Genomic DNA, 72,089 nt, shown 5'->3' with positions numbered 1-72,089 from the left:
AGAAAACACAAGCACTGCTATCAAAAGTCTACAATCAAAGGCTCATGGGGCACATTCGGACCTGAAGTGGAGCACCCAAGGGACAAACTCTCGAAGAGCTCCAGTTACTGTGCAGGGTAAGAAACTGTTCCTTCTTAATAAAATTATCTGAAAATGAAAACAGACTTTTTAAACACAGTGTTGCCTCCTCTCTCTGCATAGTTCCCTGCTGTACTCCTGTTTTATATTTTCAATAAGCACTGGCTGTATAGTGAAAGTGACTTATTATGTTTCATTTTGTGTCACATGGAATGATACAGCACAGATAGACACAGGAAGGAGCAGCTGTGGGAAAAACACAGACTTGGCAATATAGTGTACATGCTCCTCATCTGGCTCTGTACTTTCTCATTGACTCTGATAGTTTTTGCCCAGGAGAGAGCTGGAATAAAACATAAAATTCAAAGTGGTGCAATTTTCAGTTTTTATCTTTGAGTTTCCTGGTCCAGTTCCCTCTGAAGTCACTGGAAAGACTTCCATTGATTTCAACGGGAGCTGGCTTAGACTCTGTCTTTAGGGACAACTCTTTCTTCAACTCTACCTGGTCAACCCCATTGAAATAATAAGTTGCACATCAGTAATTAACAGTAAGATATTTTAATATAGTTTTTGTGCTATGGAATTTTCTTGTGTTTTATAAATAGTACAGACAATTCACAGATCGAGTGTTCCATTGATCAGGATTTGGCTCCTCCATAACCTTTTACTTTGACTATTTCTGGATTGCTGACTGATCTTCCTAGGTCATCGCCTTATGTGGACAAACCCATATGGGGGGGGATCAGGGAGAGGAAATCTCCATGAGGATCCTTTTGTGGAGACTGTCCCATTGGACAGTGTATGTTAGAGGCAGGGGATTGTTAAGCTGCAGTACCTACACCCAAATTTGGCAGATCCCCAATGATCTGAAGATCAGGGCCATCCATGCAGAAGCCCTATTCCTCCACATTGGCTCTGGCCCCAGCACCACCCCCATGCTCACTTGGTTCTCCAGGACTACAGCTGTTAGAAATGTGAACACTTATTTTAAGTGCTTCAGTTTTTGGGCGCCCAATTTCAGACTCCTAAACATTGATTTTTCAAAGGAACTGATCACCCACAACTCCAGGTACAATCAATGGGAAATGAAAGTTCTCAGGACCTCTGAAGATTGGACCCTAGGAGGTTTCAGCTTTGGCCCACAGATATGGAGACCCCCAAATTAAGGGCCATTTTTGAAAACTGTGGCCTGTTCAACCCACTTATAGACTAGCTGGGCAGCCCCATCTCTTGCACTCCCCAGGGCAGACATTGAAATTATGGTCACTTCCTCCACACAGTCTGATCCAAAGTCCATGGAAAGGCTTCCCTCGGCATCAGGGGGCTTTTGCTCAGATCCCAGGGACACAGGCTCCCTGTACTTTCTCTCCCCCTCTTGCACACCAACCCAAGGCCAGGCAGAATTTGTCCCTCAGCCTTTCACTGACAATTTCTTACTTTTGTTTTCCTTTCACAGTCTTCCATTTTCTGTCCATTTCTTTTTGTTGAGTAGTTTTACTTACCCTTTGACTATCGGTTTACCACTCTCTCCCTTGTTGTCTGTCTGAATAGTCCGTACAAATAGCATTTACACAGTCCTGTATGTGCAATGTATATTACTCGACAAAGCTGGATTTCCTTTTAAAAAAAAAAGACATTTCCCAACAAAAAAATATGTAATTCATTCTTCAAATGACATAACCCTTAGGAAGTCACAGCATTCAAATGTAAGGCTCACATTCTGGCCTGGACACACTGACTATTGCTAGCTTCCCCTGAGCTTTCAAAAGAAAATGTAACTGCTATTGGTTAGTTTGTTTCATGCGTTTGACATTGATTTAATTGTAAATATTTTGCTTATTGGTCTGATGGCTGAGGTAGTGAATCTGCCTCTAATACAGAGTACAGTACAGTCTCCACTCCACACCCATTCTCCACTCCACACCCAGACATGGCTCAGATATGGCCTGGTAAACAGATTACCTTCTGTATTCTGAGGAACTGTATCATGCAGCCCATATGTCCTGTCTTCTGAGGAGACCACACCACCTTATAAGAAATGGTCCACTAGGAAATTGAATTTGGATCCTCTTTTAAGGGTGTTGAGAAACATGCTCTGGATTATTTGAGGGGAAGCATTATGGTGTCCTGAAAAGTGTATGATTGTGTGTAAAAACAATATACTGCATCTGCCCAGGTATGCTTTATATCAAATATTGTAGAGTCACAAATGATTATTAATTTTTAGTGTTCAGCACTGGAGCACAGCTGATGCAACACCCTTTTATGAGGTGCAGTACTTTTGACAAGGCGCAGAGACCGCTCTACTAGCTGGTGTGATGGGGGAGTAGGATGGGTGAGCTGGCCCAAGCCCAACTTGCCTCCTTTGGTGTGTCTGACATTCGTGTCTGTGACCTGCAGTCTTTGCATTCCTGGAGTGCAGAGATCAAGCCTTTTGGGGTATGTTTACACAGTAAAGAAAAAAAACCACAGCTGGCCTGCCTACCTACCTTGTGTATCCACCCAGGGAACAATCCTAAATGTTTCCCCCAACTCAGAGGCATCCAGAAAACTAGAAAAGCTAAACAGATATTAAAAGAATGGGACACTGGGAGAGCCTGTGAGAGACAAGCCAGCTCGCCAGCCTACAGGGAGTACAATGAAATTGAAGAGAGAATTGAAAAAGCTACTCGCTGAGTTTTCACTTACTTCAAGTTTTACTCTAGCCTATTTATTTCTTCTGCTGTTTGCAATTTCTTGCTGGGGCTTTTGGGAGTTTGGGCTATGTAATGCTTAAAGTTAAGCAAGTGCAAGTCTTTGTGGGATCAGGTCTTAAATTACTGTTTATATCAGTTATTATTAAGGCTAGTCAGTGACAGAGGAAAGAATTGAATTTTGGGCCTCTCTGCATCCATATTAAGCTGTAATATTATTTATTATTATTATTTTATTATATTTGCTAAATCAATCATGCAAAATAAATTCAAAATCTCATGCATTTTCACATACAGTTTTTCATCAGTTTTGTCCATCCCTAGTTATTATCCAACTCATGGTCCAAACCTGCCCTCCTTCCATAAGATGCGAACTGCAGCCAGTTTGGGAGTTTTGCCTGAGTAAAATGCATAGGATCAGATTCCATCATTGTAAAACATGTTTTACTCTGAAACACCTAAAAAAATTCACTGCTATATAGATCCACTGTCCCCATGGTGTGTGTGTGTGTGTGTGTGTGTGTGTGTTCCATTAATGTTAACCAAAATTACTGTCTTATTAGCAGGGTATTTAGTATTCATTTAATTATTATTGATGATTTGGCCCCTGCCTGTTTTAATTATGTTTCTCTTATGACTATTGAAAGTACATTTAAAATGGAAAATGTCTAGAATGTTGTTTGTACAGTTTCCATTTTGATCAGAAGAATAATCAAAGAGATTATTTATTTTAATAATTTATATATACTGCACCTGTTGCTGTGGCAACTGGGCACATTCCATAGAGCGAAAAACCTCAGTGTAAACAGAAAAATGAAGAAGAAAGAAAACAATTAGACCTCTCTTGATGTTTCATGAAGCTGTGCCTGCCCACCTCAAACTTTAGTTCCCAACAGTGTTACAAAACCTCTGCTAATGGAAAGTACAGTAGGGTCTATTTGTGTAGCTGTGTAGATGTTCATGCAATTAAATGTGGAAATGCCATGGGTATTCTTCAGTGCTAGAAAGAAAACACCATCTGATAAAGAAATCCCAGCTTTCATGGCTCTGGGATCATTTGAATTAAAAGCAATTACTTCATGTAATGCTAAGAGGTTATAATCACTCATATGCTCATTAAAGTGAAATTACAGTTATGCCGTCTACTGGAAATCTCTAGCCACCTGAGTCAGCTTACCAGGTTACAGAAAAACACTCGACAGATTCCCTCAGTTCCAGGTTGTCAAGTACTTGGTTTTAATAAAGAATCAAATAATTTAAAGGTGCATAAAGTCATTCCCAAGGGAAAGTTGAAGAAAATGGAGATATGGAAAATATGAGCAATTGCTGTAATTGAAAATATAATTGCAGGCTGATGTTTTTCACAGCAGCCTCTGAACCATAGGGGGAGAAGTTGGTGTGAACATTTCTTGTTCTTTGGATTTGACTATATATAGTATTTAGAGGTTCCTGTGATAGCAGCAATGATAATATAAAGCTTTGTTGAATTTATCTACCTTGAAGGCAGGGCTGACGTATGCAAACAGGCAAGATCAGAGTTCTGCCATGGTGTGGTTATTTGAATTAATGATTTCTCATAACACTAGGGCATGAAGCAGATGCCTTTGAAGGAGCTCTGGTGTTCTGAGCTCCTCCCACAGCCCATGTAAGTATTCACAAAGTGTAAAATGAGCTTGACTTTTTGTTCAGGCAGTAGGGACATCAGTAATTTTCAGTTGTTCATGAAAACTGTTTCAAGTGCAGCTCTGTGAAAAGGCTTAGCCAAAACAAACGCACAGCCCCAAAAATCCCATTTCTGTTAGGAGAAAATAGGAGTAATACACTTTGGCATAAAATTACAGGGTGTCCATCTGCTTCAGCTAAATATAAACCAAGCAGTGAACAATGGTTCTGTAGCACTGATTTAAATTATGAGGTGTTATTGTGTTCTACCTGTTACAGCAAAGTGCTTAGTAAGAACACTGGATTAGATTGTTGCTAATTCTGCTTTTACAATCCCACTTTCTATTCATGCACTGGCTCTTCTGGAGCAGAGCCCAGCCAAGAATCTGCTCACTCTCCCACACCATGTGTCTAAGATTAATGGGAGCTGTGTGAAATGCTTTTTCCCTTTTGCTGGAACATATGCCAAGCCAGCACCATGAAGGTGCAAAAACTTGCTGTTTGGTAAGAATGCAAAGCCGAGTGAATGCCCAGTGGACAGTTAAAACAGACATCTCAAGCAGCAAAAGATCTAACAGGATGGAGAATTGCAGTCCAGTGAACACTTCCTTGTATATATTACAATGTTCGGTTTTAGCTGGTGTTGGTCCTGCTTTGAGCAGGGGATTGGACTAGATGACCTCCTGAGGTCTCTTCCAACCCTAATATTCTAATGATTCTAATATTCCATAGCAGTGTCCAAAACAAAAGAGCTTATAGCAGTATCACCCTGAACTGTGATCTCAGACGCTTAGGAGCATTGGACAGGATCGGTACTTGGATGGGGGACAGCCAAGGAAAGCCCAGCTGGTACTGGTGACTGAGGGATCCTCCCAAGTCAGTAATGAACATGTGTGCCTGTAAGGCATTACAGGGAAGGGATGAGGGTTAGTCGCATTTTGTTGAGATACTGAACAGATTTCCTAGCCACTTGTTGACAATAAAAATCCTCTGGGACTATTTTCTGAAGGCACCATTTCCAATAATTGATGTGATAATTAGAATTGTGTGAAATAGTGACCCTGGACCCACATGATCACAGCCTGTGTTTAGGGTTGTTGGGTTCTCAGACCCCAACTCACCTTTGTGAAAGGTTTTGTAGACACAGGCTGAGTGTTGCAGATAAGATAGCCTGGTTGTTCCCTCCAATTTTAGCACTGCCTCAGCAAGTCTTAGAATCCCCTACTTATCTCTGATATTGTCACAAGGAGTCCAGTGGGCTGAACATGTGGCTGGATGGTTCACATACCAAACCAAAAGGGGGCACAAGATAGCTGCTTCCCCCTGCAGGCTATTTGGAGATAGCTGGGATGCTTCCTGCAATTTGTTTCAGTGTTTCAGTGTAACCTTGAAATGTTTCTTCTCGCCGCCTCGTCTGTGGTGGCCCATTTTCAGTTCATCCTACAGCAACTACTTTGGCATTCTGGTGTTGTCCATCCTCAACACATGACCAGCCCAGTATAACTGTGATGTGATAAGCATGGCTTCAATCCATTCCCTGAGGAGTGACTACTGTGCAGAACTCATTATTGGTAACTTTATCCTGCCATTTGATGCAGAGTATGGCATGCAGATGTCAAAATTGGAACTTGTCTAGAAGCTTAATGTGATTCTTGTAGCAGGTCTAGGTCTCATACCCCTACAACAAGTTGGACAGCACAACCACTTTATAGACTTTTGACTAGGTTTGAAGCTTAATACCATGTTGCTGCCAGACTCTGCCTGATAGTCTGCCAAATGATGACCTGGGTTTGTTGATATGACTTGTCTTCTCCTTGTTTATAGTAACATCATTTGCTAATATTACTACCAAGACAGAGAACATCTGTAATAGCATTCAGCTGGTGGTGCTGATGGTGACTTTTGGTTTCATATAGGGACATAATTTGATATATGACCGCTGCCTTTTTCAGACTCATTGTCCACCCATCCCTTTCTGCAGACTCTGTGAATCTGTCCATGATCAATTTAATATCTTCTAGAGTATGTGCCCCTAAAGCACAACCATTGGCATACAGAAGCTCATGAATAATTGCCTCAAAGAGCTTCATGGAAGATCACAGCCTGTTCAGATTAAATAATTTTCCAGAGGATCAGAAACTTTGTGACACTCTGTACCTCAAAGTAGCACCCTGGAATCCCCACATTCACCTTTGTGATGTGATTAAGATATGTTTGTACAATGCATGCCTTGTGAGGTATCATTTTAAAGGTCTTGATCTGTTGAACCTTAATATCCTGTTGGATAGTATGTGCTATCATTGTATGTGATGTTATGATGTACTGCTATATGTGTTACTGAAATATGTTGTGAGGCTGGGAGACGCACACAGCTGGCCTTTCATTAGTGACAAACGAGCAGCTATCACTGGCCAGACAGGCATTAATGGCCCACCAAGAAGAATCCACTCTCCCATAGGCTTTTCAGAGAGGGCATGTACGCAATGGGAACTGCCTGACCCCCACATCACAGCAAGGATCTTTCTAGCAGCTGGAAGAAAGTAGAAAAGAGGGACAATGACATCATCACTTGGCCTCTCCCCCCATCTCAACACCTGGAAGACTGTTTGGAAGACAAAGACTTTGAACTAGAGAGATTGGTCCCCTAGGCTGGATAGGAGTTCAGTCTGAGCATTGAGAACTACAAACTGCTTGTAACATCTATTAGGGTGAGAGACTGCTTGATTCAAATCTTCCTCAGTCTGTTAAAGTTAGAATTTAGACTGCAAATTTATTTTTGTTTATTAGGTAACCAACTTTGATCTCTATGCCTGCTCCTTCTAACCACTTAAAATCTCTCTTTCTATAATTAATAAATCTGCTTTATATTTTACCTAAAACACTGTGGGTTTGGTTGAAGTGCTTGGGGAATCTCAGCTCAGGTTAACAAACATGTTGCACGTCCATTACCCGGAACTAATGAATGGGCTTGCACTGTCTAAGGTGTCTTGAGCTGTGTAAGATGGTAAATTTCTAGGGTGCAAGGCTGGGGACTGGGGTGATTGTCTGGTGCCTTTCTCAGTATTATTTGTGAGTGGTGCAGGGAGCATTCATGCAATTTAGCTGGGTGTGGGGCTCCACATATCGACGGCTGAGTGATCACAGCACCTGGAGGGGTTTGCTGCTTATCACTGCCATAGCTTTATGACAGACACCCCAGGTTGGAGAGTTAAGGGTGCACAGTGGTCCCACAGTTACAGGTTGTACCCTGGGGATCCCGTCACAAATGTATCTTGATACCAGCATTCAGGTATCTTGAAACCAAGTAAGAACAAAATACAGAGGACAGGGAAAGAACAGAAACAGCAGAGGCAGAAAAGAACAGGAGATGGCACCTACTGTACTGAGGTGTGATGCAAGGGGGTCACCCAGCCACCAGGCCATCCCTACTGGGCATGCTCCATGATCTGGCAATGAGTGCTGGTATCAGAAGTCAGAGGTCAGGCAGACTGTTCTTAATATAAGCATGGGTGATTCTTCCCCTCTCCCCGTCAACCTATGTTAAGGGGGAATACCTTTGTTCCTCCCCCCAGCTCCTTTCATTCTGGGGGGGATAAAAAACCACACCACCCAACTCCTTCTATTCATGGGGAGGGACACCCTTTTCCCCCTTTCACACAGCAACCTCCACCCCAAAAGGTGACCCCACCCCTGATATCTCTTATCTATTGCAACTGTAATACAAAAAATAAATAAACCTCCCAGCCCACAGTCTTGTAGGGATTGACACGGCTTTCCTGCTGGAAAAGTGCTGCAGCACTAACCTCCAGCCCCATAGAATCTAACGTGGAGGGGCAAAGGAGGTGAGGGGGCATGTAAGGGGGAGGGGTAACTGAAATACTGGCTCTAGTGCTGGTACTTCTGTATGTGCTGTGTCCCCTGAGACCAGCAAGGAGTGGCGGTGTCACAAGAACCGCCCTGGAGCCAGTTACTTGCTTTCTTACAAGAACACACGCTTATTTTTCAAAATCTTTTAGCATCTGAAGTCTCTGTGACATTTTGCATATGCCTTTGACTATACAGAACCTTCTCCGGGCTCATTATCTCTTTTTTAATAATGAAATTACCTCAGCCTGTACATACCATTCAACTGTGTTAGAATAGTTTCCTCTGACATAGCTGAGACCTTGGCTTTTAATGTTCATATTTACATGACTGCATTGCGTTATTTTCATTGAAGTGGAACTGTGTGTGAGTTTATGCATGTGCCAGTCCCCTGGCAAGTGGATAAGAGAGAAAACATCTGTTCCGGTGAGAAATTCTAGGTTGCACCATATACGTATGCTAGTGCTGATCTAGTGCACCTTAGTCTTTACTAACATTCTAGTTTGCGTGCATCAGACTCTGGGAGGGAAAATATTTAAATCCCTGCAAGTCAAGCAAAACAGCACAAAATTAATCCAACCCAAAACCACGGCAAAGAAAGAAATATTGGGCCTGATGTTGCAAGAGGCTGAGAGGTCCACTGTTGGTAATCAGAAACTTCTGGGTCCCAAAAAGAAAGGATAGAGGTGTAAACTCGGGGCAGGATACTAAGAAGGGACACTGTGTTCTCTCAGATTAATGTGATGAACCAGACAAGTAATCTGGATTTGGGCTAAATCTGAGACTAGCCCAGTTTACTGTCAGCATTTGAAGTCATCATTAAAGCGGAGCAAACAGGTGAGATTCCCTGACACTTCCATTTTCTTGCAGAGATGTTGGGAGTTAGAAACAAAACAGTTTTTTCTCTTGTGAGTGAAATCATGCCCAGCTCAAACTGAGATATTATAGTTTCTTTGATTCATTGCACGGCTTGTTGTGACCTGGTTTGGAAAATAGACTATATGAAACTTCAGGGCTTGCCTAAGCCAGTAAATTGAATAGATTTCTGCTCCTTTCTCTTGCTGTCACATTGTTGGCTCACTATCTGTGTTGCTTTTACACTGCCTTATCATTTGGTTTTACATCATTGACTGAAAGGATATAAAGCAATCACTTGATTTGGTATCAGCTATGAGACTAGTCCTCCTTGTGCAAACTAAGCAGGGGCGGTTGATGGATGGAGCTCACCTATGTGCGCTAAAAGAGAAGCAATGAAAGTATCAAGGTTTGCTTGCTTACAACAGCTATAGGAGTTGTAACTTAGTTGTTTGCACAGTCACTTGTCACTGGGATAGCAAATGTCATTTACAAACCAGATTTCAGCCCTGTCCCCTCCACCCACTTTTGATTTTGATGATCAATATCTATTCAGTCACAGAGTGGAGAAAAGAGAGATTTATTCAAATGTATTGTTAAGGGAAGAAGCTCAGATAGATACAGGAAGACTTTTTTTTTATGGTGCTGCCTAAATCTAATATCTTCCAATTGTTACTTTTGACCCCAATTCAGCAAAACATTTGTTGGGTTTCAAGAACATGAGTAAGTCCATCCCTGTTCAGCAAAGCACTTTATCACCTCTTTAAGCATGAAAGTATATGCTTTAAATTAAGCATGTGCTTAAGTCCTTTTGATATGAGGCTTTAGTGTGGAACTTCCACTTAAATTAATGGACCAAATCCCACCCTCAGATAAGTGAATGCGTTTCCTCTAAAGTCAGAGGGACTTATGTGTGTGCATTGAGGCCAGAATTTGGCCCACTTGGAGTTTTCAATGTGGACATATGGCAGACAGATCCTTGGTAGATGCACTACTTCCCCATTAAAATCAGTCTTCTGTGAAAAAGGAAGGTATGCACATTTGCTCTAGCATGTAGAATTGTGCAAGGTTCTAGCTTCTCTGATCCGAAAGTCTGAAAGAATTGTACAGAGCCTCTCCTTGTGGCTGCTACCACAGGCTCTGGCTTAAAAGTTACAATATATCCCAGTCTCTTAATGATAGAAATCTGCATTTTTCTCAGACAGGTCAGTGTACAATGTTATTTTGAGTGACCTGTCCCCTCTCGGTTATATGGTCACATGTTCCTTCCCTTGGTGTGTGCTTCAGATAGAGATATACCTGCCAGTGCCTACCTGGAAGAATGACAGTGGCTTCCTTAACAGAACCCGTAGTGAGATGACAGTCTAAAGAATGAACTGCAAACACAGTTCTCTGCAAACTGCATTTTTAAGTAAATTAATGCAAAACGCTTTATTCTTAAAGTGAAAAATGACAGCATGTGAGTACTTGATGAAACTATTTGAATTGTTTTTGCCTCTCACTGATAACAGGAGGTAGCATTCCATGTGTGTGCATAATTTTCTGTTTGTTAAAGGCACACACTTACTAGGCCAGCTTCCTCTTTAATTAATCCCCATGATAACAAGGTTTACATTTCTCAACCTCAGCTCCACACCAAGCCAGAAACTGGACAAAAACAAATAATTCTAGAAACCTCTTCTGCAGCTTACTAGCAAAGGGTTGTAGCTACTGGATCTACACAGCCAATCACATCACACCCTTTCTGCACCCCTCCCCACCCCAGTGGCCTATACAGAATTGAACCAGACCTCAGCTTGTCTGAGCAGGGGCTGACAAGTACCGCATTTGCACCGCCAATACTATGTGAATCTGTCCTTGAGTGTTAAAGGCCCGGGGCTACAAAACCTGGCAGTGTATTTCTGGGTTCCATGGACCTCCAAACCTCCACACCTGGAATAATAGGAGAAGGTCCTGGCATCCTCTGGTGAGGTGTGGACTTGCTGGCCACCCCCAGAAGTACTTTGAGGTGAGAGATGACCTTCCCAGGTGCCCAAGTCAAATTCCATTGAAGAAACTGGAAGTCTTTCCATAGACTTTAACGTGTGCAGTGTAGTTGTAGCTGTGTTGGTCCCAGGATATTAGGCAGACAAGATGGGTGACATAATATCTTTTATTGAACCAACTTCTGTTGACTTTAATGGGAATTTGGATCTAGCCCAGATCATTGACACCTCCTCTCCATGCCATAGTAAGACAGAATGGGCGAAACTGGGGTACTGATTGCATCTCCCTATAGGGGAAATGCTAATCTCAAAATAGTACTGATCCAATAGGGTTGTGCAGAGAGGAAATTAGTGTCCTGAGAATTATTTGCTATTTTCAAAGCCCCCAAATTTTCCATTTGTCCTTTTGAAAAAGTCAGTGTATATTTTCATTTACACTTGATTTGAAATACCATGTAAATTCCACCCTCTAGCATACAGAAAAGAATTCTGAGCATGTTCCTTTATGAAACTGCTGACTGTGAGCAAAATTAATTCCCCCTTGAGTTTGCTGGTTTTGGAGGTTTCATGTGGGTGGAGAGAAAAGGGATCTGCATTCAAAATGCGGATCTCACATGCCCAACTCTGGCTGTTTGATAGCTCTGCAATCAGACCATGGTAGGATTCATTATTTATTCAGAAGGAGCTGTTTGCAGGTTGTTCCTGTAATTTTCCTTTAAAAATTGCTTACAAAATAAAGGTTAGGCTGCAACTATAAACAGTAGGGTTGGACGACAGGCCCAGTTGTAATGACACAGAGACTTAAGATGGAAGGAGATGGACTTTAATTATGTTATTTTTTGCAAAACAAATATGTTATTTATAAAACTAGAATGCAGTGTACATTGCAATAATGGTTATCTCTGCTACTTAAAATGGAAAATACTTCCTTGAAATGGCGACCTTGGCACTGAACCCTCTCATTAAATCTGGAGATAAGTAAAGCAGTATGTGCAAAGGTGATACAAAATGGAAATGTACAGAAGATTTCAACAAAGTTATTTACCAGTGTGTTGTGGTATTATCAAAAGGAGCCTTCTATCTAGGTGCTTATGCAAATATTTATATGGCCCTCAAGTCCTATCTCAGCACCTAGTGAATGTGACTCAAATTAGTGTATTTTACATGCATATCTTTCTGCTATATTACATATATTTTGTCCTACAATTGGATTAATGTTAAGGACCAAACTCTCCTCTCAGTTCCTCTGTTGCAACACTATTGAAATACACTAAAACCTACCAAGAGCGAGCACTCATGGGAGTTAGCAAAAATGGTCACTTGTAAGAGGTGGTCTCTCTTCAAAACTTTGCCCATTGGCGATCAGAGGTGTTCGATGGCCTCCGCAAGAAGTTGCTCGTGACAGGTGGTCTTTCTTCAGAGGTGTTCCCTAAGGCAGTGGTTCTCAAAACCAGTCCGCCGCTTGTTCAGGGAAAGCCCCTGGTGGACCGGGCCGGTTTGTTTACCTGCCACGTCCACAGGTTCGGCCGATCGCAGCTCCCACGGGCCGCGGTTTGCTGCTCCAGGCCAATGGGGGCTGCGGGAAGCGGCAGCGGACCAGCTTTGAGAACCACTGCACTAAGGCAGGTTTTACTAAAACTGAAAACAGTGTAACTGAGAGGAAATTTGGACCCTTAGGCTGGGCAAGTACCAACTCTGCTATAGCTGAGGTGAATGACAGGATTAAAGCCATGAGAAGAAGCCATTAGACCGGGCTTTTCTGAAGACTGAAATGCAAACGGGCTGCCTTACCATTTTTCACTATGTTTACAATCTTTTCCCCAGTTCATTGATCTAATGCCTTTTCCCTTTTCATTTGCTGTTAAAAAAATAAATAAATCTGAATTTGAATGACAGAGCACAGAGATCTGGAAGGCTAACTTGTAGACAAATACAATGGCCTGGAAATCAAAATACAGATTATTGTAATGATCAATGAACTATAGTGCAGACTCTTGGATGAATGGCAAATCCAGAAATATTTAACTGTTTTTTAATTTACTAAATTAATTTAATAATTAATATCTAGTAATTTCAATATTTAGAGCAACATTTCTCAAATGCAGTCAGTGACGCAGCAGGGCAGGGCTAAGGCAGGCTGCCTACCTGTCCTGACATCACACCGCGCGTGCCCCGGAAGCAGCTAGCAGGTATGGCACTACTAGGCGGGGGGCCAGAGGCTCAGCGCGCTGCTTTTGTCTGCAGGCACTGCCCTCCCAGCTCCCATTGGCTGGTTCCTGGTCAATGGGAGTGTGGAGCTGGTGCTTGGGGTGGGGGCAGCACCTAGGAGCTGGACCTGCTGTCCGCTTCTGGGGCTCAGCGTGGTGTCAGGACAGGTAGGGACTAGCCTGCCTTAGCCCCGCAGCACTGCCAACCGGACTTTTAATGGCCGGGTTGGCATTGCTGACTGGAACTGCCAGGGTCCCTTTTTGACCGGGTGTTCCGGTCGAAAACCAGACACATGGTCACCCTATTCTGGCCATGCGGCGGCAGGCACTAGCCCTGGGCGCTGACCCACAGCTCTGGCTTTGTGGCATTGGGCTCTGATCCCTGGCTCCAACCACGTAGTTTCTGTCCCCAGCTCTGGATTCTGGCCATGCAACAGTGGGGCTCATCACCCACCCCCCCAAGCCATAGAAAATTGCAGAAAAGTAATAATGGGCCTTATTATTTGTGGTAATAAAGTCCATTACAACTTTTCCACGCTTTTCTGCTGTCAGCCGCTGAGAGAGGTGGCTCCTGCTGTTGGGCACCAGGGCTGAGAGTAGGGGCTTCCGCTGTTGGCAGCCAGAGGCTGACCATGGCCATCCGGGGCTGGCAGCAGAGACTCCCTCTCTGAGCCCCAGGGCGGCCGGGGCTCCCGCTGTCAGTCCCAGGCATGGTGGGGCTCCCGCTGTCTAAATTGTGGCAGAAGCTTAATAATGGAAATCCGCAATTTCCGCAATATCACAGTTTAAGTAGGGCCTTCATTATGAACCATACATTGTGATTTAAGAGTCATAATTGGTTTTCTTGGTAATTCAAGACACAACATTTGTAGTACCAAGTATTATCTTGATGAATATTTATATGGCTAAAATGATGAAAGCACCTAATTGAGAGACAGCATCAGCTAGTGGCTATAGCCTGGAGTGGGGTCAGAAGAGCTGGGCTCTATTGAAAGCTCTGCTGTTTTCCTGGTGTTTGACTGTAGCTTAACTTCTCTTTGTCTTAGTTTTCCCATGTGTAAAATGGGGACAATGAGTTACCCTTCTTTGTGAAGTGGTCTGAAATCTACAGGTGAAAAGCTCTATATGCCAATATGGTATAAGAGCTAAGTTTTGTTATTGTATTTAAAGCCACAACCCTGAACATCCTTATTTGTCTGATATAATAACTAATAAACCAGGAGTGAAAACAGGACCCCACTGAAATCAATGGCAAAACTTCAATTGACTTCAATGGGACCAGGATTTTCACTCAATATATTTGTCTGAAGATCTGAGGTGAACTTTTGGCTCCACTGGAGTTTTGCCATTGACTTTGGTGGCATCAGGATTTCACCCGCTATCCCTCAAGAACACGGGGATGTGGGGTTTATCAAACTGGCATAGCTCTTTGGTGCATATAACCTAGTATTTTGCGTCTAGCAGTTGCCAAAACCACATACTTCAGAGAAAAGTGAAATCTAGCCAATTGTGCAATATTATAAATGGAGGAGTAAATTCCTTCCTGATCCCTACATTGATCAGCTCACGTCTGAAGCACCGCTTGCATTTTGATTTTATCTTATCATAGAAGCATTTAGAATTTAGCATAACTTGATTCCTCACTTCACTGACTGCCGTGTTTTATCCATAATAATCAATAGTCTTTTTTTTAACAGTCAGCCCTCCACCAACAGTACTTTTCTGCATAACTACCACATAAGCACACCGTAAATTCTATGTAGATGTTTTGTTAGATTATGGCTATTGAAATGCAAAGTACAGCTTTGAAAATAAACATGCTTGTGCTTTGCATTGCTCAGTTGGCAAACCTGTTGTGCTGATAAGCCTTAGAAGTGTTCTATGTAATCTTTAGTTAATCTCATTTCAACTCGAGGCCATGATACTTCAGTTGTTTTAATGTGACTAGCTTTTGAAGAAAGTAGGCATTCATTTTATCTGGCTCAAGCTTAAAGACCATTTAGCTATTTTACTTGGTCCATCACTGACATATCAACAGACCTGACAAACATTAATGGATTTAGCCTCAAACACCTTGCTGAGATAGATAAGTACTGTGAGCCTCATTTTAGAGATGGGGAGACATTAAGGGTTGTATTCTACTATCCTTACTCACAAAGCCAAAATGGCTACAGACCATCATCAGTGGGGAGAAACAATCCTTCTGCCTGTATAGGTGAGAACCAATCAGTTGGTCTGCTCTGATTCCAGTCATTCAATGGCAGCAGGAGAAGATGGGATTGGCTCAGACTGTGTTAGACCCAAGCCACTCCCCTTCTCAGAAACATTCTGGAAATATTGCCATTGAAATCAGCACAACTAACTCGCAGAGTAACATGGTACTCAATGTAAGTAAGGGTGGCAGAACCTGGCCCTGAAGGACTAGCCTGGTGTTTTACAGGAAGGGTACAGCAAAGATGGGACTGGAACCCAGAACCAGAGTCCAATCCAGTCCTTTAACCACAAGACCAGTCTTCCTCTTATCGATCATCTCTTATGTACTATAGTAAGGCTATTTTGTTTTCCTGCAGAGGATCCAGTTACATTTTTAATATTTATGGTATAAGTATACAATGGCAAAAAAATCAGACTCATGAAGAAACAAACATTCAGTCTGCATCCACTCACAGGAAAGGTTATATGAAAAAAATTTAAACTCTTTTTTTTTTTGCTCGAAGTGCTTTATGTCTATGCAATGCTGTGTGTGTTTACCCTGCAAGGCAGAAAGGGCTTCCCACGTAAGGATGAATACCTCTATGCATGTCAGACCAAAAATTCATCCCCATATTTTATTTATCAAGCAGATTCTTAGCACAACATGAAAGCTGACAACTAGGCAGATATAAATGATGCTTTTTTTTGATCTGCAGTTTCAGTAAACTGGTCGTATTGATTAGTTTTTCTTCCCAAATAAATAGTGCTACTGATAAGAGCTAGATTGGCAGATCTGGAGACAGAAATCCTCTCTTCACAGAGCATGAATAACATGGGCAAGAGCAGATTCCACACTCCACCAGTCTTCCTCAACCCTGATCTAAATGGATCACTTGCTTGATAGTTCAGTTCCCATAGTCATTCAGGGCCTAATCCTGTTGTGGTTGAAGACAGTGGCAAAACTCCCGTTGACTTCAATGGAAGGATCAGACCCTCGGTACTTGGCCTCTTTGCTGATTCTGCCAGTTGTGAAGTTTATTTTGCAACATAGATATCTATCCAGTGGGAACAAAATAGTACACTACCAACCCATTTCACACAGGCACCAAACAGCCATCAGATTGTAATGAGCCACAGCTTCTAGCCCTGATAGACCTGATCCAAAGTTGAAACAGTGCTCTAAAAGTGGCACAATTTGAATCTCATTGCCAAAACTCTAAGCTATCCCGTCCACTTCAGGGTTTTCTGATCCTGAAATACTTGTGACTCATTCAGCTCCTATGTGCGGATACAACAATTTTATTTTAAATATGGTGGAAACAAGGAATAAGCATGGTACAGATGAGAGGCCTTCACCATTAGCTTTGCTTTAATTTTCCCTGGGTAGTAGTGGAATTCATGGTTAGTCATTATTTTGGTTCATCCATGGAATATAAAAGAGGAAATGGTTAACTGTGAGACTTCATTTGAACTGCTCTTTCCTAAGGTCACAATTTTCTACCCCCGCATCACATGATCTACTACTCAGCTTGTTAAAAAATTTTTTAAGTGTTCCATAAAAATGTGTTCTGGAATGACACACAACCTCCTTAACCAAAATAGCAATTTGAATACAGTACTTACAAATGGTCAGAGACTGCCAACAATGAATGCAGTTTTTTACAATACTTAGTTTTCATCTGCACTGCTACTTAGACTAGGTGAGTTCAGACAGCCTCATGGAGCTTCAAAACTAACCTGAAAATAACAGTGGTGGATGTTCTGTGTGATGTTACCTCTCACTAACTTTGATAGCCAATTAGAGCCCTCAGACCAAACAACCACTGTCATTGGCTGTCAACTGAATTCTCCTGATTGGGCAGATTTAGCTTTTTTAGGGCTGCACAATATTGGATTCCAAAAGGCAGAAGCAACATAAAATACATTAGCTACCTGTGGGTGTTATAAAAACTTCTGCCATCCTTTGACTGGCTTTAAGAACAAGCTCAAGGGAACCTGTATGTCAGCACTGTTGATTTGGAACATCGTTTTCATGGTACTACTCATTTGCTATCCATATTTCCCCTATCTCTAAATCTGCATTCAGTTATTTTTGTAATCTGAAACCTGAATCAGTCGTAATCTCAACTGCTCTGGTACTCAAATTCACACCCATGGCTGCCTTTCCTTTCAGCTTTACTATTGTAATTCCCTCATTTATTTAGTTAATTGATTTATGTAGATTTGCTAAAAGCACCTCTCCCAGCCTCTAGGCACTTGTACATTATTTATAAAACAAAACAAAACACTATTCACACAATACAAATCTTACTGGTCTTCCTATATTTCGGTGTTCCAAACATTAATTTGTTTCAAATTCAAAAGTATTTTGCTCATCTTCTCATTTGGTAGCAGAAGCCATATCCTCAGGTGCATGTGAGCTACATCGGCTCCCCTCCACCCTATCATGGGGCCGCTGGGAACCAATTCAGCACTCAACACAAGTTAGAGCAGCTTCAAAGCCCATGGCCTAGGATTGCTAATGCATATTGCACTGCAGCCACACTCCCTTCCAGGGCGGACATACCCGAAGGCTGAGCATCAAAGAGCAGGTGGTGTAGAGCTGGCTACTGAAACTTTACCACTCAGTCATCCAGTGATTTTTTTTCCAGTGCCAGCTGGCTGTGTAAGACCGCTTTCCATCCCCGCTTTCAATCCCCGTTGCCAGAGTGATCTAAGGACGGGGGAGGAGGCCTTGTCCCTGGAAGTTATTGCTTCAGCATCCAGTTCAAAACCTTCCCTGCTGTAGTCATACTCCATGGATTCTACCCCACCCTATTTTTTCATTCCGCCCCCCCTTTTTATGTTCACTTGGTTTCCTTATGTTTCTCAAGTACTAGACTTATTTCTGTTCCTTCTTCCCACAAGGGATCATTCCCATGTGGGCCTCACCGATGAACTCTCTGAACCTAAATGGCTCATAATTTATTTTCATATCCTATGTGAAAATCCATTCTTCCTCTTGGCCTATGACTCTTACCATTCTCTTGGGTAAAACAATCACATCCTACTCCCTGAGTCACCAAGTTTCCCTGACCTCAGTCATTCTTCCTGAAACTAGGTATGTGTCCCTTTTCCTTCTTACCCTCCCATAGTTGCATATTGTACTACATTTGTATTTGCATATATAGACTACTTTGCATATATAGACTCTAATTGGATATTAAGAATTCTAGGATATTTTTGTATGAATGATGCTATATCAGTGGTTCCCAGCCTATGATCCATGGACCATGAGCAGTTCACAGAGCATTCACTGGTGTTCCACGGAGAGGTGACTTCTTGGTCTCATGATGCTAGCTGCTGCTCCTTGTTCCTACTTGCTAAATCACATACAAAGAAGCTAAAAATCTATTACCTACTTTTTCATGTGAACAATTGCTTTCGTTGAAGGAGGAGTTGATTGCCAGTGAGAGTGGCTCTGGTATTCGCAATTGAAAATGAGAGATAAGGTGATCTGCAAGATTGTCTGTCAGGATGTGGTCCACACTGTGAAAAGATTAGAGAACCTCTGAGCTATGCAAAACTAGATTGCATGAATTGTGTGTAGACACCTTCTCAGTGTAAGAGGCTAAAGAGGCCCGCCTAGAGAGTCAAGATATCCTGACAGGTTTCAGAGTAGTAACCATGTTAGTCTGTATCAGCCAAAACAACAAGGAGTCCTTGTGGCACTTTAGAGACTAACAAATTTATTTGGGCATAAGCTTTCATGGGCTAGAACCCACTTCATCAGATGCATGGAGTGGAAAATACAGTAGCAGGTATATATACATAGTACATGAAAAGATGGGAGTTGCCTTACCAAGTGGGGGGTCAGTCTAATGAGACAGTAAATTATCAAGGGAGGAAAAATCACTTTTTTTGTCGTAATGAGGGTGGCCCATTTCAAACCGTTGACAAGAAGGTGTGAGTAACAGTAGGTGGAAATTAGTGTGGGGTAATTAGTTTTTGTAATGACCCATCCACTCCCAGTCTTTATTCAGGCCAGTTGTTTGGGTTTATTCCTAGAAGTCAGTTATGTTTGTGGAAGGTCACCATGGCTGTGTACCTGGCCTATTAAGACTATGCACCAGTTTAAGAAGCTACATATAGTGGAACTATAGATGCAGTAATGCTAGGAGCAAGGCAAGCTACAACTCAGAAAGCTTTACCCAGCTGTGTCACTGTATTGCCAGTATTCATGCTCTAGGCGTTTTATGCTTCGTTGTGTCTGGATCTTCTGCATATAAGGTCTCACTCTGACACCGGGTTAATTAATGCACTCCACCTTTATTGGGACTACATACAACATGGATTCTCCAGCTTTACGGCTCCTCAGACAGTTCTCCTGGGGGCATCACTTCCTAAAGTTCCCCCAGAAAACAGTGTGCTGCCTGCAAGTGTCTATCACTTTCATATTGTTACATTCTTCCTCTTTTAAAGAAAACTGTCAAACACCCCTGCAATAACTGATAACATAATCTAACATATTCCGTTCAGATGCTAACTGTTCTTGCAGTTACTGTGTTTATCACCTTATCGGTTTGTCTAGCTATATACCCATACTACTTGGAAGTCTATCACACAAAATCCCTCAGATGAGCAGGGTTTTTAAGAATCTACACTCCTCTAGTATGGTATGATTCACTGGTGCCTCCCTGGTGCTGTCTTCCTCCAGTCTGGTCAACCAGTCTCTGGGCTTGGTGTTGGTGGAATCTCTGTCCAAACACCCTTTTCCTCCTGCTGTAGAATCCTAAGACGTGTGCTGTCCGTACTATCCTTAGAGGTTTCTTTTATTTTCCTGAGATGCCTACAGTTTTGTCTTACTATCTGTCCATTGTCCATTTGCATTTGATATGATCTTTGGTTTCCTGGTTTCCCCACTGTAGCTTTGTGCTAGAACCTATCCTGTTTTATTAAGGTTTACATATGCACTTTGTCACCTGGCTCCAGATCCAGCAGATCTCTTGCCGATCTATTGTACTAGAAAGGTTGTCTCTTTTGTTGGTCTCTCTGCAGTTTTCCAAGGGAAGGCAAGAGTGTGACTTTATCTCCAGCTCATCAGCCTTTGGGATGGACTAGAATTTAGGCCTTGAGAGGGAGTAGTCCTGTGATCTAGTAATACTAAGTATGGATCAGCATCTGCAGTTTTTGCTTGTTTCAACATTTTCTTAGGAGTTTTTATTGCTGATTCCACTTTGCTGTTGCTTTGAGGATACCCCAGTGAAGAGGTTATGTGATCAAAATACCAGTCCTTCTGAACTTCTGGGACTCTCCTGAAACAAACTGTGGTCTGTTACCAGAACACATGATATCCAGTATCCCATACCATGCAAAATGTACTTTTATCTTCTGTATGACTGTTCTAGATTCTGTGTCTGGTACATAGTCTGTCTCCCAGAAATTGGAAAAATTGTCTGCAATGATCACAAATTCTTTGTCTCCAAACATAATCAAATCCACTACCACCTTTGCCTATGGTCTTTCTGGAACTTTGTGTTACCACATGGTCTCTTTCATTTGACTGTCCTCCCAGGAACTGCATACATCACACTTTTCCATGAATGTCCATAGTTGCTCATTCATTCCTAGCCAGCATATAATCTCCCTGGCTCGTCTAAAACAATCTTCAATTCCCAGTTGTAACAAATGAACTTTGTGCATAATCTCATTCCCAAAAGCTGCTGGAATAACTGCTCTTTCTCCCCAGCATATAATGCCATTCCGTACACACAACTCATCTCTTATCTGGAGGAATGGTGTAATCTCTTTAGGTATTTGATCTTTTGTTGCTAGCCATCCTTGCTGGATTGAGTTTCAATGCCTTCTGTACTCTTTCTCGCTATGTACCTCTCTGTATCTCTCTCAGCCTTTATTCTGGGATAAGTATGTATTTTACCATATGTATTGTCTTCACCTCAGCCTGTACGGATCCCACCTTGCTGGGTTCTGGTAGGTATGCATGGCTCAAGGTGTCCGCAAACACCAAATCTTTCCCTGGGTAATCCTCTGTACATCATCTGTACATCTTACCTCTGCAGTCGGATCATCACCTGCTTTTAGCACTTTGGTGCACTGAGTAATGGCTTTCTTCAGATGCTTTTGAGATGTTTATGGTCAGATTGTATGTCCACGGTGCTACCATAAGTGTAATCGGTGACATTTTTCCATTCCAAAGAGTATTGCTAACAACTCTCTTTGAGTTTGAGCATAGCCCTTCTCTGTCACAGACAATCTTCTGTTGCGAATGCAACAGGATCACCCTTGAAGCATGGTAGCCCCTAGACCTGGCTCAGGTGTGTCACATTGCACCATCAGGGGTTCCACGGCATTGAAGTATTCAAAATGGGAGCTTTCCCAATCATCTCTTTTACTTCCCAGAATGCTTGCTTGGGTGGTCTCTCCACTCCCATAAGGTGTCTTGATGTGTCAGCTGTCTCAGGATCTCCCAGCTTGCAGATACCGGTTGCATTCACACTGGTTCTATTTAGCACTATACAACTCATGAGAGGCCTGCAAAAACAGGAAGAGCTACACCTGACCATGGTTCATTTTAAATGTATAGATTTGAATATGAACATCTGAATTTGCTAAGCCACACACAAAAATGATAGGAGATTAAGAGTGAGAAAGCTTCCTGCAATTCTCTTTTAGAACAGCATACAGAGGAAAGGAACATATTGCCTTATGTTACAATCCTGTCTGATTTCCCAAGCTAAGGAGGCTGCAGTACTTGATGAGTACACCTCTAAGGAACACCCATATGCTGCAGGAAATGGCCTTGGTGATTCAGAAGGTGATGTTCATTCTGAGTCAGTACCGAACTAATGCCAGGGCACATTGTTGCTGTGAGTGCTCCGATTCTGATGAGATATAAAACTGTGCGTGTTAATAATTTAATGGGTCTTTGTGCAAGTATAAGGTGTTTTAGAATTGCTGTCCTGTCAAATATCCCTTGGGTTAAATTTCCCTTGCAATTTCTATTGGATAAGATGTCCTTCATGTCATATCCTAAGCTTCTGCGTGGTGTTATGGGATGCTGTTTAACTGTTGCCGTGTTTCCTCCCAAGAGATAGCTGCATTTCAGTAATTGAAGTTATTCCTGTGTATAATTTGTGTATCAATTGATAGAACACTTTGGTATCCTTTAGGATGCTATAAATTGTAAAACAGTGGTATACACTAACACTTTGTTGTAGAAACATTGATTTATAACAGCTGTGTCACCCTCCTGGAGCTCATTAATAACATAATGAAAGAAATGAGAAAAGACATAAGGACAGGAGTGAAATAAAGCCAGGATTTGTGTGATGTATGGAGACCAGCTTCCCTATTTTCAATTTGTATTCTTTAATTCTCTTTTTAACTAGATTTTCTCTCTCTCTCTTTTATGCGTTCTTTTAACTACTCTACTTTGTTTAACATGTCTATTCTGTGTCAAAATGTTGGTTAGTTGTTATATGTAAAAGAATGGAAGTTTTAGGCTAGTATGGATGTTCTATATTCAATACTGGGACAGATCCTCCGCTGGCATCAATGATATGGCTCCATTGGGTTCAAGGATTGAAGCCAAAGGAGCTATGCCAATTTACCCCAGATGAGATTCTGCTCCAATACGCATAGCATGAATTGCTGGACAGCTGATCTTAGGAGTTAGACAAAACATACAAGGTAATTGCAGCAGAGCAAATAATGCAAAAAACCTTACTCTGAACATTCATTTACATTTTTAAAGACATTTGCTTTGCATGTTCATACCCCTTGTGTACTGGCTCTTGATGAACATAGAGTTGAGTTCTTCAAGGAAAAAAAAGCTTCCGGAAAATGAATTCTAAGGGGCAGATTTCTGATACATAGACTTAATACATTAAGATCTCCCAAAGACATTGCAGGGAATTTCTGTGTCTGTCGCAGGGGGGAGCCACACAATCCATCCTGTTAATGGATGTTGTGTTTGCCACTTATAAGCAGGTTCCCCCACCACTAAGGCCAGCTTCCTGCTTTCTTTATAATCCCTTTCAATGCAGAACTCATCCATCAATGGCTGCTCAGGCACTACACCTTTGAAAACACTCCCTCGGGTGGCTGTAGAGGCAAAAACGACAATCTGGACCTTCATCTTTAAAAGTGTTCCAAATGATGCACTGCACTCAATAACTGTCTCGCCTCATGCCATACTGGAACCACTAGAGGGTTGTCTGGTAATTCGAGTAGGATACTGGACCTGAGAGAATCTTGATTCAATTCCTGGCTTTGTCCCTGACTTGCTGCTTGACTTTGGGAAAGTCACTCCTCCTTTCTGTGCCCCACTCTGCAGGGGAACAGTGAGATTTAATTTGTGCGTGTTTGTAAAGCGCTAAAAGCAACAGCATTATGTGCAGTAGCCATCCCCCAAAAGCCTGAGAGGTACTGAGTCCCCACAACTCCCACTGATGTTAGTGAAAGTTGCAAGTTCTCAGCACCCTGTGGAATCCAGACCTTATTTCTTATCCTGAGTGTAGGGAAATATTGTGTTATCTGAAATACCACTGGGTAGTAATTGGGTAAATGTTGGCATTTTAATGGATAGCAGTGAATGCCTTCTGTATAAAGCTCTTGAGGGCAAAAGAAATATTCAGAGAACAGTACAAGAAATGATTTGTGATTTAGAGAACACACCATACAATGACAGACTTAAGGAAATCAGTTTATTTAGCTTGTCAAAGAGAAGGTTAGCAGGTATCTGGATCACAATGTATATCTATCTACAATGGGAGAAAATATCTGATGCTAGATATTGCATGCGGCTGTTTAACCTAGCAGCCAGAGGCATAACAAGATCCGGTGGCTGGAAGCGGACGTTAAGAAATATTAGAACTGGAAATAAAATGCAAATGTTTAGCAGTGAGGGCAATTAATCATTGGAACAGGTTACCAAGGATTGTGGTCAGTTCTCCTTTAAATTAGGACTGGATATGTTTCTAACATGTATACCCTAGTTCAGTCACAAGTTTTGGGCTAGTGCAGGAGTTGCTGAGTGAAATTCTATGGCCTGTATCAAGTGAAAGGGAGAGACGAGATGATCATAATGGGCCATTTGGCCTTAAAATCTATGAATCTATTAATTATTTTTACAGAAAAGGTAATGTATGCAGGTTGAAGGTCTAACTCCTGAGTTCCTAGTCTTTTGATTTAAGGATGTCTCAGCATGGTTGAACCGAAGACTAAGCTGCTCGATCAATGCTCCGGTTTCTCTGCTCTCTTTTTTTTGAAAAAGGCTTCTTTTGTTTCTAGGGCTGTGCCTGCCTCACACCCTGCCACAGGGGATGTGAAAAAGAATTCCGAATGTCAGCAAAACAACATCCAAAGTACAAAGTCACCAGTAGGTTACAAAAGCTACATTCTGAACTCCAGCACTTTTCAGCTCTTCAGAAAGAAGGAAAAATGTTGATAAATAGCCAAAAAGGCAAACTGGTTAAAACTTTTTTGCGTGTTTTCTGTATTATTGAAAGTTGCTTTGTAAAGCTAAATTGGCAGAATGAATGTTTATACATGCATGTCCATTGAGTTCCCTTGAGACTGTATGCCTTGGGCAGCTATTATGGATGAGTTATTCCACTTCAGAGATGGAACACATTTTGCATCTGATTGGCTCTTACTCTGTCAGATTGTAGGATTCAGAATAAAAAGTAAGTTAAACGCATACCACATATTCTATGGTCAAAGCATGCCCCCCTTTTTCGAAGGCTTGGGCTGCAGTCTGAATGCTATATGCCACTGATAGAAATCTAGGGTGACCAGATGTCCTGATTTTTGGGTCTTTTTCTTATATAGGCTCCTATTACTCCCCACCCCCTGTCCCGATTTTTCACATTTGCTGTCTGCTTACCCTATAGAAATCCCCTGTTAGATGGGAGCATGGAAGAATCTGAAGTAAGACTATTTCCACAAAGAAACTTGAGGTAAATCATCATTCCTGCCATGGATATCAGAGCTACCCTATGGATCACATGACCTATAGTTTACACATGGTTAAGTATAAATATATTTCTGTTAAATATGCTTCTTTTCCAGCAGAGATTTCCTGCTTACATACAGTGTAAGTTTAGATTGGCTACAAATCTCATAGATTACCTAAAAACCTATCTTTTTAGGTAATCTATGAGATTTGTAGCCAATCTATGAGATTTGTAATATAGATTTTATTTTTGTGCTTTATTGTCAATTCATATTATTGATTCCAAATATACATTATATTTGGAAGCTTGATTTTAAATATCGTTTTTTAATGGATTTCTTTTCTTTTCGGGCGCACTCACGCACTTATGTTATTAAAGTGTTGCTCATGAGTGCTGTTGGCATTGGAGGATTTTTGTTTCAAGGGCAGAATACGAAATCAGTTCTGAATAAAGACTGAAATAGAAACAGTAAACAGATATTTTAATAACTCCAGACAACCCTGGGACCCAGCATCAGGCTGTTTCTCTCTCTGGATCCCTGGGCTCTGGGGATAGGGAGTGCGGGTCTCTGGGCTGGGGAGGCACCCCACCTCTGGGCTCTGGGAGGTGGTGTCCAGCGGCTGTGCTCTGAGGGGAAGCAGGTGTGTGTGTCTGGGCTGGGAAGGCACCCCATGGCTGGGCTCGGGGGTGGGGGTGGAGCGGGATGTGGGTGTCTGGGCTGGGGTGGCACCCCATGGCTGGGCTCTGAGGGGGAGAGGGTGTGGGTGTCTGAGACAGGAGGAGCAGAGTTTTCCCCCAAGATGTGCCCCGCTGGCACGTGTGACTGAGGCACCCAATGAAAGCATAACAGAGAAACAGGAACTGGGTTATTGTTTAACTCTCTACTCCTGGGGGAATCTTTTTTGTTATCTGTATTGTTTCAGACATATTTGCTAACTGGTATTTTGAAATAAATTACCAAAATAATTGAAACTGGTGTGATTATGTTGTGTGATTTTGACAAATAAAATATGCAGAATTTTAAAATATTGTGGGCAGCATTTTTAATTTTTTGGTGCTGAATTCCCCCAGGAGTTTGCTATTCCTCTGGAAACCCTGCCCTGTAGTGGACTGGTAACGATATCTGACGACAGCTTTGTTATGGTGTGAAAGGGACACTATCCATTCACTTAACCCAAAATTTAGATTTTGTAAACAAAATAAAAGTTTGGTAAAACCCAATATGCACAGAAATTCAATTAAACTTTTAAAAATCATCAGATCTGCAACATCTTTGGGAACTGGAGCACAACAGTACTGAACTAGTGCGTTAGCAGATCACACCAGTCTTGTCTCACAGTCCAAGCTCAGTGAAATTAAACACAAAAGCATAAATGCCATCAAGCAAATTCTCATCATATAATTCTTTGTTTTAGTAATTTAAGGTCAAATCCTGAGAGGCATTCAGTATTTCTCATCTCCCATTAAAACCAATGGGAGTTGCAGGTGCTCATCATCTCTCTGGATTGTGACCCGTAAGGTATTGGTAGTAACTCTCTATGGGCCAGATAGGGTGACCAGATGTCCCGATTTTATAGGGACAGTCCCGATTTTTGGGTCTTTTTCTTATATAGGTTTCTATTACCCCCCCCCCCCCCCCCACACACACACACCACCTGTCCCGATTTTTCACACTTGCTGTCTGGTCACCCTAGGGCCAGATTCTGTCTGGTCTTGGGAGATGGGGAGTATGCAAGGAGCCTTCCTATCCCCTTGCATGGCCCATGTAAGGGCCAAGCAGATTTGCCACCCTGGCTACACTCAGGGAAGCGCAGGGACTGTTCTTTCTCTAGTCCTCTGGGGAACTGCAAGTTCCAAAATGAGCAGGGAAGGTTGAGTGGAAGGTAGAGCCAACTGGATGCACAATGGGGAGTAAGCTGCAGTGCAAGGGCTGTATGCAGCCTCTGTATGCCCAGGAGCATCAAGAGACATTCTTGGTGCAAAATGCCTCCCACCTGCCCCCTGGAGCAATTCAGCTCCACATCACCTCTTACCAAGAGCCTGTGTCTAAAAGGCACAATCTAGTCCTATTTGATTTTTATCTTCACAGCGTTCCTTTAAATGAATGGGGTCAGAATGTAACATATCTAAATAGACACTGTGTGACTAGGCACCTCTCATTTACAAATCCTGGGGCCTTGGTACACAGTATGCCTGATTCTCATTTCCACTCCGGCCATGTATATGGCCATAAAGTTTAAACTCGATTTAAGGCAAGAGGCCTTACATGGATGCATATGTTTTAAGGTCAAAAGGGACATTAGATCATCTAGTCTGACCTTCTATATAACAGGACATAAAACTTCACTCAGTTATCCCTGCATTGTGTTTGGCTAAAGTTATATCTTCCAGAATGGCGTCCAGCCTTCAGAAAGACACTATTGTTCCCCACATTCTTCCAGAGACTGTCCCCTCAACCCTGCACTTTCTTCTTAGGAAGTTAGCCCAGAGAAGTTTTCTCTACCCGACATATACTATGAGAATGTGTAAGAAACCCTGATTTAATATAATTGTATAAAGCTAAGGGCATCACAGCTGTTACATACACGCAAACACAGATCTGCCAACAGTCCTGGGTTTCACAGCGTGTCCTGCTTTGACCCCCCAAAGCCTTCAGTTCCAGTTGAAGCGGCTCCCGTCCCACAGGGCTGGCTGGGCATGGCTCCCTACTCTTGGTGTCGCAACCCAGACCCTGGCACTCAGGTTTGGCCCATCCACTTCTCTGTCTCCATCTGTGGAGGGGAATATGTACCAAAATTTGAGAGAGGGGCATTGCAATCTAGCACACGAGGTTGCAACACCACTCACTCAAATTTGGCTCATTCATCCCTCGGTTTCCATCACCAGTGAAGTAATCATTATTATTGAAGTAATTAAAAATAGGCTTCTTTCTGAAAAAGCAGCTTACCTTTAAGGCCTGTTTACACTGTTTACAATGGCTCTAAAGCCATTACACTATGCCTTTTATGTTACATCATCACTCAAGGTAATTTTTTAAAAGTATGACTAGAATATGACTACAAGTGTGAGGCAATGACTCTCATTTTATGCAAGGCCATTTGTGTGACTGTAATTTTCCTCAGCTTTTATTCTTTTGTGTATCCGTCTATCTGCAGAGTAAGCATAGGACTCCTTGATCTTTCACTCTGGAATAGATGTTGAAAGGAGAAGTGTGTGTACGTGTCTGGGGGAGGGAGGTGTTACTTCACAGCTTGGCAGATAAAGAACTTTCAAAAGGCTTTAAACATCTTTCAGTGAATCCAAAGGCATTATGGCCTTTTCATTAAAAAATAAAAAAGTTTACTTTATTACCTTATAAAATGGAACCTGAGGCAAAGTGGGGATTTTTTTGTTCACTGACCAAACCTCTTTTCTGTCAGGCAACAGCTATTCATTAACTTACCCTGCAAAAAGCCATCATTTAAAATAATGTTTCTGTGACAACATATGCAGTTTTAGTTTTAGATTCCCAGATAGCATGGGATATTTTTCAATCTCAGGCCTTCAAACTTACCCTGACTGTGCCAGAAATGATCAAAGATCAGTGCTTCTGATTAAAAAGTAAACAAAGTCAAACAAACAAACAAACCTCACATACATGCACAAGCAAAGGAAGTGCAACCACAAATCCATCCAAATCTTTTAGGCTGCTCCCAGAGCTCACACACTGAACGTGCTATAATAGGGCTGACCTGGAAGAGGATTCTGGGAACTGACATACCAATAAACAAACCAAACATCCCATTCTGCTTCAGGATTCCTATATTCAGAGCTGCCACAACAAGTAACTTTTAAATTGGAGAGCCTTCACCCAGGCTTTGTATGCTGCTGTGGGTTTGTGTTTCACTCGCATCAGCATGCTTCAGTTATTTGGGCTGTGGGAGGTGAAGCTGATTAACCAAACTTACTAAACGTAAGAAAGTTAAGAGCAAGAAAAGTCTGATTATCACCTCCAACGTAAATAAATAAGAACTTGGCCCTTGATCCAGCAAAACACTTAAATATAGGCTTAATTTAAGCACAAGTTATGCTATTGAAGTTAGTGGGGCTACTCATTTGCTTTGCTGGATTGATGCCTCAGTACTGTACATCCCCACCTTGCATAAATTCTATGAGGCAGTGGTGTTGGCACAAATAAGTTATTGCATGAAATCTCTTGACATTTCCTATGAAATCTTGTGATGACAGTGTCACTCTGAGTAAAAGGGAATCTTTGCAAGATATCATGAAATGTCAAGGTAATTCTTTTAAAGTCTTATGATGATTCCTGCAACAGCAGTGCAATTACTGGTGATGGTAGACTTTCAGATGGTGCAGAGGTTTAGTGTGGATAAGTATCTAGAAGAAGGAAAATTTCATTTTCTGTCTGTCTGAAAATAAGAGGTGCAGAGGCACAGAAAAATAAAGAAAAAATAAAAATAAATATATGTGTATATATATATATCTTGGAAATACGTGGGGTTCTTCTCAACTTTTAAATGAAAGTTGCACCTATCATTTACTGTTATTGACCCTAATCCTGCAAAACAGTAATCCACATGGGGAACTTTCCACACATGAGTAGCCCTATTGGGCTAAATAGAATTACTCACATGTATAAACACAACCAATGTGTGTACATGTTTTGCAGGATCACAGTCATTTTTTGCAGTCCAGAAGCATTGTCATACTCATTCCAGTCACAGAGGATGTTGTAATAGATTGCCAATTTCAAGCTTGCAACTAAAGTGAGGAGCCTCCTTATGAAATATATGATTCCACAATTACATAAATATTTGGTCTATTTACATGTTGATATCTGTAGGGAGCCTTCACAGCAGGAATATAAGAGTCTCTCCCAGATATACAAGGAAATGCCCTAGGCAGACATTTCTCAATAGGAAGGGACTGATTTATATGTAAATGTCCTTGGTTATATATCACAAGACTTGTGATTTTATTAGGTAGCAGATATAAATTTCACAGTCCTAAACTTCTGAACTATTTCACCTAATTGCCTCTAACATGTTCAAGTACATTTTCAAAACTGGGTACAAACACCTATTTCCTCATCTGTGATACATCAGTGTAACTCCTTTGTGACCCCCTAAACTTTGCCTTCAAGATTTGCATAAGCAGTCATTTGGAAGCAAGTCCTGCATTAGTGCTTACAAATAGACATATGTACAGGCAATCTGGATCACTGTACATGCAAGCAGTCACTTACTTATATAGAGAACTCACATGGAGTTGTATATACACATTTATTTAGCCAGCCACATGTTCTGACAGTAGACAAATATTCTGTCATTATATAATCAAATGAAATGATATATTTCTTCTAAAAGTGACAATGATCCAGTTAAAGTACATGGATCAAATTGTCTCAGAAGGAGGCTGGTATTGAAATTGTGAAATATTCAGCTCATTTGCTAAGTAGAATTTCTGTAACTAGCTCTGTTGGAGCAAGTTCTGTCCTCGGAGCGTCGGAATGATCTGGAGACAGCATTACTCATGCCCAAAGTAAGGCCTGAAGGCCAAACAAGGCATTACAAAGGCCAACGGTGCAGTCACCAATTCTCAATCTTTAATAGAGTCCAGGCCAGTCGGACCAAGACTGAGCATTTAACCCTGGGATTGTAATTTCTGAGGCAGCATCACCAACTTCAAAGCAACTGCAACCATATTCTGCTCCATTTTATGCAATTTAGGTACAACTCTTAGAATCCTGTGCAAATTGCCTGTGCGGGGTCCTTCACTTGAGCAAAGTATGGATGCCCCCTGCCCTACACAATCTTTACTGCCAGATAGTTATAAGGAGTTAAATCCCATTTGTAAATAGTGAGTCAATACCATGATGTCTGATGGAAATGTACAACTAAGTAATCTTATTTCTAGTGGGCAGACACAGTGAGTCAGTGCCATGAATAAGCCTCATTTCTTTTCCCACCCACATTTATTGTCCATTAATTGATGAATAGACAAATAGGAGCTATATCTCAGTGCTAGGGCGTGTCCATTATGTTGGCATCTCCCCTCCCTAGAAGGTCTCTGCCATTCCACTTTTACTCCAGCTCAGCTGAGTGAAAACCAAACAGGGGGTCAGGAATAGGGGACATGACATAAAAGGGATGAGATGAGTTGCTGCTTATTGTAAAAGTGTGAGATGGTTGTAGGGGAAATGGAAAAAAACATGGAGCCTGGCATCAGTCACAGTGTGGAGGTAGAGCAACACAATAGGAGACCAAGTTGAATAATTAGGAAGGAGTAGAGTTATGTAGAGCCTTGACAGTGATGATTAGAAGTATGAACTGGATATGGGGGAAAACAGGGAGCTAATAGAGGGAGTCACTGGGGGAGGTGTCATTGCCAATCTTATATTAATTATTGTATTAATCAGTGAGAGTTACAAAGGCCCCTGTCAAGCCCTGACTTATTAGTTATTGTTTTATTTCAGTTTGCCAATTGGATGGTGACAGCTAAGTGGATGGGTAGGACAGGAATCACAGGAAGTAAACTCATCTCACTTCAGATTAGACTCTGCTGGGTACAGGGCCAGCAGAGGAAATAGCTAAGGATGCAGCCAAAACTGGGACTGGCCCATCAAAGCATGACAGGTGGCAACCTTTGCTATGAAGAAATGCAGGGTTGTTCAGGTGGTCAGGCAACAGGAATTCTAGTTCCCCCTGTTGGGGCTGTTGAAAACAAACAGCTCTCATATTTAGCTCCCCACCCTGAAAAAAATAAGTTTTCTTGGCGACTAATGCATCTTGCAGATTTCTGTGGTTTCCTGGTGAGTTTTGATGGAGTAATATTTGGTTTCTGCTTTCAGTCAGGATGTGATGCCTCTAACTGACAACCATTATCAGCTGAGAGGGGGCCCTCCACGACCTCTCTGTAACCTGGGAGCCTCTCTCTCACCTTGCTTGTTTCTGGTGCTTGAAGGCTACCTTAATTCAGCAATGACCACTGAGAGTTGAAACACCTGTAATACCTAGGAGATTTTTAAACAAGTTTTACCTTCAGTCAAACACATCAGGTGGAACCATTCAGCTGAATTATTTCCAGGCTCTGCTGAGTCCAATTCCCACAGATTGTCTCCCTTCATTTTTTTTGTGGATAAGACTGACCAGCTCAGGAGTGGTGTTTCCCTGTTTTTTATGTAGGAGAAGCTCAGAAAGATCCTATAGACTGTCTCCCCTTGTCTGGGTTTGATAATGTTTTCTAGCAAGGGTGTTGGTAGCAATCTATATTCCCTGAGACCAAGATGCTGTGGTATGGACCCCTGCTTATTCTGGCTGCTATTAGTGTGGCTGGATGTTGTTATTAACAAACACTGTCAATGCTTTTCTTCGTCAGAGGAGGCTGCACGCAATTCTCATACGAGCCAAAATGTGCCCCTCCTGAAGAAGCTGTCTCTTGACATAAGTGTGCTGCCTAGCTATTTTCTTTACATCAACCTTTCAGCTGTGCAAAATGGGGTTAATAACAGCACCTTTATAAAGAAATTTCAGACTTTAATGAGACAAGGTGGATGAGGTAATATCTTTTATTGGATTAACTTCTGTTGGTGAGAGAGACAAGCTTTCCTCAGACAGAGCTCTTCTTCGGGTCTGGGACACTAAGGGCACGGCTGCACTAGAGAGTTTACAGCAGTGTAGCTGCACAGATGCTGCTGTAAGCTCTCTAATGGAGCGGCTCTAAGGCGATAGGAGAGACCTCTCTTGTCAGCTTAACTACTCCAGCCCCCGCGAGTGGCAGTAGCTATGTCAGCAGAAGAAGCTCTCCGGCCATGGGCAGCTAGCCCCCAGCCCGTCCCTTCTGCCTGAGGCCCCACTCCTTCTGTGCCCCCCTGCAGGAGCCCAGAGGCCCCCCACGGCCACTGCCCCTGCCCCAGGCTAGCCTCCCCAGTCCCAGAGTGCTAGGAGGGCAGGTGGCACGGCCACAGCCTCCCCAGTCCCGGAGCGCTGGGAGGGCGGGCGCTACGGCCCCAGCCAGGTCAGCACTGGGGGATTGGAGCCGCACGCAGAGCAGAATGTGGGTGGGGCCAGGCCTATTCAGTCAACATGTGAGTCCTCTTGCTGAAATCATCTCTAATCAGGGGATTGGCTATTATCAATATTCTGCTATCATACAACTGGACCTCTCTTCCCCCTAAATTATTCCAGTTTAGTCTCTTCCTTAGACAGGTAAATACAGGACATGCATATGCTGGTATTGCAATTGTATATGATGTATATTGTAGTTGTACATGATGAAATTATGTTTTTAACCCAAGGAAGATAGACGTTTTGCTGGTGGGTAATAGCCATTATCAGGAGGAGAATCTCTCTTTCTTGGTGTTACACTTACTAAAGGGGGAAAAATCAGAAATGGTCTGCCAGATTAAGAACCTTGATGGCATTTTTACCGTGGTCTCTCCATAGATTGCCATGGGTCAGACGTGCAGCTAGTGGATGACCTTGCATTAAGTATCAGTTGTTCATGCTAATGTAATAACTCAGTTAGGCCATGATCCAAAACCAAAGCCACTGAAGTAAATGGGAGTCTTTCCATTGATTTCAATAGGCTTTGGATCAATCCTGTAGAGCACTAAGTATCGGTCCAGATTTAAATAGAGATTTCTTAATCAAATACTGTTCTCTTAGGCTTAAAGACAGCATAAATAACTGAAACCCCCACAGTATGCAGGGCTCAGTGCAGGTGCTGCTGCCAACAATGCTGTTTTTCTATAAGTACAAAGAGAGAAACTCTTGTCATAAGGCATAAGGATAAAAACAAACAACTTCCTCTTGACATAATCAGGCCAGATGGATGCTGCCTTTGCTGTGATACCTACAAAACACCAGTGCCTGGGATTGGCAAGTGGGGGGCAGCTGTGCCTCCTGTTTTTCTGCTCTACTTTGTGGTTTTATTGTTACCTCATCCTCTCAACCTTCCTCCACCCAATGTATGTATTTTGTTCCCCTGTTGGGTTCTGTCTAGTACTCAGAGTGTAAGTTCTTATGGTGAGACTATTTTTGTTACTTGTCTGTACAGTGCCTTGCACAATGGGACCCTGATCTTTGATTGGGGTTCTGAGGTGTTACTATAGTATAAATATATATCATCACCTTACATTTATAGAGCATGTCTAATCCAGTAGGTCCCAAAGCGTTTTATGTTCTATAGCAGAGGTGGGCAAACTATGGCCCGTGGGCCACATCTGGCCCGCGGGACCGTCCTGCCTGGCCCCCGAGCTCCTGGCTCAGGGGGAGGCTAGCCCCCGGCCCCACCCCTGCTGTCCCTCCTCCCCCACAGCCTCAGCTAGCTCGCTCGCTCCGCCGCTGGCGCAATGCTCTGGGTGGTGGGGCTGTGAGCTCCTGGGGCAGCACAGCAGCAGCGTGGCCCAGCTCCAGCTGGGCGGCACGGCTGTAGCACCAGCAGCCACCGGTGCTCCAGGCAGCGCGGTAAGGAGGCAGGGAGCAGTGGGGGTTGGATACAGGGCAGGGGAGTTCAGGGGGTGGTCAGGGGTCGGGGTTGTGGATAGGGGTCGGGGCAGTCGGTGGGGGGGAAAGGGGGTTGAATGGGGGCAGAGGTCCGGGGGGGGGGCAGTCAGGAAGGAGAGGGGGTTGGATGGGGTGGCAGGGGGCAGTCAGGGGCAGGGGTTCCAGCGGCAGTCAGGGGACAGGGAGAAGGGGTGGTTGGATGGGGCAGGCGTCCCGGAGGAAGGTGGGTGGTGCTCAGGAAGGAGAGGAGGGTTTGGATCGGATGGCAGGGGTCCAGGGGCTGTCAGGGGACAGGGAGCGAGGGTGTGTGGATGGGGCAGGGGTCCCGGGGGGGGGGCGTCAGGAATGAGAGGAGGGGTTGGATGGGATGGCGGGAGTCCGGGGGCGGTTAGGGGACAGGGAGCGGGTTTGTGTGGATGGGGCAGGAGTCCGGGGGGGGGGGGGGGGCAGATAGGAGGTGGGGGCCAGGCCACAACCTCCTCCCCTAACCGGCCCTCCATACAATTTATGAAATCCTATGTGGCCCTCAGGCCAAAAAGTTTGCCCGCCCCTGTTCTATACAGTACTTCAGTCCTTGCTGAAATGCGACCAATTCTCGGGTGCAAAACGGGAGGCATTCTGCATCGGAAATATTACATAACCGGATATAAAATCACAGTTTATTCTCATTAAATAGTTCAGTTAGTGGTACAAATCAGAGGTGGCTTTTGGATATACTGATACAACTTTGGATATACAGGTCTTATGACTCATCTGCGTATACAGTTACACATCCACTGCAATGCTGTCTACTTTACGATTTTCAAAGATTTGTAGTGCTTGTTTTCAGCTATGCATTCTCAGACATTACTTGCTTTGTCCATGCACAGAAGTCACCCGTTTCCCTTTGTAAATGCTCTCCTAATCTCATCATCAGTTATCACTAACAAGTCATTTTCTCCTGCATGACGCCTGGATTGTTTAACAGTCATCAGAACATCACTGACCTGTAACTAAGTCATAGAATAATTGGTGATTTGGTTTTAAGTGAGGTGTGGTGAGGTGAAGGTCCAACTATGAGAAAGAGAATGGAAAAGAGAGACATGGACTGTGTTCCTCCATGATGCTATGGAAAAGAGAATTAGCTTCAAAGCAGAACTGAGTCTCAGTGTGGTTTTTTGGATATTTATTTTGCACTGTGTGTGAATGATATTCCGACTGAGAGGAGACAGGGAGAGCATCTGTGAACTAAAACAAATGCAAAACAATATTCATAAGTGTTTTTTTTTCTGGAAAATAGTTTTGTGACTAATGTCTGAGACTAGGGGCATTAGAGTGCCTGGGTTATGTAGAGCATATTTTCCAGTTCTTGCCCCTCATATTATGATCCAGTTTAGGGCTGAACTGAACCTTTCCTGGGGATATGCCAGAAGAAAACAGATCTGGGGAGGTGCAAGGGTTTCTGCCATTCCAGCAGCTAGGGGCATTAGAGTGGATGCTATATTCCAGCAGCAGAATATAGCAAAACAAATCTACAGTCTAGAGATATGGAGATATGCCGGAGTATGGGGGGAACTGCTTGGTGCCAGGGATAAGGCAGAAAGTTCAAGTGCGGGAGTCTAACACAGAAGACACCTTAGTCAAATAGGTCTCTGATGCTGTTACAGAAGCCTTCTCCAAAGGTTACAGAAGTTCTGGCCCAGATCCCCAAATAGTGACACTACAGCCTCTTTCTGTGGATCCACCACCTGTAAAGGGCAGGAGGTAATAGACACAATTTAGAGAAGAATCTTGGGCATGGAGGGGCCAAAGATAGCTTCAGCAATTAGAAAGAGAAGCAGAGCACATGGGAAAGCGAGCAGAGGTCACAGAAAACAGGAGCTGGCACAAGGTCAGTGTTTATTCTTTTAAATACAAGGCGGAAGCTCCCAGTATGTGTTCATTGAAAACATTATTCTGTTTTGTTTATTCAGGGGAAGATTAAAGCAGGATTCTCAGAACTGGGAACAAAGCCTTGTGGTTGTATATTATGTATCTAACAGTAGTCCTCTCTCTCTGATAACATTAGAAACCGTCATGTGCTTCTAGTCCTAGATACAAAAACCAAATTTCACAACCCTCCCTCCCGCCCATGCGGGGCAGCTGGATCAGTTGTTAAGATTTGAGCCAAGAACAGGGGTCGTTGCCTGGCCAGCGTGTTTGTAGCCAGGAAGCTTAGGTCTTGTGAAACTGCTGCCTTCAGTCTCCTCTGATCACATTGTTTTTTGCCTACTTATAGTTCCATTGCAATAATGGGCCCTACGTTTACTGAACTAACATAGAGCTATCAGTGGTTAGATAACAGTTGCCATAGAAATCCCTAAGATAGGTAGGCAGGTTTCAGTTTCCCCCATGGGTATGGCTGGGATGGTCAGCAATAATATACTGAAGAGTAAGCAAATTGTACTCCATGGCTGAAGCCCTCCTGAAGAAGAGATAGGTTTGAAGGGTTAATGTCAGTCTGAGAAACACCACCAATGGTCTATTATCAATACTACACAGCAGGATATAAAGCAAAAGTTTCACCTGAGATGACACAGCTGCTGGGAGGTGTGATTCCCACCTTGGGTAGACATATACACGCTAACTCTGCTTTGGCTAGTGACTAAAAATGGCTGTATGGCTATTGTGGCATGGATGGGGGCTTGGGCTGACTGCCTGAGTATGTACCCAGGGGGTTGTGTTGTGTTATATTTGGGCAGATATCTGTTTTTAGGCACTAGCTCTAACATCTACATCTACCCAAGCAGGGAATTGCACCTCCCAGGTGCTGTGTAGACGTACCCTTAGGGGGGTATTTGTGAGCACCACAGATCTATTAGCAAAAGCCCTCAGAAATCAATATATTGGGGGGGGGGAGAACAATTAAATAGGTAGGACTATTACAGCCTCTGTTTTACAGCAGAGTCAAATCTTAATTAGCACATGCTGATGGAAACAGAAATGTACCAGTTATGTGACTCTGCTGATATTCAGGGGCTCATAGGAATGCACTTTGCTGGGGTAGAGTCATATTTATTTTATTAATTACTTTGAGGTTCTTACACTGCTAATTTGTAAACATACTTTTAAAATTACATTGGTTTATGCAGTGTTGGGGTAGCTGTGTTGATCCGAGGATATTAGAGAGTCAAGATGGGTGAGGTAATATCTTTTATTAGACCAACTTCTGTTGGTGAAAGAGACAAGCTTTTAAGTTACACAAAGCTCTTCTTCAGGTCAGGATCTGGCCCAGACTTGAAGAAGAGCTCCACCTAAGCTCAAAAGCTTGTCTCTTTCACCAACAGAAGTTGGTCCAATAAAAGATATTACCTCCCACACCTTGTCTCTTGAAAATTACAGTACGATTCACTTGTGTGGGAAGCAGCCACAACATGAACAGTGGCGCTCACATTAGGGTATCTGTACTAGCCAACAACTATTCATTTCACACCTGTTAATTGTTACAAATAGATTTGTGGACAAAACTGTGCACTACACTCTCAAAGTTAGACCTGTGTAAATCCAAAGTAATCCTATAGACCACTGCTCTTAGGCTTCTCTCTCTAACTACCACTCTGACAAATTCTGCAATGACTTAGTGCAGCTCATGGTAGAATTTGGCCATCTGTCTTTCTGTGTAACAACTATTACAAACCTTTCTAGCCAGCTAGCAAGACCTGATTTATTGGCAAATTACACTGACAACCCATTGTTTCTGACCAAGTTCTTAAACCCAATGAAATCTCACTGAAGTCAACCAGATTGGTTGGGGTGAATTAGCACAGAATTGATCCCTTAGGTTCTAGCTCCTACTGGAGTTAATGGGAGTTTTACCATTGACTTCAATTGAAGCTGTTTCAGGCCCTTAATATGGGTCGGACGGACAAGGATGCTCATAGAAAAATTAAGTCATATTTTAGATTTCTTATTTTTCTCCATGGATCGTGTCTCCTTTTATATAGAAGATGCCTTTTCTGTAGAAGTTATCACTGACAGCTCCCGATTGTCCTAAAAAGAGGAGGTTAGTTCTTTCTCGTCTCTTTGAATTTTAATCATGTTTTTAATCAGGGACAGGCAAATAGCCTTTATTTTAAATGTACTTCTCTTTCTTCCTCTCTGATTCCATTGCCCAGACACACTTCTCCTACATCCACAACACAGCAAACTATATTTGGTGCTGCATGTGAATTATAAAAGAGTTGCATGTTACGTCCTTGTGGAGAAAGCATCCGAAAGGTTGAGTCATCCAAGAGCTAAGCCATCAATATGTGATCTGAGTCTTGACACAGGTGCTTTTAATTGGTTAATAAATCTGTAGAGAGGGTAAAACATCAGTAAAATGAGACTTCTTTGTAACCTTTGTTTACAGCATACTGACCGATAGAGGCCTGTCCTGATTTACTGTGTTATACCTGATGTAACCAGTAACACTGTACATGAAATGGAAAATATAGGGGTGGTTAATTAAGAATTTTTTGTGTTTCATTCCTCATTTCTCTTTTTTATTAGCTTAGGAAGGATGGTCTTGAACAGAAGACAGCGAAAAAGGAGTCAGGAGATGTGGGCCAACATTTTAAAAAGTACTTATGGGTGCATCAGGTTTTGTTGCTGAACATCCACCCTCTGAAAGTCAAGTCCCTTTAAAGTGCCTCGAATTGAGCACTCAAAAATTCATGCGCCCAAAATCAATAGTCACTTTTGAAAATCTTGGACAAGGATTCTTTTTCCTATTGTTCTTACACAAGTCACTTAAAGTCCAATTACAGAGAAGACTCAGGGATCTCCACCTTCTCTTCCAGTGCACACATACAGACAGGCAGCTGTAATTTGGCAAACTGCTCTGAAGGCACATTTGCTCTTTCCAGCACTAGTCGTTCCAGAAAGGATATTGCAAGTTAAAGCAGAATCAGGCCCACTGCCTCTGATGATGTGTATGGCAGTTGTGTTATGCAGTATTCACAATAGTTTCTCATACATAGAGTATGTTTGTTATGCATTTTCTTAACTTTTAATGAAATGTTTAAGGAGATTCTGTTGCCTGAGAGAAACATTCTGTTTGTAAACAGCTTGGCCCACGTCACATATTTTCCCTAATTTTTTCCCCTGCTTGTTATTTTATTGCTAAGGGCACATATAGGCAAACAGAATTTTTGTTTTTAAATAGTTCATCTGCTCTTGCTGCTTATTTCTGTCATAATCCTGTGGTTCTGATTGGGGTCAGTTCAGGTCATAATCCTCTGGTTCTGACTTGGTTCAGTTGAGGTCATAAACCTCTGGTTCTGACTGGGGTCAGCTGAGGTCATAATCCTCTTTTACTAACAGAGATCCCTGGAGGTCATAATCTGTTTGTGACACTGCAGTCATTTTAGCAGAAGCCAGTTTGATGTCAAAAACAGGATTCTAGCTTCAAGTAAGGAAGGAGTGGCATGAGCTGTTAAAACTGTGAGGATTCAAATATCCTTACTTGATTATAGGTGGCTACATTTTCTGTACATTTAAATTTCTAAACCCCCTGAGTCCAATTCCTCATTGGCCTGCTCCTTGTACAGTCACTTACAGTGAGTGCAGAACTCTACCATTCTGACTGGTAGGATTTTACATCACTTTGGACTCATTTTGCGAGAGCAGAGTAACAATTAATCAGGCCTTCTGTGTGCAGTGACAGCAGGCGTTTAGTTTTCAGAGTTGTTGGAACCTGTCACAGAGGAGGAGACACACATACACGGCTCTCTCATGGAGACTTTACCTTTGTTTTCTTACTGTTTTCTATAGTCTAAAAGCCACTTTAGACTGAAAAGAAATACTTGCTCTTTGGATATGGAATAATGAAAGACTAAAGAAAAGAATAAATAGTGACAGAAATATAGAATACACATTATATTATATATATGCAGAAATAATTTAAAATTAAATATTTCCAAAGTTTTGTAAGCAATATCAACAGACTAAATGTATCTGTTTATTAATTGAAAGATGAACACAACTATGGTCATTTTGAAAATTGAATTGTTTGTTGTTTATGGTGGCATGGAACTGTGGCTGTCTCTCAGATGCCTTATCATGAGAAATACAAGATTTTATTCCACAGAGTAGACATAATTGCTGGGGTGGATGGGAAGGCATGTTCCCTTCTCCTTAAGTTTTCTTATCCAGTTGATAGTCACTCCAAAGTAGTTGGCTGGGAACCCTCCCAGTTCCTGTCGCTTTCTAGTGGTGCATGTATTAGACCAGCTCACATGCACCCATTGCTCTGCATTTACAGGGGCAGTGATATTTTATGTGATAAAAAGGCAGATTCTGTGGACTAACTTGCCATCTGAAACTCTGGTCCCCTTCTCCTGGGGCATGGGATGGAGGAAAGGAGATTCTCAAGAGAGGTGTCCATTTCTGTGCTTGTGAGGATATATGAAGATTCCATATATCCTCATATAGAATGTCTATGATACATAGGTGTAAGATACTGAATCTGCAGTTGGAACATAACAATTGTGACTTGCAAAACAGGGCCCTGAATATCTACTAAATCCAAACGGCGAAAACTTAAATGGCAAAATTTCTATAATCACTCTGCCAGTGTTTTCATGAAAAGCAGAAGTGAGTCCATTTCAAGTCCTGTGCAACTGAAAGAGCTTTGAAAATTTTCTCTTTTAAAAATTGATTTCTCTAGTCCTGAGCAAGGCCCTTAAAACTCTCATTACCTTTTCCGCACCCCTGTAAAGGATCTGTAGCACAGCCATGCATAGTCAGAAAGCTGACTGTCAATTTTAACCATCGCTTTAAAACAAGGCCAAAGGTCATTAAAGGCTGAAATGCTCATTTTGGCAGGCAAGGGCATGATTTGCCTGTTTTAACTACATAGGTGCTTCTGCCAAGCTGAAATTGTGTTATTAGCTATTGAAAGGGAGCAAGAGAGAACATGCCATTTTAAATTACATGTTGACCCGTTTGTAGTCCTGGGTTATCTGGGATTGATCTGATTTTCTAGCTTGCCCATTGGGTGGGATAGAGGCTTTAAAAAAAAAAAATCTAGGATTTTCTCCATTGTGTTTGTGTAGGGCCTAGCACAATGGGACCCAACCTGGTTAAGGTGTCTAGGTGATACCACAATATACATTTTAAATAATAATAATTGATACATCTGATGCAGGAGTACAGATTATAAGTGATAGCGTTTTGGGGCTCCATTCACCTCTGCTCATGCAGGGATGTGTGTTGCTTGGGTCCCAGAGCATTCACCCATATGAGAGCGTAGGCAGTGGTTCTGTCACTGGAAGGCAGTTTTAACTGGGGCTGGGGCTCCATTAGAGGTTGCCTAGAAATGCAATAAGGGCCTGATCCAAAGACCACTGAAATCCATGGGGGACTTTCCAGTGGGCATCAGCTCAGGCCCTACATCAGCACATCCAGGAATGCTTCTTCCCTGGCCAGGGCTGCCCAATTTCGGGTCTATACACCAATCAGTACTGGGTCTCCCCAATGGGGGAAGGATGGGGTTGCCCCGGCCTGAACCCAGCCCCAGCCTGGACCTGCCATGCCTAGGGGAGGGGCACCTATCCCGCAGTCCCAGCCCTGGAGCTGCTGCGGTGGGGAGAGGTGCCTCTCGCCCCCAGACCAGGTGCTGCTGTGGGGAGAAAGAGCTGGGGGGGGGGTCCTATTTCCCTGCTGTAGCCACGGGGCAGCCTGCATCCCAAATCCCTCACCCCTGACCCCACCCCAGAGCCCGCACCCCAAACCAGAGCCTTCACACCCCTCCACCCCAGCCCTCTGCCCTAGCTCTGAGCCCCCTCCCACACCCTTGGCCCACATCACCTCCATATTGGTGCACATAACAAAATTATTTCCGCACATGTATGGGAAAAGTTAGAGGGAACACTGTTTGTTTGTGAGTGCTTTGCACTGCTGTACTCACATCTCCATGAACCAGATTTTCACTGCCTATACTCTGTGTGCTGAAAAACGCTAGCCGAAGATGAGGAGGGTAGAATCAAGCCTGTACGTTGGTACTACAGCCAGTATCTTGGTATAAAATTAACATAAATTGCTGGCTTCTTGGCTGTATTGTTGTTGTTTTCTGCCTAAATGATAAATGAGAGCCATGTGGTATGGTCTTTCTTGGGTCCCTGATACTTTTCATTTGGTTCACCATGATGCTATCCAAACTTTTATAGGCCACTGTCAAGCATTGGGACATTTGGGATGCATAGTCCTGCCAGCTGAAAATGACAATGACAAGCCATGACAGTCATCCTGTGATTCGTGACTTACTGGGGTAGTGGGGGCTACGTTCCTATGCTCAACAATGCCAAAGTTGGTTGCAGAGTTTTGTTCCCCTGTTACTAAGTCACGTGGTTCTAGTATGTGGTTCTGCTCTAGTTTTGTTTTGGAACAGTCCCACCATAGGTCCCGTGGGGCCAGAAATAACACAAATTCTGTACAATAGCTGAAAGTGCATTATGGGGTCTATTATATGAGATAAATAAGATAAGGACAAGGCTCTTATCTAACAGACCTACAAATAAAACGCTTGTTTGTGGCTCTAGGATATTATCTGGCCTTAGAGTGAAATATGCATTTGATGCTTCTACAGAGCCGAGGAGCAGAGCAGTTGTCCAGACTTCCTGATACCCACGTGGTACTGACGTTCTTTATTTCAACTCCATTCTTAGATCCCAGCTGTGCAACTGAATTCACGTGGGTGGAACCTGGAACCCATGCATCTCTGTCGTCTTTACTGGGAGTCCACACCGCTTTAAGAATGGATCAGATGTCAACATCAGCCGCAGATTGTCAATTGTAACACTTCCAGGTAGGGGTTATATATCTCTTTGTGTGTGGACAGTGTTGCGGATTGTGGGGGAGTTAGGGCCCTGCACCCCCGACTTCCTGCGATTCACCATGACTCTCAGCCAGCCAGTAAAGCAGAAGGTTTATTTGGATGACAGGAATACAGTCCAAGACAGGTCTTGCAGGCACAGACAACAGGGCCCCCCTCAGTTAGGTCCAGCTTGGGGTCCCAGGGCATGCCGGCCCACCCCCCTTGGGGGGTCAGAGCCATCTCTGCCTCCCAGCCATCTCTCCAGCCTCCTTCCAGCCTGCTTCCAGCCTGCTTCCCGCACTCTCCCTCAGCGACCCCTCCCACAGCCTTTGTTCAGTTTCCCGGGCCCCGGAGTCATCTGACCTCCAACCCCCTCCTGGGTTCTCATGTTACAAGCTCAGGTATGTTCCCTTGGGCCGGCTCCCATCCCCCGATGCAGACCATCCTAGTCACACTCCCCTGTCAGCATTCACAGACCACAGTAAGAACAGTCCCAGTTCGTCACATCTCTCCCCCCTTCGAGACCGAACTGAGCAGGGTCACTTTAGCCAGTGACCCGGGGAAGTTCGAACCTACCCCCGTTCCCATGGATGCCCCCGCATCCCTCCAGTTCCTTGGTGGGAGTTACACCAGGCCCCTTCCGTTCCACGCCCCCCCTTAGGTCGGGGGTGCTTGATGGCACTCGCAGTTCGCATGTGGGAAGGTTTATGCGGCCTGTGCCCTTTTCCCACCCCCATACCTCTGGGGCTCCAACTGGGCTGTGGTCTTCTCCCAGCACTCCAGTCTGGAGGTCTGTGCTTTGGGCTCTCTTGGTTTAGAGCCGCCCTTTTAACCTTGGCCACCCTCTGGAAAGGATCCTTTATGCTGGGCAAGGGTCCTAAAGCTGTTTTCCCCTTGTCCCAGGCCTTCCTCCCCCTCTGACAGGGGTCACAGGATCCGCAGTACTGTCGGACAGTAACAAAGACCCCAGGCCAGTAAAAGCTCCGTAGCAGCCTCTGCTGGGTACGCCAGGTTCCCTGGTGCCCTGAGAGGGGAATGTCATGGGCCCGGCACAGCAGCTGGCGGCGATACTTCTGGGGTACCACCAGCTGCCTCCTGATCCCCCCTGACTCCATTTTCCCTGGGGGAGCCCATTCTCGGTACAGGAACCCCTTCTCCCACAGGAACCTTTTCCGGCCACCTCGTCCCATGGTCTGTACCGCATTGAGGTCGGCCAGGTCCCTTATTTTCCGCAAGGAGGGGTCTCTCTGTAGCTCGGCCTGGAACTCAGCAGCTGGGACAGGGATGGCCACCTGCTCTTTCTCGCCCGCTGGGTCCGAAGCTGCAGCCTCCCTGAGCCGCGTCCCTGGGCGTTCCCTCCCCACCAGGTTAGGGTCCTGCGCCTCAGGCAAGGCACCCCCCCCAAGGCCAGGGCGCAGGGCCCCTCGCCGGCTCTGACTGCGGGTCACAACCAGTGCCTTTTGGGGGTTGCTTGGCCAGTTCTCCAGGTCCCCCCCCATCAATACCTCAGTGGGCAAATACGGGTGTACCCCCACATCCTTGGGGCCCTCCTTGGCCCCCCACTTCAGGTGTACCCTTGCCACGGGCACTTTGACTGGTGTTCCGCCCACCCCCGTCAGGGTCAGGTAGGAGTTGGGCACCACCTGATCTGGGGCCACCACCTCGGGCCGGGCCAGCGTCACCTCTGCGCCCGTATCCCAGTATCCATTGACCTTCCTCCCATCCACCTCCAGGGGAACAAGGTACTCTCTCCGGAGGGACAGCCCCGCGCCCACCGTATAAACCAAAAACCCTGAGTCTGGGGCATCCAGCCCCGTAGAGGAGCTGGCCTGGGGCCCTTCTCTCTCTTGAGCAGTTGATAAGCTGCCAGCCCCTCTTGCGTGAGAAGCCTGCCCCTCGTCCGTCTGGGCCTCTACCAAGTTAACCCTATGCGGGTTCGGTCTGCTCAGTCTGTCCTTGAGCTTGGGGCACTGGGCCCGAACGTGGCCTCTTCGGCCGCAGTAATAGCAGCTCATGTCCTGTGGGTCCCCTCGAGCCGGTCGGTTGTCCCTGACGCTGGGCATTCCCCGTGGGAGGGGATTCCCCATATTCCCTCTTTGGGAGGTCCCAGGGTGACTCTCTCTCTGCATCGCGGCGGGCCTGTTCCTTTGGGGCTCCTCCCTGCCACCCCCTGACCGGCTCTTTACAAACTCATCAGCCAGCTGCCCGGCGTGTCGCGGGTTCTCTGGCTTTCTGTCCACCAACCACAGCCTCAGGTCGGATGGGCACCGCTCATACAGTTGCTCCAGTACCAGCAGTTTAATCAGGTCCTCCTTCGTCTGGGCCCCACCAGCCCACTTGCTGGCGTATCTTTCCATGCGGACGGCTAGTTGCAAATATGAGATCTCAGGGGTTTTATCTTGACCCCGGAACCTTTCCCGGTACATCTCAGGAGTCAGCCCAAACTCTCGTAGCAGGGCCTTTTTGAATAGTTCGTAGTCCCCTTTCTCTGCCTCTCCCAGTTGGCGGTACAATGCCACGGATTTGGGGTCCAGTAAGGGGGTAAGGACCCGGAGTCTGTCCGCGGGATCCACCCGGTGCAGCTCGCAGGCCGTCTCAAAGGCCTCCAGGAAGTCATCCATGTCCTCCCCCTCCTTGTATGGGGCCATGATGCACTTATCAAAGCTCCGTGCAGTCCTGGGTCCCCCCTCACTCACCGCAGCCGGGGGTTCGCTGCCCTTCAATCTCGCCAGTTCCAGGTCATGCTGACGCTGTCTCTCTTCATGCTGTCTCTGTCTCTCATTCTCCTCCCGTTCATGCTGTCTCTGTCTCTCTTCACGCTGATGCTGTCTCTCTTTCTCCTCCCGTTCATGCTGTCTCTGTTGTTCACGATCCTCCAGCTCTCTCAGTTTTAGCTCTTTCTCCCATTCCAGCCAATTCCGCTCCACGGATGCCGAACGTCGCCGGGAGGATCCTCTGCTGGCCGGCGAGCTTCGCCGGGGGGACCCCCTGCTGGCCGGGGGGGTCACGGCGCCTTCGGTATTTGCTGGGCTCCTCCCCACCCTTCCCCTAGGCATAGGAAGGAGGGGTCTCGGGAAGCCCTCAGCAGCCGGCTGACCACTCCCAGCTGGGACAGACCCTGGTGCCTGCGCTGCATTTGCCAGGCTGCTTCCCTGAGACACAGGGATCAGTTCATTCGCACGATCTTCCGCCTCCAGCTGGGCAATGAGCTGTTCTTTGGTGAGCCTCCCAATGCGCAGCCGCCTCTGCTTGCACAGCTCCACCAGGTCGCTCTTAAGCCGCTTGGCATACATCTTCCTGCTGGCCACTCACCGGCCTGTGTGCTCACAGCTCCCCACAGTTCCCAGGGGGACCCCTAGTGTGCCAGCCCTTCTCGAGGTCACCACCTCTCTGCCAGGGTCGAGCTGCAGACTCCTCCGCCCCTGGGACCACTCGCTGCGATCCCCCCGGGGGACCCTGTTACCGCAAAAGTCCTTCTCGCTGGTCACACACTCCCAGGGGTAATAACCGTCTCTCTCCCACTCTTCAGCGTGCCTGGTCCCCGTCAATCCCCCTTCGTTTTACTGCTCCCCAGTCACTTACTGCAGGAAGCGCCGTCCACGGGGTGCAGTAGATCCCACCTCTGCCACCAGTTGTTGCGGATTGTGGGGGAGTTAGGGCCCTGCACCCCCGACTTCCTGCGATTCACCATGACTCTCAGCCAGCCAGTAAAGCAGAAGGTTTATTTGGATGACAGGAATACAGTCCAAGACAGGTCTTGCAGGCACAGACAACAGGGCCCCCCTCAGTTAGGTCCAGCTTGGGGTCCCAGGGCATGCCGGCCCACCCCCCTTGGGGGGTCAGAGCCATCTCTGCCTCCCAGCCATCTCTCCAGCCTCCTTCCAGCCTGCTTCCAGCCTGCTTCCCGCACTCTCCCTCAGCGACCCCTCCCACAGCCTTTGTTCAGTTTCCCGGGCCCCGGAGTCATCTGACCTCCAACCCCCTCCTGGGTTCTCATGTTACAAGCTCAGGTATGTTCCCTTGGGCCGGCTCCCATCCCCCGATGCAGACCATCCTAGTCACACTCCCCTGTCAGCATTCACAGACCACAGTAAGAACAGTCCCAGTTCGTCACAGACAGTACTTAACACATTGTGGATACTACCATAATGCTATTAATAATGTGCCTCATTTTGTATGCAACATGCAGGTGGTTACCACATCAAGCATCCCAAGCAGCATATTGCTGGAAGTGCCACATAACAGGTTAACTCTTGAAAGCAGAAGAAAAGGAGTGGGCTCAAAGGATATCTTGTTTTTTCCAAGCCAAGTGCTGTTTTCTTGAACCTCTTGTAAATGGAAGACCTCTGCTAAAGGGTAAGGATATGAGGAGTTGTTGTTGTTAATTTTACTTTAATTAAAGATAAGTACAATGCTTTAAAAATCCAACTACACTTCTCAAAAGCAGTAATAAACCACATAATAGACCACCCACTGTTCAATGTAATTGATGAAGCAGAATGGATAATATACTGTTGTTCCCCATGCTGCCTCTTGCTCTCAGAATTTCCATCAGTCAGACTTAATCTGAATACATTCATATATAATGATGTCTATCTATGGAGAGATGCTTTAGAATGAGCAGATTCCTCTTTATTTTTTAATGCTAACACCATTCTCCTCTGTGTGTAGATTTTTGAGCTGAAGTTTAAAGGAATCCTGTGTCACAGCCGCCTGCGTTTTGCAAGCCTTGAATGTGGGCATCTTGCCATTAAGACATGCTATGCAAAGTGTGATACAGCAGTAAACTGCTACTGGTGTGAGTCAGAAACACATGCAGGATACTGCAGAACATTATTATATACTGTCTAATGTTGGGATAAAAGGGACATGTACGTGCACGCGTGCTAAATAGTGCAGGGCAGGGAATTCAATTTACAGTATGTATTTCAAATATTCAGCTTTAGAGCACTTGCAACAACAGCTTAAGCTGCATAGCAACTCTTGAATCACAAAACCATAATGACATTTTTTAAAAAGAATATTCTCCGCTCTAGTTACAGTGTTTCTAATGATTAACATTGCCCAAGAAGATGTCACCAACTTTGTAACTCCTTTCACTGCCTGTATGGATCTAGAATCTGCTACCACAGCTATGATCTTGTAGCTAAGGATGGATCACAAACACTGGAGGGCAAAACGATCAGTTTCCACACCATAAACATTCACCTGAGGAAATGAGATTGTTTTATTGATGTGTTTTTTTCTGGAGATGGAGCTGAACTAAACCTTTGATTTCAAAGATCTTAGTATCTAAACCTGGATCTGAATTTTGCAAATGGGCTAAAACCTAAACACAGTGTCTGAACTCCCTTTGAACTTTGAGTGTTCAGTATTGCCCCTGGAACTCATCTCTAGGGTTTTCTTAAGAATTCAAAAATTTGATCAAGATTGAGATTTCACCATTTCCATTAGTTAGCATACTTTTCTCTTCCAGTAAAAATGGTGAGATTGCACTCTAGACTGGAGCGATTTACAAATCTTCATATATTTTCCCTAAAGAAAATTCACTATTTACACAGAGCAAAGTTAAACATTCTTGAATGTTCCTTTCAAGTCTAGATAAACAATAACAAACCTTAGTTATGGAACTTAGTATGCTAAATATACTAGGGATGATTGAACTGAATCATTAATTTCCTACCAAGTGCAAATAACAGCTGTATTTTACCATAGATACACTAATATTCATAATGGTTTGTGTCTTTGGCTTGCTTCAGGCACATTTAGAATCAGAAGATATTCTATTTCTGAGTATCAGTGGTAGGACACTTGTGTAAGAATACCATTTAACTCGGGATGGTGGACTGTGTGCCTCTAAAAGTGACACCTTAGCCCAGGGGTCGGCAACGTTTGGCACGCGACTCGCCAGGATAAGCACCCTAGCGGGCCGGGCCAGTTTATTTGCCTGCTGACACGGCAGGTTTGGCCAATTGCAGCCCCCACGAGGGATGTGGTGGCCGCGGCTTCCCGCCGCCCTCATTGGCCCGGGACGGTGAACCGCGGCCAGTGGGGGCCACGATCGGCCGAACCTGCCACGTCAGCAGGTAAATAAACTGGCCCGGCACGCTAGGGTGCTTACCCTGGCGAGCCGTGTGCCGAACGTTGCCGACCCCAGTCCTCAAATCCTCCCAGCAGGCCAATAATGTCACTGAAGATGGTGTTCAGAAAACATTTATATTGTATTTTTTATATTGAATTTCTTAGAAATAATAAAACTATCATACAACTTTATACAATTCTTCGCCTGCCAGAGAGTTTTTAGTGTTTGCCAGACACCTGGCAACGCTTCAGTTCAGTCGGTTTGTTGATGTTTGGCCTCAGTGACTGAGCAGTTGAAACCTCCAGGATTGCAGCAAGGTGTGCATCAAATAGTTGTAATCGGTATTTTGACTTGTTTATATTCATTGTGGAAAAAAGTGATGCTGCTAGGGTGACCAGATAACAAGAACAAAATATCGGGACACATTGCGGGGCGGATGGGGGTAGAAAGGGCGTTGAAGCAAAAAAAAAAGCCGGAGTGCAAAATATATTGGTTGGGACGCGGGACAAACAAATATCGGGACAGTTCTGATTTTATCGGGACGTCTGATCACCCTAGATGCTGCCTCCATGGCTGACTCTGCCCGGCAACTAATGATGCTGCCTCCAGCATACTTGGAAATAGTGTGGTGCAGCTGTTTCAACAATAACAATTCAAGTTTTATCAAATGCTATAGTTAGGTGATACTGTGCTTAACAGAACATTGTGCCCCAGACTGTGCATTAGAAACTTGACAATAAGTTTCCCATTCAGTTGTGATGTTCACTGATAACAGTAAATGCAATTATTACACTTTGACTAACACTTATCTTTTATATGGATGTATTTTCATGTATTTTATACTAGTATTCACTGTGCAGTTGATTTCAGATCATCATAAAGGATAACCATCCCAAACAGTTAATCACTCAAACTTTCTACAGCCAGGGCCAAATAGTTACTTTATTTCTATTTGAACATCCAAATCAAAGAAAGCCTAAGCAATGCTTTGTGCAGTTTTGACAAGAATGAACAATCCATGGCATATAAATATCACCTGTAGAAATAGTCACAAATTCAGCAGCCTCCTTCCTCCCACCAACTCCTGGTGAATACAGTTCCAACCCCCCTGGGATCTAAAACAAGGAGAAATTAACCAGCCTCTCCTCACCCTCATAACTGAAGCTCAGCCATCCACGCAGTCAAAAATACCCCATCTGCCCCAGGAACACCAAATTGCACTGTGCTTCCTAACCTTTTCCAAACCCTGTGAAAATCATAGCAATGTAGGGCTGGGAGGGACCTTGAGGAGTCATCAGGTCCATCCCCCTGCGCTGAGGCAGGTCCAAGTAAGCCTTGACCATCCTTCTCAGGTATTTGCCTGATCTATTCTTAAAAACTTCCAGTGATGGGATTCCACAACCTTCCTTGGAAGCCTATTCCAGTGCTGACCTACCCTTATAGTTAGGACGTTTTCCCTAATATCTAACCTAAATCTTCCTTGCTGCGGATTAAACAAAGAAATGTGCTTTGCAGTGTACTCTAAAACACACCAGATTTGGGCTGTTTTTCATCATGAGTTCCAAAGGTAAAGGCCTCTCATGGAGAATGTCCTGCCGTGGTTGCACACATGTAGTGAGAGCCACCTCCGCATCCCATTTAGGGTGACTGATATCCCATGGAGCACTAGCCGGGAGCAGTCCATGTGCTCAGGGAAGCATGGAGACTGCAATTGTGGCTGGTTCCCTATAGGCTTAGGGATGGAAGGGTGGGGGTGGAATAGTCTTGTACCCTTCTTTAGTACCCAAACAAGGCTAGCTCCCATCTGGCCCTAGATATAAAATGCTTTTTATCTTCAAAGTGCTTTGCAAAGATGAAGTTGTGACCGTGCACCCCATAAAGCTTTACGGAAATATGCTTATGAATGTATATATATGACATAACTGGAATATGTTTTATGATACATATACCATGTAACATATCTCTGTAAAGGTTATGATCTATTGAATCTATTCATCCTATTTGTATGCATGTGTCCTTGCTGTATCTGAAGTTATGAATATTGTGTACTTGCTTGATTTCTAAGTAGCTTTAGTAAAGCATTTGGTCAGCTTCTTGAGAAAGGAATGTGCAAATTAAGTGCCCAATCAAGAAACACTTAAAGGACAATGAATCTTGGAAAGCTCCAATCCACATAAGACGTCTACCTGAGGATGTTCAGGGTAGCATGTAAACAATGGCTGCTGCCTGTAAAAACTGAGTCATGCATGGACATGTGACTTACACATGTGACTCCAAAACTCCATCTTGGAGCTGGACTTTGCATAGGCGAGAGGAGGGGGTCTCCACCCACAAGAGAGTATTTAAACCCCTGGGAGACCCCTCCATTTTGTCTTCGGCTGGCTCAAGAGATATCCTTGGGGGTGGAGAGGCTACCTGAAAGAAACTGAAACAAAGGACAGTAACTACTGGGGGTGTGAGTGATTGCTGGACCCAGACTAAAAGGAGACTAGTCTGTAAAAGGAAGCTTACTGGAATTCCTCTGAGGGTGAGGACTGTATTCAGTTTTCTTACTGTATTAGACATAGAACACGCAAGTCTATTTTATTTTGCTTGGTAATTCACTTTGTTCTGTCTGCTATTACTTGGAACCACTTAAATCCTACTTCCTGTATTGAATAAAATCACTTTTTACTTATTAATTAACCCAGAGTATGTATTAATACCTGGGGGGGGGGAGGGAAAACATCTGTGCATACCTCTCTATCAATGTTATAGAGGGCAAAATCCCAAGTAAAATGGATTTATTTGGGGTTTGGACCCGTTTGGGAGTTGAGCATCTGACTGTTAAAGACAGGAACATTTCTTAACCTGCTTACAATTAAGCCTACATCTGTTGGGGGACGTGGTTCAGACCTGAGTCTGGGTTTGCAGCAGGCTAGTGGGTCTGGCTCAAACCAGGCAGGGCACTGAAGTCCCAAGCTGGAAGGGCAGGGAAACCAGGGGCAGAAGTAGTCTTGGCACATCAGTTGGCAGCCCCAGGGGGTTTCTGTGATCCAACCCATCACAGAAGTCATTAATGTAGAATTCTCCTTTGCATTGTTACAGCATTCCAAACTGTTCCCATTCAGCATTAAAGATTAATTTGCTGAACATAAGGCTTTGTTTTAAGTTACATGCACTGCTAGTAATGAAGTTGCCATTGAAGCAAAACAAAGTGAACAGCAGTTTTGCCTAAGTAAGGAATAAGTATGGATCACTGAGTAGGCATTAGAACAAGAAGTTATGTTTTATAGTTTTTTATAAGTTAATTTTATTTGTTATGAATGCATAAACATTTGTGGGCCTGATTAAATAAAGAGGGCCACAACTTAAAGTGGCAAATTTTCACTGATCAATTGAACTATTTTTTTAAGCTGAATAATGGTCCTTGATGTCAAGGCACAGTGTGTGGCATATTTCCATTCCACACAACCGCTCAGTAGTAACTATTACACTGGTGTCTGAAAGATCAGAAAGGAAGTATCAGTAATGCTTGTAATGTGAGATTGCTCATGCATTGAAAGATGTTACACAGAGAAATATATTGCTAAGTCATATTTCAATTCTGCCCTTGAAACTTCCTACATCCCTCATCTCTGTCCCTTGAGTATACTGTCAAGTTATTCAACCTCAAAAAGAGTATTATAATTTTAATAGGAGACCCGTTAGTGGCTGCTGTCTCATTTTTCCCAGTCAAACTGACATTTACCTTTTAAAGGACACTTTATTCAAAATTACCAAGGTATTCATGGTCACATAACTATTTCGCACAGATTGAAAATATCTTGGCACATACAGTCAAGGGGGAAAACAGCGTTCTGGAATTCTAGTGCGTTTGTTGGTTTGTTTCCTTCCTCTCTACATTCTGATAGCAGGTAACTTGTAACAGTTTGGACTGAAATCCAAGGAAGTTAGCCTGTTGGATACACTATTGGAATGGGCCAGCAAAGTCTCATATCTCAAAACCACTAATAGCTGCCCTGGAGAATTGACATTGTCCTTACATGATCTGTTTTCTTAGCTGGATTTTCAGTGTTTCAGCACTCGGGCTACATGGGGAAAACACACTGCCCAGACACTATCTGCTTCCTACAGATGCTTAGAGGAATTTTCAGTATTTCTTGACTCTTGTTTATTGTGAAGAGGCATCAGGGCAGTCTATTAAGGGTGTTCCCTCACCATTCTTCCATCCCATATCCAGCTAACCTACGCAGGGCCTGCTTCATATTGCTTAGCTCCAAACGCTCATCTTCTTCTATATCAGATAGCTACTATAAGACTGTGACATGCTGCTGCCGCTGATATAAAAGTTACTAGGGCTGTGATAATATGTCAGGTAGAAACAGGGCCGGCTCCAGGGTTTTGGCCGCCCCGAGCAGCCCAAAAAAAAAAAAAAAAAGCCGCGATCACAATCTGCGGCGGCAATTTGGTGGGAGGTCCTTCGCTCCGAGGCGGAGTGAGGGACCGTCCGCGGAATTGCCGCCAAATAGCTGGACGTGCCGCCCCTCTCCCGAGCGGCCGCCCCAAGCACCTGCTTGACAAGCTGGTGCCTGGAGCCGGCCCTGGGTAGAAATCTGATCCAGCCTCAGGGGAAAAGAAGAAAACCATAATAAAACAAATAGAGCCTGCCTTGATAAGCACTAGCTGTGTGAAATTTTAGCTGAGAAATAGCAAAAGTTACCTACTTGAACTACAAGTCAAATAACATAGTTGCTGTAACTTTTCTATCCCTCAGGCAATATTTCACAGCCTTTTCAAACATTAGCCTGTCTATTTGTCTATACATGGTTCACATACATAAAGAGACAGAGTGGGTGAGTGAATGTTGATGATTCTTGTAGGAGAAATTCTGCAGACTATGTAGAGACAGCAGGCAAAAAATTCTGCCCTCTTTTACATCAGTCTACCCCTGTTAGGCCAAATACCACCATGGTCTAAGCAGGAGACAACTCAAATTCAGTGGGAATGCAGTCAGTTGCATAAGGTTTCAATTTGCTCATTGATTTCAGTGTGGCTGCAGTGGACTGAGAGAAAAATTTGGCCCAGTCTCATGATCCTATGTGTTGAATCATTCTGAAATATAATTAGGCCCAGGCCTCCAGTAGCCATGGAGGTTATAAGAGAAAGGACTTTTAAATAATATTTCCTTAAAGCAGGGGAATATCTTTTGCCTTTCAAACCTTCTGAGCTGCCCACTGATTCCCCTGAGCCTGGCTACAGTCATTCAGAAGGTGAGATATGCGATCCCCTGAAATACTTCATGCTTTGGTGCATCGTCACTAGCAATCCTGTTCCAGCAGGATGCGGTCTATACCTTGTTACAGAAATATGGTCCTTAAAGCCCAAATCCTCAATACAGCACCCAACCCAAATACCCAGGTGAGGCACTGGGAAGATGTATGGGTGAGATGGCCCTTGCCCCAGAATGGCTGGAAAGCAGCTTTTCAGAATCTAACTCAGTCAACTCTTACAGAAATGCCCTATGGAATTCATAGAATCATAGAATATCAGAGTTGGAAGGGACCTCAAGAGGTCATCTAGTCCAACCCCCTGCTTAAAGCAGGACCAATTCCCAGCTAAATCATCCCAGCCAGGGCTTTGTCAAGCCGGGCCTTAAAAACCTCCAAGGAAGGAGACTCCACCACTTCCCTAGGTAACGCATTCCAGTGTTTCACCACCCTCTTAGTGAAATAGTTTTTCCTGATATCCAACCTGGACCTCCCCCACTGCAATTTGAGACCATTGCTCCTTGTTCTGTCATCTGCCACCACTGAGAACAGCCGAGCTCCATCCTCTTTGGAACCCCCCTTCAGGTAGTTGAAGGCTGCTATCAAATCCCCCCTCATTCTTCTCTTCTGGAGACTAAACAATCCCAGTTCCCTCAGCCTCTCCTCATAAGTCATGTGCTCCAGACCCCTAATCATTTTTGTTGCCCTCCGCTGGACTCTTTCCAATTTTTCCACATCCTTCTTGTAGTGTGGGGCCCAGAACTGGACACAGTATTCCAGATGAGGCCTCACCAATGTCGAATAAAGGGGAACGATCACGTTCCTCGATCTGCTGGCAATGCCCCTACTTATACAGCCCAAAATGCCGTTAGCCTTCTTGGCAACAAGAGCACACTGTTGACTCATATCCAGCTTCTCGTCCACTGTGACCCCTAGGTCCTTTTCTGCAGAACTGCTACCTAGCCATTTGGTCCCTAGTCTGTAGCAGTGCATGGGATTCTTCCGTCCTAAGTGCAGGACTCTGCACTTGTCCTTGTTGAACCTCATCAGGTTTTTTTCGGCCCAATCCTCTAATTTGTCTAGGTCCCTCTGTATCCGATCCCTACCCTCTAGTGTATCTACCACGCCTCCTAGTTTATTGTCATCTGCAAACTTGCTGAGAGTGCAGTCCACACCATCCTCCAGATCATTAATAAAGATATTAAACAAAACCGGCCCCAGGACCGACCCTTGGGGCACTCCGCTTGAAACCGGCTGCCAACTAGACATGGAGCCATTGATCACTACCCATTGAGCCCGACGATCTAGCCAGCTTTCTATCCACCTTACAGTCCATTCATCCAGCCCATACTTCTTTAACTTGGCGGCAAGAATACTGTGGGAGACCGTATCAAAAGCTTTGCTAAAGTCAAGGAATAACACATCCACTGCTTTCCCCTCATCCACAGAGCCAGTTATCTCATCATAGAAGGCAATTAGGTTAGTCAGGCACGACTTCCCCTTCGTGAATCCATGCTGACTGTTCCTGATCACTTTCCTCTCCTCTAAATGTTTCATAATTGATTCCTTGAGGACCTGCTCCATGATTTTTCCAGGGACTGAGGTGAGGCTGACTGGCCTGTAGTTCCCCAGATCCTCCTTCTTCCCTTCTTTAAAGATGGGCACTACATTAGCCTTTTTCCAGTCATCTGGGACCTTCCCCGATCGCCAGGAGTTTTCAAAAATAATGGCTAATGGCTCTGCAATCTCACCCGCCAACTCCTTTAGCACCCTCGGATGCAGTGCATCCGGCCCCATGGACTTGTGCACGTCCAGTTTTTCTAAATAGTCCCGAACCACTTCTTTCTCCACAGAGGGTTGGTCACCTTCTCCCCATGCTGTATTGCCCAGTGCAGCAATCTGGGAGCTGACCTTGTGCGTGAAGACAGAGGCAAAAAAATCATTGAGTACATTAGCTTTTTCCACATCCTCGGTCACTAGGTTGCCTCCCTCATTCAGTAAGGGGCCCACACTTTCCTTGATTTTCTTCTTGTTGCTAACATACCTGAAGAAACCCTTCTTGTTACTCTTAACATCTCTTGCTAACTGCAACTCCAAGTGTGATTTGGCCTTCCTGATTTCACTCCTGCACGCCTGAGCAATATTTTTATACTCCTCCCTGGTCATTTGTCCAATCTTCCACTTCGTGTAAGCTTCTTTTTTGCGTTTAAGATCAGCAAGGATTTCACTGTTTAGCCAAGCTGGTCGCCTGCCATATTTACTATTCTTTCTACACATCGGGATGGTTTGTTCCTGCAACCTCAGTAAGGATTCTTTAAAATACAGCCAGCTCTCCTGGACCCCTTTGCCCTTCATGTTATTCTCCCAGGGGATCCTGCCCATCTGTTCCCTGAGGGAGTCAAAGTCTGCTTTTCTGAAGTCCAGGGTCCGTATTCTGCTGCTCTCCTTTCTTCCTTTTGTCAGGATCCTGAACTCGACCATCTCATGGTCACTGCCTCCCAGGTTCCCATCCACTTTTGCTTCCCCTACTAGTTCTTCCCTGTTTGTGAGTAGCAGGTCAAGAAAAGCTTTGCCCCTAGTTGGTTCCTCCAGCACTTGCACCAGGAAATTGTCCCCTACGCTTTCCAAAAATTTCCTGGATTGCCTGTGCACCGCTGTATTGCTCTCCCAGCAGATATCAGGGTGATTAAAGTCTCCCATGAGAACCAGGGCCTGCGATCTAGCAACTTCTGCTAGTTGCCAGAAGAAAGCCTCGTCCACCTCATCCCCCTGGTCTGGTGGTCTATAGCAGACTCCAACCACGACATCACCCTTGTTTCTCACACTTCTCAACTTTATCCAGAGACTCTCAGGTTTTTCTGCAGTTTCATACCGGAGCTCTGAGCAGTCATACTCCTCTCTTACATACAACGCAACTCCCCCACCTTTTCTGCCCTGCCTGTCCTTCCTGAACAGTGTATATCCATCCATGACAGTACTCCAGTCATGTGAGTTATCCCACCAAGTCTCTGTTATTCCAATCACATCATAGTTCCCTGACTGTGCCAGGACTTCCAGTTCTCCCTGTTTGTTTCCCAGGCTTCTTGCATTTGTGTATAGGCACTTAAGATAACTCATCGATCGTCCCTCTTTCTCAGCATGAGACAGGAGTCCTCCCCTCTTGCGCTCTCCTGCTTGTGCTTCCTCCCAGGATCCCATTTCCCCACTTACCTCAGGGCTTTGGTCTCCTTCCCCCGGTGAACCTAGTTTAAAGCCCTCCTCACTAGGTTAGCCAGCCTGCTGGCAAAGATGCTCTTCCCTCTCTTCGTTAGGTGGAGCCCATCTCTGCCTAGCACTCCTTCTTCTTGGAACACCATCCCATGGTCGAAGAATCCAAAGCCTTCTCTCCGACACCACCTGCGTAGCCATTCGTTGACTTCCACGATTCGACGGTCTCTACCCCGGCCTTTTCCTTGCACAGGGAGGATGGACGAGAACACCACTTGCGCCTCAAACTCCTTTATCCTTCTTCCCAGAGCCACGTAGTCTGCAGTGATCTGCTCAAGGTCATTCTTGGCAGTGTCATTGGTGCCCACGTGGAGAAGCAGGAAGGGGTAGCGATCCGAGGGCTTGATGAGTCTCGGCAGTCTCTCCGTCACATCGTGTATCCTAGCTCCTGGCAAGCAGCAGACCTCTCGGTTTTCCCGGTTGGGGCGGCAGATAGATGACTCAGTCCCCCTGAGGAGGGAGTCCCCGACCACCACCACCCTCCTCCTCCTCTTGGGAGTGGTGGTCGTGGAACCCCCATCCCTAGGACAGTGCATCTTTTGCCTTCCAATCGGTGGAGTCTCCTTCTGCTCCCTTCCCTCAGATGGATCATCTAGTCCACTCTCCGCATTAGTACCTGTAGAGAGAACATGGAAACGATTGCTCACCTGTATCTCAATTGCTGGTGCATGGACTCTCCTCTTTCTCCTTCTGGAGGTCACATACTGCCAAACCTCCTCACAATCCTTCTGTCCCTGCTGTGCCTGCTCTGAATCTTCAGAACATTGTGGCCGTAGAAGCATCTCCTGACGTCTGTCCAGGAAATCTTCATTTTCCCTTATGCAATGCAGAGTCGACACTCGTTTCTCCAGCCCTCAAACCTTCTCTTCCAACATGGAGACCAGCTTGCACTTTGTACAGACAAAGTCGCTTCTGTCCTGTGGAAGAAAGACAAACATGGCACAACCTGTGCAGGTTACAACAGCTGATCGCTCACCTTCCATATCACCGTCCTCTTAAGAGCTTCCTCAACTGTTGCAGGAACTACTCAGGGAACCTGCAGATGAAAGCTTCAGTGCGCTCTCCCCACGCAAACTCCCAGGCAAACTCCCGCTGTTAGCCTCTGCTGTTCGCCGCTCAGCTGGTTCGCTGCTGACTCAATAGATAATTCAATTCTCTATTCAATAGAGAATGAATTCCTCTCTATAGCTATTTGAACCATTTTATGGAATTTAATAGATAATTATGTCCTTGCTACAGAATTCTGTTGGATGATTCAAAAACTGTATAGACAGGAAAGAAAAAGAAGGGAAAGAACGTAAATCATTCTGTTAAATTCTTTAGGACCAGATTCCCATTTACATTAAGGTTCTGTTACACCACTCTGGCAGTGCAAAAGGACCTTAAAGTGTAATTTACATTATTTTGATTTCCTGCTGGGGCAGTGTACAGGGTCTAGTATCGTCTAGACCTCCTACATAACACAGGACAAAGAACTTCACCAAGTGATTCCTGCATCAAGCCATAACTTCTGGTTGAGCTTGAATCTCTCTTTTTTACAAAGATATCTAAACTGGATTTAAATACTTCACATGAGTAAGTTGTTCCATTAGTTACTCATCTTCACAGATATTTTGTACTTTATTTTTAGTCTGAATTTGTCTAGGTTCAGCCATTAGATCTTGTTATGCCTTTGTCATAAATGAGAATTCAAGCCTAGCAAATTTGAAAGTACTTTCAGTAGAACCCTATTGGTCTCATCCTTATTAAACATCATGGAGCTTTTCCAAAAGGGAATGGCTCTAAGGGCCCTTCCACCTGGGTTGGAGGATGGGAGCATCTGCATAGCAGTGGATCTTCTAGCCCATCTGTGCCCCACGCCATCCTCCCAGGGAGCTTGTACAGTGAAGTTCCTAGGGGTGACTGGATTTGTTACAATATTTATAGGAAAGAAAAGAAAAAGTTTCAATAGCTTTGTTATTTTTTTAACAAATTGTTTCCAGCTCAATTAAAAGGCTTTTACAGCATAGCTAGGTTTCACTAAGAGTGGTTATCTTAGTTTCCATAGTGGCATTCCACTTCCAGCGTAGATGCAATCAGTGACTGTGATTACACCAGTCTGATCTCTAAAGTGTCTGATAGGCATTCATGTTGTGCAAGTGTTTCAAGCTAATAGGCTCTTTGGGGTAGATTGTGCCATTATGGTACTAATTCCCATTGGGGTGGCACAGAGTTGCCCTTTCACAGAAGGCAAAATCCCCTTCAGCTTGCTGGCACAGAGAGGAAGTATGCATGCTGTGCCACCTTGTTCCCACCTGTACAGCAGGACAGCCCTGTAAGCCGCTTCTGAGACAGCCTTTCTCCCTGCCTCTCTGTGACGCAAGGACCTCTTAATGCCAAGTGGCAAGGAGTCACAGAAACCTTGTGAGTCTGGTGTGTATATCCTAGTTCAACAAAGAATGTCATGTGAGTTCTCAAATGAAAGCTGGTGTCACACTGGTTATTAATAGCATTGTGAAATGCACGTACAGATACTACGTAGGAGTTATGTGTTCATACTGAAAAATATGTTCTTAGAGTCTGTGTCAAGGTATTTCATCACCAGCTGAGGTGAAAAAGAGGTTTTCTGTCAGACAAGAGATGTTTATCCCCCCTTCTCTCTGTCAGGATGTATATTAAGCACTGTAAGCTAACACAATGGATGCCCATTCACATATAAAGTCAATGAAGAGATGTGAAGTCAACGGGGAAGTAGCACACAGGAAAAAACAAGCATCATTTGCATCATTATCCTGTTCCTGTGCAAAGACAGTGAACTTTGGGGGTATATGTAGGAGACAAAGGAGACACCCCACCCTCCTGCGCCTAGGAAGTAAATGGATAGTGAATTTACATTCATGAAAATGGGATCTCAGTCAACCTTGTATGAAAACAGTGAAATGGATGTTGGCGTGACATAAGCTTTGTTAGACAGGCAGTTAATATGTGTGTTAGTCTCTAGAAAGCATGTTATGATTTTGTTTTGTATGTAACTCTTTGTTTTCAGCAACAGAGGGTCCTGTGGCACCTTTAAGACTAACAGAAGTATTGGGAGCATAAGCTTTCGTGGGTAAGAACCTCACTTGCATCTGAAGAAGTGAGGTTCTTACCCACGAAAGCTTATGCTCCCAATACTTCTGTTAGTCTCAAAGGTGCCACAGGACCCTCTGTTGCTTTTTACAGATTCAGACTAACATGGCTACCCCTCTGATACCTTTGTTTTCAGTATCCGCATTCACTATCTCCTGAATCTCTAGTCTTTGATAATAAACTTATTCTTGTTTTCCCTATAATTATGTCCCAGTGCTATGATGGTAAGCAAAGTGCTGCTCCTGAGCTGAATTGATAAGCTGGTGTGTACACTGTTCCTTTGGGGACAGCAGACCTGGAATTTCTGTGTGTAGGCAATGTCAGGGGCTGGATATCAAAGGGGAATGCTTCAAAGGGACTCAGGGACTGAGGTGCACCTGTTGTTAACCTACAAGCCAAAGTAAAGGCTGGCATAGCCCAGAGACGAGTGCTTGAGTAGCTAATAGGTTGGTGACGTTAGGGGACTCGCATCCAGCCAAGCACAAGCAAGTCTTCCTCATGCTGGAGGCAACAAGGGGTAATATGGTGACTCATAGTCCTGGATACCCTGAGAACCATCACAGTCTCCCACCTCTTTGCACCCTTGGGGGCACTAGGAGGAAGTGGACCCTGGACTCCCTTTAGCACAGGAACTTGTATTGTGCTCAGCCATTCTACAGGTTTAATAGGGGGAGAGAGCTCCCTGTAGTTCTTGCCTTCCATGCACAAGCATGTGAGGGCTAGGAACACACTCTGGCCCTTTGTGTTGAGAGTAAAATGGGCTATATTTTCCCATTTATTTCTAATCCAATGCCATTGGGTTGTTTGTTTGCTTGGTATTTGTAACTGTGTTTATCCACTAGGGATGTGAGGAAAACTTTTTCTATTTTTTTTATTTTTTTTAATTTGATGTTAGAATCCCAAAGAGTAGCCACCAGCAGCCAGGGAGAAATTCATTTCTGTGCAAACATCTCTGAAGGGCCTATGAATGACTGAAGTCTCACGTTAAAGACTGAGATAGGGTCTGAGTGGGGCAGAGGGCTTGGCAGGGCTGTCTGCACTGAGACTAATTTAATTTTCAGTGATTATTGTAGGATATGGCAGACATTTAGTGATGTGTGTATAAAAAAAATAGGGCTTCCACAACAAGGAATCCATTAACAATCTGTGCAAGTGCCACCAAGCTGCAGCTAGTGAAGCAGGACACTGAGATTCCTCTTAGCTCTGTCCCAACAGCTTCCTATCATTGCTTGTTTGGGTTGGTGGGTAAAGGAGGAGAGGGTTAAAAGTTTGTGTCTTAAGTTCCATGGTTCTTCATTGTGCAGAAAAACAGAAGCACTGGGCTGTAGGAACCCTCTCTGCAGCTATGAAATAGCCCAGGAATTTCCAACTGGTTAAAAAGTGTCTGCTAGAGACTATTGACTCAGCAGTTGAGCTGCTTGGAAAATGCCAATTCAATTAAATCGACATGTTCTGCGTGAATCTGTCAATTTCATCATCTCTACCAATGGAAACCAGGCAGGTTTCACGGGGATACCATGTAGGTTTTCTGCTGTCTCACCTGCCTCTATGCAGAGCTGGGCGCCTGGGAGTCTTGGACCATTGGCTCAAGCCAGGGCTCTCAGGCTTCTTTGCTTCCCGTTCCGTGGTAGGCTCCCTGGGCTTCCAAGCTCCAGACTACATGGCAGGAAGCCCGGAAGCAGGGCTGCCAGGTTTCTGGGCAGCTTGGAAAGCCTCATAATTTTTCAATTCAAAAAATCAAAATGAAATGTCATTGTGATTTTTTTAAAATGAATTTTCAGAATTCCTACTCTGTGTGAAAATTCGTGGTTTTGTTCTAATGTGGAACAAAATCAAACAAACAAAAGAATAAAAATGGAATTTCCTGCAGAACAGGAATTCCAGATTCTGATCAGCCCTACTTAGCAGCTACCTCAGCACCGACAGCAGGTGCCAGAGATGCTACAGGCCCCTCCCCAGAGAGATGGGGCTCAGTGTGAAAGGAACAAAATGAGTTGCAGCCCTGTTGAAAGCCAGAAAATGCGTGGCCGGAAGAAGAACACGAGCTGCATCCACTTTCCCAGTGACAAGCAGAGAGCTTCAGGACCAGAGAGGAATATGAGGATCTGCAGTTTCATCCTTGCCAGCAGACATAGCCATTAGAGCTAGAGTCCATATAAAATCTGTGAAGCACAGAGAAGGATTATTGTTTTGAAAGAACAACTATCTGGGACCCATATGGCTGCCTGGAGGTGCTCAGGTGACATGGTGATGAGCAAGATATAAATACCTAGACAGGCGGCCAACCATTCTTAGCCCTAGTTCATTGATGCAACAAAGTATAACAATGCTAAAAGTGCCACTGGAAAGCCCAGGTAACCACGTTGGAGCTCTTGGACACCAGTGATGGACATGCTTTATGAAACGACCCAGTTACTAGCCACTTGAAAGGTTTGGAAATTTGGGGACAGATCCTCAATTGTTGTAGCTCAGCATGGCTCCACGGAAGTCAATGGAGCGATGTCGGTGGCATCAGGGGAAATCTGAGCCATTTCCTCAAACTGGTAAAGGAAAGCAGAATGAGGAAAGATCTTCTCCTAAAGTTCTTCTTTTTGGAGAGTCCCCTGCTACTTTCCATCAGTAATGGGATCAAAGGGAAAATGCATAGACTATAAATACCCTAGATCACAAGTTTTCTGTCTAATGTTCCCCTCTCCCTGCAAATTGGTTATGTTGATGGGGGGAACCCCGGCCTACTCTGAAAATGTTCTCCTAAATGCTTTGCAATGGCCAATCACAGTCTGAGAGGACTCGGTGCAGGATCTCAGTTCACCACAAGCAGAGGGCAGCCTGTGCTGATGATTGTGGCTGGGGGCTCAGAAGAGGAGTGTCACCTCCATGGCGAGGAAGACCCATCTGTGCAACAGCAGACTGCAGGTATGGTGCAAGATTTCAGCTTTATGTGTGGGGAGGGCTGAGGGCAAGGTGGGATCTGCTGGACTCTTCCTCTCCTAAACCTAGAACATAAGTACTGCAGACTGTTGGCACTTAACTTGTGCTGCCCAACGTTTGTGCTATCGAACTCTGCTGAGGGAAGGCCTGGGAACAGCAGCAGTCAGAGGAGTCCCTGGCACAGGGGTTGATACAACATCTCAGTATGACTAATGCACACACTGCCCCAGGATGGGACTCTGTGCATACATTAGTGAGGAGCTTGTACAGGCTTTAAGGAATAAGTGGTTTTAGTATAGATTTAGGGAAGGTAAATTACATCCTAAATGATATCAGGCTCTTAAAAGAAGTCAGCATTGATGATCAGAAGCCCGGAAAAGTCATCAGGGTAGAACCGGCAGTTGGCTTTGGCGTATATTTGGGAGTGCTGTTGAGAGAAGAGGAAAGAAGGTGTGTGGCACAAAACGCCTAAATATTTATTTTGTAGCCCACTAAATTCCATTTTGTTAGCTACTAATTTGCACTGAGATCTTTTTGCTGTAGAGTCAGGGAATCTAGCAGACTGAGAAATTATTATTGAAAAGAGCCCTAGATTTTCAGGCAGAACTAACAATGTGGATTGAAGCATTAATCTAACAATCAATCAGCTTTCCCATACATTTCTCTGTTTTGTAAATGCAGTAACATGAGAAGTTCTGTCTTCTTCCTGACTGACAAAGGAAAGTTGCCAGTATGCTGTAATACTGAATGCTGGAAAGGGTACAAGTTGAAAAAGACACCTATGAAATATTCTTTTAGGAGTGTTAAAAAAAAATCACGCAGTGACAAAGTACTTTTTTTGCATGAAACGTTAGCTTCTGTTTAGCATTTGTCTCGGCAGAACTTAATGAGCTCCTGAGCCTCCTTTCAGACCACAATGTTCCTATGATTAGATGAGCCATGTGCATTAATTGTACTCTGATTCTAATATAACCCAATCCATTAAAACATTAGTATAGCTCTTATTCTTTTAGCAAGTCCTGACTCATAGGTAGAGCACATCAGTATACTGGAACTCTGCATGCTTAGCACTTAATACAATAGTTGACTGTTACGTGACTAGGGTAGATGTGTGGTGTACTACTATACAGTATCTCTACTGTAACTGTTGGTTTCTTATGACTTTGCCCATTGGAAAAAACTTTACCTTCTCCCATAAATACAGAATATATTATGATCAAAGGGGCGTTACAGTACAGAAGAGTTCCAATCCTTTTACATTGCTCAAGTCCTAATTGTTGGAAGTATTTTAGAAGAAAGAAAAAAGCAATCATGTGTAAGATAATACAAAATGCACTGTCCCCCCTCCCCGCCCATCAGTTCAGGTTTTAAAGCAAAAATAAATTTTAAGGGACACATCCTCAACTGGTGTATATACACTTAGTTCTACTGACTTCAATGGAGCTATACCAATTTACAGCAGCCGAGGGTCTGAACCAACGTTTAAGGTGCTTTAGCCCTACAATATTTTGGTTAGCTGTAAAACTTTCTGAGAGGCCTATTGCAAATCTAATTCTTATGATAATACAGAGACTTGGACAATACACCCTGGGGCAGATCTTCAGCTGGCATAGTCAAGGGAGCTATGACGATTTACACCAGCCTGATTTATTTTTTATGGGCCACATCCTGACCATGCCAATACATGCATGTAGTATGAGACCACAGCCCCTTGGCCTGTCTGGCTCTGTCCCCATGAAGTGGTAAGTGGCTCAAGAGGGAAGAGGAACTCATACATGGAGACCACTGGACTGTTCTGAAGCTACATCCCCACTCCCCACCTTATTCTGCCTGGGGGGAGGGATAGCTCAGTGGTTTGTGCATTAGCCTGCTAAACCCAGGGGTTGTGAGTTCAATCCTTGAGGGGGCCACTTAGGGATCTGGGGCAAAATCAGTACTTTGTCCTGCTAGTGAAGGCAGGGGGCTGTACTCAATAACCTTTCAGGCTCTCTTCCAGTTCTCTGAGATAGGTATATCTCCATATATTATTATATTTTACCCCCAGAAATGCAGTCCATGACTCTGCCTCCTGTGCTGCTATGTTGCCAATGAAGTATTTCAGAAATACAGAGCCTGATCCAAAGCCCACTGGAGTTATTGGAAGTCTTTCCATTTACTTCAATGGGCTTTGAATAGACCATAGTCCTCTTGGATGGCATTGCAGCACCAGATAATGATATTTTTCATGTTTGAAAACTCCTTCATTCTTCAGGCAAGGCTCTCAGTGAGACAGAGTCAAATGGTGTTTTGCCTGAGAAAGGAACCAACCAGGCTTAGATGATATGCCCCCTAATTATATTTTTCTCACTTTTTTGTTTCTAATAATGCCTTGAAACTGGAATCTGTATCTGTATTTACCTCTATGTCCATCACCCTTTATTTTGTTTAAAGTAATCTTGTAGCTACATGAAAAGTCAGACATGTAAGGAAATAAGTTTGGTCAGATTGCTGGTCTAACCATTGCAACAGTCTCCCTTTAAGTAGCATCAATTGTGGGAGCTACAAAATGGCTGGAAAAACATCTTGTTGCACTGAAAACATGTAGATTCCGTAACACAGAGGTTTATTTTCCCCATAATGCACGTAGGCAACTCCCATTAACTTTGATGAGTGTCACAGCATGTACCAACAGGAAAGGAAGCTTCTTTGCTGCTTGATTCCTGCTACTCAAAGTCTTGGTCTTAATCTTCAATCTTTAATAAATTGGCCCCTGCTACCTAAGAAAACACCTCCCCTCCAATGATGTTCTTTCTCAACAGCTATAGTTGAGAAACTGAACGTTGAGAATATAACATGTGAAAGTAGGAGACAGAACTTTCTCAGCATCTGGCCCATGTTGTCAAGCCCACTGCACACCACCAGAGGAAAATAGAAATGACCACAGCCCTGCCTGCTTCAAGAGCAAAATGTCAACCTCACTTCTGCATTTGAGTGTTCCCACAGGCACAAGTATAAACATACCACTACAAAGTGTGTAGAAGGCAGAAGGAGGCGGGGGACAGAGAAAGGGACAGAACTGAGAGAGAGAAAAGAAAGGGGAAAAAAAGGTCACAACTGCTTTCAGAGTAATAGGGAGAAAGCCTGACCTATTACATTTCTAATATTCATTCTAAGGTACTCAAGCTGGTATACTTTAGTGAGGAATGCATTATAAACACTTAGAACGAGTATGATGGCAGCTTTATTTGAGCTTGTGTTAAATGTGACTTTTTTTGCAGAATTGTTTTCTGACATGAGTTGAAAGAACTTTTTTTTGTCCCTGAGATTCTTCCTGACTTTTAACAGGCAAACATAACAAAGATGGCACTCGCAGTAACTGGCCCTCAAAATATGCATGTGCAAGCTCAGAAGCTTTGATAAAACAGGCAACTTTGCAGCACTTGGACACACATTTTGCACGTTTATGCCTATTTGAACATGCAACGTGAACGCACATTTTACAGTTGGCAAAAGCATTTGGATTTCAGGTGACAGCATTGGGATATTTGACCCTACAGTACAAAACAGGTTAAATGAAAAAAGCTAACTTTTAACAGTCTAGGTTTCAGAAACATTGGGAAGAGAATGCAATGACAAAAACAGCCAAACTTTACTTTCATTGTAGGTTTCGCTTTATCACAGAACCTCTGGTAGATGGCCCCTTTACTTTGTCCATGATTATTACATTAACCTCCAGTTGCTGTTATGGTGAATGCTCTTTGCAACTTTCAAAATGCCATGACAATAAAGATAGTCTTACAAAAACCTTTCCATATATTTCTTTTTCTGCTTCTCTCTTCTGATTTTTAATTTTTCTGCCTCCCATGCCTGTGTTAGCTATAGAAACACCTTCCTTATGTCAGGGGTTGGGGACAGCTAGCCTTTAGTTAGCTGCCAAAGAAAAAAAGGCAGGTGTTCCTTCACCATGTAGCCATCAACATTCCATCTGCACTGTTGGGTGAGCAGGATAATTATGGATGTCCCAAGACCACAGGTCAGGATCCACAGACATTTTCCCACAAAGAGATCTCTGGGTACCAGGACATGGACAGGCCATGCTCCTGCTACCTATGCAGTCCACAGTCTCTGCCTTGAAGTGGGGAAACATGGGGCAGGTTTCTTTTCTCAGCAAATTCATTGATCACTTCAGGTAAAATCCAGCCTTGTATTGCACAGGTGAGTGGAGGAAGAAGATCCAGCAGGGACCCTTGCAAGGACAGAAATACTCCTAGCACTCTCTTGAAAACAGCAGGAAAGGGGGTTGACTAGGACCCCCACTGTGGTCAGGGGCCCCAAAGGGACATAGCTGGTATACCATCTGCTGTGTATATGCTGTGATCAGCAGTACCTGCTAGGAGGTGGCATATGCTATTTCTATTTGCATCAGCAAGAAGGTGCCCCACCAAGTATTCTGCCTAGGCCTTTCTGAGTTGTCTGCCCTATACCACACTTTTGCTCAGGTCCCTGCTCGTCTGGTCTCTCAAACATGGTCCTTTATTATAAGGGCAAAGTACTTAACCTACATATAGACTTGCTATAGGCTGCCCTATGTTTGGGTCAGTTTCTGCACCTGTTTGAGCAGACTTCCTGTGTTTCTTGTAGTCTGCAAGCTTATTTTCCTTGCCTTGTGCACTGTATAATTTGAATATTTTTTTCTCTGAATAAGTATGTGGCAATGGGGCTGCCTTGTGAAAGTGTCATTTTTGCATCGCGCATCACATCTCTCAGAGGATGTGGAGACCTAATTTCATTTCTGAACCGAGGAGGAACACATCATTACTGCTCCAGAATCTGGCCAAGTTGCCTGTTGTACTGAGTGTAGGGCTTTAAGCAGTAGAGCTGAGCAGTAAAGCTTTGAAAATAGGCTGGAACATTGCATTAATAGTACCACTGGAAGGTCTGCCAGACAGTAGTTGTGTAACAATATTGCTCATAGAATCAATTTCTATGCTTAATTAACTTTCTCATACTAAAAGTGTTCTGCTTGCTGAATACAGTAGAACCTCAGAGTTACAAACACTAGAGTTATGAACTGACTGGTCAACCGCACATCTCATTTGGAACCGGAAGTATGCAACCAGGCAGCAGCAGGGACCAAAAAAAAAAAGGCAAGTACAGTACTGGGTTATACTATTAAAAAATAAAGGGAAAGTTAAAAAAAATCTGACAAAAATAAACTATTTCTGTGCTCGTTTCATTTAAATTATTTTTCTTCTGCATTATAAAGTATTAAGTCAATGTTCAGTTGTAAACATAGGCGCCGACTCCGTGGGTGCTCCAAATTAGCTGGTGCTTAGCACCCACCAGCAGCCAGCTCCCCACCAGTGCCTCCCACATGCCGGCAGCTCCACCGATCAACTCCTCCCCCTCCCTCTCAGCAGCTACCACCTGCCGTGATCAGCTGTTTTGCAGTGTGCAGGAGGTGCTGGGGGGGGAGGGGGTGGAGCAGGGACGGCATGCTCAAGGGTGGGACTGGGTGGGGAAGTGGTGGGGCGGGAAGAGGCAAGGCAGGGATGGGGCCTTGGGGGAAGGGGTCGGGTGGGGGCAGGGCTTGGGGAAGAGTGGGGGGTTGAGCACCCCCTAGGCCAGGAGGAAGCCAGCGCCTATGGTTGTAAACTTTTGAAAAAACAACCATAACATTTTTTTCATCGTTACAAACATTTCAGAGGTATGAACAACCTCTATTCCCAAAGTGTTTGGAACTCCGAGGTTCTACTGTATATTTAAATACAACTTTGTTTAAGAAGTAAGCTTGATACCCAGTATCAAAGATTAACACTTTTCTTGGCTTTTGCCCTTTTCTGCAGTTCATCACAGTGCAAAGGCAACACCCTAAGCATTTTAAAAATTGTATTCTGATTGGCTTTCTACAACTTTATATGTATTTTTATTTAGCAAAAAGAATAATACATTTAATCCATAGCAACAAATCTAGATACCACAGTGACTGGTACCTTATATATGCCTAGATAGGATAGAATATGTATGGAAAAAACCCAGCATGGATGAAATCCTGGCCCTATTGAATGTAATGGCAAAATTCCCTCTGACTTCTGTGGGACCAGGACTTCACCCCGTATTTATCAAATAAAGACAGATGCAATTAACTCTCAAGATGGCGCAAAAGAAAAGTGATCTGATTATTCAGAGTGCTGTAGTCTTGTTTGTAGACAGAAGGTTAAATTCATTGCTTAAATCAGCCAGTGCACCAGATGACTGGAGGATAGCTGATGTGATGCTGATTTTTTGTAAAAGGCTTCAGAGACGATCCTAGGAATTACAGGGTAGTAAGCTTAATTTCTGTACCAGGCAAATTGGTTGAAAGTACAATAAAGTACATACAATACATAAACATGATTTGTTGGGGAAGGCTCAACACAGATTTTGAAAAGGGAAATCATGCTTCAACAATCTTTTGGAATTCTTTGAGGGGTTCAACAAACGTGGGCAAGGGTGATCCAGTAGATATTGTGTCGTTGGATTTTCAGAAAGCCTTGGACAAGATCCCTCTCCAAAGGCTCTCAAGCAAAGAAAGCAGTCATAGGATAAGAAGCAAGATCCTCTCATGGATCAGTAATTAGTTAAAAGATAGGAAACAAAGGATGGGAATAAATGATCAGTTTTCACAGTGGAGAAAGGTGAATAGCAGGATCCTCCAAGGTTCTGCCCTGAGATCAGTGCTGTTCAACATACTCATAAATGATCTGGAAAAAGGGGTAAACACTGAGGTGGCAAAGTTTGCAAGTGATACAAAATTACTCAAGATAGTTAAGTCCAAAGCTGACTAAAGAAGAGTTCCAAAGGGATCTCACAAAACTGGGTGAATGGGCAACAAAATGGCAGGTGAAATTCATTGGAAAACATAATCCCAACTATACATTCAAAATGATGGGGTCTAAATTAGCTGTTACTACTCAAGAAAGAGATCTTGGGGTCATTGTGGATAGTTCTTTGAAAATATCTACTTAATGTGCAGTGACAGTCAGAAAAGCGAACAGAATGTCAGTAATCATTAGGAAAGGGATAGATAAAAAGACAGTAAATATCATAATACCACTATATAAATCTATGGTATTCCCACACTTTGAATACCGCATGCAGTTCTGGTTGACCCATCTCAAAAAAGATATATTAGAAATGGAAAAGGTACAGAAAAGAGCAATAAAAATGATTAAGGATATGGAACAACTTCCATAAGGAGAGATAAAAAAGACTGGGACTGTTCAGCTTGGAAAAGATACAACTGAAGGGGGATATGATAGAGGTCTATAAAATCATGAATAATGTTGAGAAAGTGAATAGGGAAGTGTTATTTACCTCTTCACATAACCACAGGAACCCAATGAAATTATTAGGCAGCAGATTGAAAACAAACAAAAGGAAGTACTTTACACAACACACAGTCAACCTGTGGAACTCCTTGCCAGGAGATGTTGTGAAGGCCAAAACTATAGCTCGGCTCAAAAAAGTACTAAGTAAGTTCCTAGAGGATAGGTCCATCAATGGCTATCAACCCCATGTTCTGGGTATCCCTAAGCCTCTAACTGCCAGAAGCTGGGACTGAATGACAGGGGCTGGATCACTGAAAAATTGCCCTGTTTATTCATTCCCTCTGAACCC

At 44.0% G+C, this 72,089-nt stretch overlaps 1 long non-coding RNA gene across 1 annotated transcript; it reads left to right on the top strand.

Moving 5' to 3' along the window:
• Positions 1-23,289: 23,289 nt before the first annotated feature.
• LOC135981167 (uncharacterized) lies at positions 23,290-49,686 on the top strand. The gene is made up of 3 exons (XR_010598128.1): positions 23,290-25,496; positions 43,666-43,805; positions 48,004-49,686. It is a non-coding gene; the product is annotated as an uncharacterized LOC135981167 (long non-coding RNA).
• The last annotated feature ends 22,403 nt before the right edge of the window (positions 49,687-72,089 follow it).

This window comes from Chrysemys picta, chromosome 2 (assembly GCF_011386835.1).
Source record: "Chrysemys picta bellii isolate R12L10 chromosome 2, ASM1138683v2, whole genome shotgun sequence".
Taxonomy (NCBI): Eukaryota; Metazoa; Chordata; order Testudines; family Emydidae; genus Chrysemys; species Chrysemys picta.
The sequence above is the reverse complement of the archived record's forward strand: the minus strand, read 5'-3'. Positions and strand labels throughout refer to the sequence as shown.